At 40.4% G+C, this 72089-nt stretch overlaps 8 protein-coding genes across 8 annotated transcripts; 1 reads left to right on the top strand and 7 right to left on the bottom strand.

Annotated features, from left to right (window-relative positions):
• Nucleotides 1-5897: 5897 nt before the first annotated feature.
• On the top strand, nucleotides 5898-6200 carry N7481_004899 (uncharacterized protein; the record flags this gene model as incomplete). Its single annotated transcript, XM_057264118.1, has 1 exon — nucleotides 5898-6200. The coding sequence occupies one exon, from the start codon at nucleotides 5898-5900 to the stop codon at nucleotides 6198-6200; it is 303 nt and encodes a 100-aa protein (XP_057125779.1).
• Nucleotides 6201-12942: 6742 nt separating this feature from the next.
• N7481_004898 (uncharacterized protein) lies at nucleotides 12943-13684 on the bottom strand (the record flags this gene model as incomplete). The annotated part of the gene is made up of 2 exons (XM_057264117.1): nucleotides 12943-12963; nucleotides 13043-13684. The coding sequence occupies 2 exons, from the start codon at nucleotides 13682-13684 to the stop codon at nucleotides 12943-12945; spliced, it is 663 nt and encodes a 220-aa protein (XP_057125778.1).
• A 2104-nt stretch (nucleotides 13685-15788) lies between these two features.
• N7481_004897 (uncharacterized protein) lies at nucleotides 15789-16295 on the bottom strand (the record flags this gene model as incomplete). The annotated part of the gene is made up of 2 exons (XM_057264116.1): nucleotides 15789-15996; nucleotides 16099-16295. The coding sequence occupies 2 exons, from the start codon at nucleotides 16293-16295 to the stop codon at nucleotides 15789-15791; spliced, it is 405 nt and encodes a 134-aa protein (XP_057125777.1).
• A 168-nt stretch (nucleotides 16296-16463) lies between these two features.
• Nucleotides 16464-16763, bottom strand: N7481_004896 (uncharacterized protein; the record flags this gene model as incomplete). Its single annotated transcript, XM_057264115.1, has 2 exons — nucleotides 16464-16683; nucleotides 16747-16763. 2 exons carry the CDS (start codon nucleotides 16761-16763, stop codon nucleotides 16464-16466), a joined length of 237 nt encoding a protein of 78 aa, XP_057125776.1.
• A 90-nt stretch (nucleotides 16764-16853) lies between these two features.
• Nucleotides 16854-17148, bottom strand: N7481_004895 (uncharacterized protein; the record flags this gene model as incomplete). The annotated part of the gene is made up of 2 exons (XM_057264114.1): nucleotides 16854-17056; nucleotides 17082-17148. 2 exons carry the CDS (start codon nucleotides 17146-17148, stop codon nucleotides 16854-16856), a joined length of 270 nt encoding a protein of 89 aa, XP_057125775.1.
• Nucleotides 17149-42137: 24989 nt separating this feature from the next.
• Nucleotides 42138-42787, bottom strand: N7481_004894 (uncharacterized protein; the record flags this gene model as incomplete). Its single annotated transcript, XM_057264113.1, is given in 4 exon segments — nucleotides 42138-42233; nucleotides 42249-42287; nucleotides 42342-42677; nucleotides 42752-42787. The coding sequence occupies 4 exon segments, from the start codon at nucleotides 42785-42787 to the stop codon at nucleotides 42138-42140; spliced, it is 507 nt and encodes a 168-aa protein (XP_057125774.1).
• A 169-nt stretch (nucleotides 42788-42956) lies between these two features.
• On the bottom strand, nucleotides 42957-43667 carry N7481_004893 (uncharacterized protein; the record flags this gene model as incomplete). The annotated part of the gene is made up of 4 exons (XM_057264112.1): nucleotides 42957-43123; nucleotides 43251-43386; nucleotides 43441-43605; nucleotides 43653-43667. The coding sequence occupies 4 exons, from the start codon at nucleotides 43665-43667 to the stop codon at nucleotides 42957-42959; spliced, it is 483 nt and encodes a 160-aa protein (XP_057125773.1).
• Nucleotides 43668-43680: 13 nt separating this feature from the next.
• On the bottom strand, nucleotides 43681-44843 carry N7481_004892 (uncharacterized protein; the record flags this gene model as incomplete). The annotated part of the gene is made up of 7 exons (XM_057264111.1): nucleotides 43681-44004; nucleotides 44053-44171; nucleotides 44223-44322; nucleotides 44415-44452; nucleotides 44488-44641; nucleotides 44703-44754; nucleotides 44785-44843. Coding segments are annotated over 7 exons (846 nt in total), but the record flags the coding sequence as incomplete, so codon positions are not given.
• Nucleotides 44844-72089: the final 27246 nt, after the last annotated feature.

Raw genomic sequence — 72089 nt, 5'->3', positions numbered from 1 at the left:
AATAACTGTTATTATATATATAAAACCTTACGTATATTCCTAGCAGAACTTTATAGGGGTATAGGTAACTTATACAGCTTAGAAGTTAACTAAAGAACTAAAAGCCTTAGGATTTAAAACACTGTAATTAGGTCTAAACAATATAAAATAAGAGAGAGCTGTTTTCTGGATATCTTAAACTTAGGTATCAACGTATTAAGAGAGCTCTATAACAGTAGTATTAATAGGAACTTAGTTAATAACCTTAGTAAGTTTCTGACTTATAGTATCAGTACTAATATCTTTTCCTACTCCTGCTTAAATATAAGGAGTAGTACTAAGCAGTTTACTAATAGAGATTGTAACGCTAGTTTCCTAAACCTTCTGCAGTATTAGGTTAGTAATTATAGACCTTTTCTTAGCTATAGTAGGATCCTATAGTCCTCTGATATAATACAGAATATTATTTAGAGATAGATTCTCTGCCAGAAAACCTTACAGTATTTATTCCTAAAAAGTTCTCTGGGTATTATTTAGTATAAGTATTAGTTTATCCTTATCCTTATTAGTATTATTAATATATAGTTAAAAGCAGCCTTACTGAGCGTTTCGGGTATATATATAGTCAGACGTTTGCTATTTTCCTTTTCTGATATAACTATCCTAGACTTAACCTCTAATAGTATTAACTAGACCTACCTAATATTCCTCTCTATATTCTTCCTTATCCTCTGATAGCTTTTTCTATATAGGCTAAGATCTGAGAAGAGATACGGCGATATATTATACTAGAGTAGAGTAATACTTATTGTTTCCTAGAATACTATTAAGCAATACACCTAAGAACTGTATAGGTACTAAAGGTATTAATTAGATATAATTACTTTCTGAATAATAAGTATTTTGATTAGCCTATACAGTATATTATTTAGAAATTAAATCTTTCTATAGGACCCCTATTCTTAACCTTAGCTTAGGACCAGGATTTACCTTTATTCTAAGAGTAGTCTAACTAGTTATTTTATTGTAATAAATTATACCCTTTGCCTTAAAGTCCTAGATAGCGTTATATTGTTTAGGAGTACTGTTATATAGATCTCTATATATCTAGCAGTTCCTAGGAGGATTAATCCCTATACTATTCAACGGTGCCCCTCGGTTTTGTTTATAATAAGGGTTATTCTGGCGATCTGTCCTAGTATCTAATTTTAATGTAAGAGCTTCTAGTTTCTGAGCTATGTTGTTAATTACCCTTAATATATAGTTCTCGGCCTGTTAATTATTAGCTATTATAACAGGAATTAGCTAAACGGCAGGAATAGGAGGAGTAGGATATAGGGGTACTGGAGATAACTGTCTCTCGTCTGATAATATATTCTTGACTTCTTTTCTTTTAACCTTTTGATAAACATTGGCTTCAATATGTAGGTTTGTCTGAACTTACTTATATACCTTGTTATAAGAGATCTTATTGCTGTAGGAACGTGCTTTTAAGGTATAATACTTTAAAATCTTTATTTACTATTTCTTAGGAAGACCTTTGATTAGCAGATCTGTCCGCTCTCTATTACTTAGATGATTAAGCAGGAATACCTCTATAGAAACCTTATAAAATTTGCTTAGATAGCGTCTGATTTTATCGTTTGTTGATTAGTTACTATTTATAAGCTTGTTAAGATACTGCTTATTATATTTTAATTATTTATTGTCTTAGTTATAATAGTAGTCTAGGAAGTCCTTACAGAACGTCTGCTAATCTCTTACTTTCTATATATTATAGCTTTTAACCTAGATATATAGCAGTCTTTTATAATATTAGGGAAGGAGGTCTATAATTACCTTATGTCGGACGATACTACTGTGGCGATAGGTATCTTCTAGCTTCCTTAGAAACTTAGATATATTAGTTTTATTAAATACAGAAGCTCTATAAGATTCTAGGGCTGGTATTACGCTGTATATTATCTGATATATTGGTTATAGGGGTAGGACAGTATAATAGAGCGTATACAGTGTAGGTTCTCTAATTAGTATAGTCAGCAGAATATAAGGAAGCAGCCTTGCGGCTTTAGGGTTTACAGGACTTACAGAATAAGAGAGATCCCCAATAGTTGATCTGGATACTCTAGGCAGTAGTTTACAAAACTAAGTGAATTATTCTACAGCGGTAATAGGTATAGCTATATCGCCAGGAAGTTTACTATCGTTGCTACTATTATTAATAGCTATAGTTTCAGGAGATTATTTTCCTATAGGAAAACATAGTACAGAAGAATAAGAAGAACAAAGTAATATAGTATCAGAAAATAACTTAGTCTGATACGATGATTCAGAAGCAGAAACAGAAACAAACGAAGATAAAGATAAAGACAGGGAAATAGAACGTAAAATAGGAGCCTTAGTACTTAATGACAATAATAATTTCTTAGATAGAACTGACTCTTTACTCTCTGACGAGAGGTTATCCCTTTTCTCTAGTATATAATACAATATAAATAATAATAGAATATTAGATAGCGCTGAATACCAGATATAGCTAATACTAGGATATCTGCGAATCACTATCTTATACAGTTAATCTAGTATCATTTATAGAATTCTTTCTAGTATTATAGTATCTCTAGTATGCTAATCAGCAAGTATTAATTATAGAAACTGTATATATTCAGCAGAAGGGGATACTCTGATATCCTTTTTAGCTAATATTTCGAACATTTGATTAGATAATCCTACCTAGGATCAACCGCTCTTTACCCTTTATGATATATTCAAATACCGTCGTATTCTCTCAGGGTTAAATACAGTGCCTACTCTTATAATAGTATTGTTCTTGTTCTCAGCTACCCTTTTTATTAATCAAGCCTTCCCGGGGACACTATATATAAGATAGGAACGCTCAATAGCAGTCTGTTAAGCAGACGGGTCGATTATAAGAAGACAAAACTACTATACTCACAGAGTATAGGAGAGTAGTAGACAGAGCGTAACGCTATAGAGATATGACTAATAAGGCATTCGAGTCTTTATAGACATATAATACACCGATACCGCAACCTTAGCCTCAGTAGACTCCGCAGAGAGAATAATTCATAAGGGGGAACATATATATTGTTATTGATACTATCAAACGAACGCTACTTATTCTTCCGAAACGATATAGCTGCCTTATTACTAAGGCCCCAATCACCTGACTATGGGATACCGGTGTTGAGAGCAGAATTCCCTATTACACTACCTAGAGTATACTGCTATAGTATAAAGTATAAGATCAAAAGGATTTACTAGTAATAAGAGTACGCTAATTTAAAAAGCAAGACCAGAATATCAAAGAAATAATTCTCTGTATATATTGCCTGAAAGAAGTAAATATATACTTCTTTAATAAATATTATCTGCTTTAGTATAAGTAATTTAAAAAAAATAATCTTATTCTTCTATATAATTCTATTTATAGAATAAACTATAGTTTAAAAATAAAACTATAATTCTGTTGGCTAGGACCTTATTATATTTATACAGTTAAGAGTAGTTTATATTTACTAAGTAAACTTAATAGTACAGTGCTATAGGACCTGACTTATTAACCAGAGTTATTTAATAGCGATTAGCTAAAGAAGTTTTATTTTTGATATAACCTAAACGGCTATAAAGGATCCTTATCCTTACTATAGCATAACCTTATTAGACGTCTAAGAGGTTAAAGAAGTTATAGTAGTAGCTAAGGATAACAGCAGTATAAGGAATAGGTTAAAACATTATATATATAACTACTATAATAATAAAGAAGACTATTACTAAGAAGAATAGAAAGATAGACTGTCCTAAAACAGAATATTATTTTCTGGTAGGAAATTAGTGCCTTACAGCCTTACAGCCTTATAGCCTTATTAGCCGTTTACTTTAACCTAATTAGGAAGCTACCCTCAATATAGATATAACTTTCTCCCTTTCCTTTCTTTTACTTTTAACTTCTTTAACCCCCCCTTTCCTTTCTAACCTTCTTTTATTATTGCTTTGTCTATTCTATTATTTTAAAATCTGCTTTAACCCTCGCCCAATACTATCAAACTATTCAGAAACTATAAAGAACCACCTATTCAAAAACGTATAATTTAACTAAGGGACAGTCAAATAAGGAGGAGGGGAAAGAACCTATTTCTTTATTTATACAGTCCTTTAAAACTTATAGATCCTTTATTTCTTTAAAAAAGACCTTGCTTACTATTTCCTTATTTAATCCTATACCTTTAACAGATTTAACCAGTATTATAAACCATTTATAGAAGTCTGATTCCTTTTACTCTTATTTTTAAGAACTAAATATAAAATACCGTAGCTATGTCTATATCTAAAATAAATACCCTTATACCTATTACCCAGATTACTATAAGAGCTGTAAGAATATTGACGCTAATTCTAGAAGGACTGATTATTAATAGAATAAAGGTTTATATAATTAATAATATAATTAAGACTCTGTAAGGCTGTTAACAGAAAGATAAATATAACCTAGTACTCTATTATTATAGGAAGCTAAATAAAGTCTATAAGGTTATTAGAGATAGGATTTATAAACTGTTTAATTATATTAGTTCTAAGGAACTATAGAAAGAGTATTATAAGAGTTATACAAAGTTCTAGCAGTAATAGGAAAATACTGTTAAGCTATAGAAAAGAAAGGAGAAGAATACTATAATAATTAAAGACTATCAGCAACGTACGCTTATAAAGTAGGATAACGGTAATTTAGTAGGCAGAAATATAGTAGAGTTCTTTTAATAGATTATCAACCGTATATTCTCTAAGAAGGTTAGTAAGCTACTAAATACTAATATATCCTATAATAATATTAAACTCTCTATTAACAACTATATCATTAAGCAGTATACCTTCAGAAAAGAAAGCAGAAGCCTAAAATTAAAGTATATAGAACCTAGCAACCTAACTAATACCTATAACTGCTATATCTTATTGCTAATAATACAGGATCAACTAGATTATACAGGTCTCTAACTAGACTAGGATAGTTTTATCTGCCTAAGAGGTAAAGGCTTTAACCTCCCTTAGATTAAACCTTAAGCTACTACCTTATCTCTATCCCCTAAGAAGAGTAGTTTATAGCCAGAAACTATTACTGCTGCTAAAGAATCTGAGGATTAAGATATAGATAATAAGGAAGAGAAGGCTAATAATATATATCTAGTTAACGCCCTAAAGATATCTAATATAATAGATATTAATACTAACACTAAATCAGAGAGTAAAAATAACTATCTAGATACTGAACAATCTCTATAATATAAATAAACTAATCCTACTGCTAAAGAGAGTAATGATAAAATCCTTATTTTAACTCGATAACAATTACCATTTGTGCTGGGACGGCCGAATCTGGCGCCCTTTGACGCCGAAAATGGCGGTCTCGGCACCAGCCCTTCACACACGCACCTGTCTAGCCACCGCCACGCACTTTTCCCCCGTCCCCTGTAACGGTCGGCGTCACGCCGCCCCCCTTGGCGTACCGTTCGCTCTTGCTCCCCTGCCCCCCCTGGTGCCTGGACACACGGGATCTGCTGGATTCCATACGCTTCTGCTCACTTTCGGACTGGCAGTCTTCTGCCCGCAACCCACCGCGGCGCTCCCCTGTCCTCTGCGGCGCCAAAAATGGCCGCAATCGATTCTAGCTTTCGCTGGCCTTTAAAAGCGCCAACTGCTCTCGCCGTGGTCGCTGTCCTCGCTATCTTCCTTTGCTACACAGGTGACCACGCCATCCCTCACGTTTCTTTCTTATGACGTTTATCCGCCTATCCAACGACGCGCCCGCGCAGTCCTAATCGATCGTCCTCGTCGTTCGACGTATACAGCCTCCCTATCGACTCACGGAACCGAGCTTGTCTTCGACGGGGTCTGGCTTGGAAATGTCTGACAAGTCGATTGACGATGAAAGCGATACCTCCGGTACGTCTTTCCGGCCAGACTACGATAGCAAAGAATCAGATGACGACCAAGTCTGCAGCTTGACAGCTTACACATTACCAGAACCCTCTCCGCTTCCTAATCGCCCCGAGGAGTCTTTATATAGCCCTAGACCCTCGGTGCGGGTACGTATCGGTCCTGATATGTTACCTGACTTTAGCGACGACCCTGACGATAATACGGATGAGGATATCGTAAATATTCCTCTGGATTATGGATGTTCTGACCGAACCGTGGTCCGTTGAGTTCGGATCGAGTAACGCTGGCATAAGTAAGCAGACGCTTATAGACTTATACCTTACTAGTTGCTAATATGACCAGGTACTGTAGAGTAAAGGCTGGAAGCTCTGGTACAAATTCAAAATAGAGCGATATAGAGGAGGCTCTTCGTTAAGTTACCTCCAACGATATCTATTAATTTCTTAACTACTGTATAAAACTCAAGTACGGTATAGATAGCAGATACCTAAAAGGTACAACTAAAGCAAGCGCTCTGAAAGCAGAGTAGAAAGGGTTTTAAGGTTACTATTAGAGAATCACCCGTATTAAGCTCAGCGCCAAGAACAGAGAAGAGATTAATACCGTCAGTTGTCTGTCCCTGTTTAACGCAGGGAGTACTAATAGAAATTCTAGGGGATTCGGAAATTAATTGATAAGTTTGACCTAGATAACCAAGAGCGAGGCAAAGAACCAGTCTACGTCCAAGACTTAACTGAGTTGAATAAGACCATTCTCCGAATACAGGAAAGGCAATTTAATTTCAGATACAAGCGTATCTAGATATATCTTTTCAGTATAATTAGCATATTTACGGTAAATCAACTAAGTACTCTGCTGTCCTTATAATTTAAGTATCTCTAGTTCTCTGTACAAAAGAATTCTCAGGGTAGCCCTTCCGTACTTCTGGCAGAGGTTAGGTCAGAGTATACAAAGTAATTCTTTAGGTCTGAAGCTATATAAGTACCTGCTATTCCTTGATGCTAAAGGGCCTACTGATTAATCTTTCTAAGTAATATTTTTCTGTTCCCTGAAATTATTGATAATCCGTCCCTTATCTTTAGCCCTTATATTTTTATCTTTAGTATACTTTTCTGGCTATAGGCTTTTGAATCCCTGGCTCTTTCCTCTATAGAAAAACTCTAAAGTCTATTTATTAAAGACAGTCGCCAGCAGATACTACTCCCCTTAAAACCTAAGGTAGAGGAATATTATATCTTTTATAAAACTAAAGTGGTCAATAGGTACCTGGTTCTTCTGTAGGATCAATCTATGCTTAGTAGCACTATATCTACTCGGCTAAAGAATCTCAGGGAGATCTATAGCTGGCTTCAGTCAATATTTGTATACTGTATATACTATAGGGGTAGAAAGATATTAAACAATAGTAATACGGTCAGCGAAGCTCAGCAAAATTTAATCATAAAATATTCAGATTCTCGTATATTCCTTAACCATTACCTTCTACGATATATTAATACAGATATACAAAATATAATAAACGGCCGATAATCTAACAAATCACTTATATATATAATTACCTATATAAGTAGATAGATTGACACCAGACGGCCTTGATACCTAACTCCTAAGCAACGAGCGTTGATCTGTAAACATTCAGAGTATATCAAAGCAGTCTGGTGATTAGATAAGTAAACTAAAATCTGTACCTATAATCCGAGTAAGCAGATATAACTACGACGCGATAAACTCGTACATAAAAAGCTTAATACCTTTAGCCGGCTAGAGAGGGTACTGAGACAGAAAGTTCGAAAAGAGTTTAACCGTAAACAGGCAAATATAGATATTGAGTGACAGCTCTCTAGAACGGCTATCGACAATGAGGAAGTAAAAAACGTATTGTAAACAGAAAGTATGCTGCCAGAGCAGATAGATCTTCTAGAGAAGTTATTGACCTGGCTGACTTCCTATTTATTAGAGGCAGAATAGTAGAGATAAAATGCTGCTGTTGCTTCTATCTTATAATATTGTTATTACCTTAAAGGCGGGCCACTATACAGACGATGTAAACGGCCAGCTCTAAGTAATAAGCCTGATGAAGAGTATGCAGCAACGGATAATCAAATAATAAAGACAATCGTTATTACTCCTGAAATATTAAAGGAAGAATTACTTCTGGAGAAGGCAGGAAACTATATCTAGAAAGCTAAAAAACCTTGATAATATTTTCAGTGTTATAGAGATATCTGGCTGCCTGTTTATCGTTAAGCACATAAATATAGTAAATACAAATCAACCTTGTAATACTTTTAAGAAAAGTACTTAGAGGATCAGAGATGCCATATATATAGTGAGGATCTCTTATACAAAATACACCTTCGCAGATATACAGAAGATATTTATCGTCTTGCTACCAAATATAATTACCACGTAAAGGAAAAATCAGGGTCAGACATAGATACAGATTAAGGCGTTTAATTATTCAGCTGAGGCGACACATCACGGTTAGTGGTCATTAGTACAGGTTATTATAGCAGAGCCGATTTTTTAGCGCCAGAGAACATCCTCGACTGTATGATTAAGCAAAGAATAATCATTAGTCAGGCCGGTTCCTGTCGAAGGTAGATTAGGTAAGTCTTCTCTACATAGATATAGACACTGTGGATAAGAGTAAACGATAGGAGACAAGGTCCGCCATCAACCAATCTCCGCTCTCAATCTCCCTTCCTTTCTCTGCCCCTACAAACTAACCCGCTATCTTCTCTGGCATCGCATTCTTTGATTAGTCTATAGAATACAAGGATTTCTCAAACCAAACATAATAATATTCTTTTTGGATAGTCGGCACGAATACCAGTAAACCCGGTTGCTAGAGCAGCAAGACTCCCAATAGGACAGATTTGGCGGTTTGAAATCACATTTTCACAGTTCTGAACAGCACTTGTTGCCCCGAAGAAAGCTTCTGTAATTACGGCAATTTCCTATCACACAAGTAAAATATCAATATATATAAAATTATCATATATATAAAATGATTATATATAAGAAAAAAAAACCCAGGAGACTGGATACATCCTACCGGACTTTTTCAGTAATATATAAAAACTTAATTTCTAAATCTTAGTTTTATCTTGTACTATTTTCAACATTAAATCAATATAATACATACGATAGGCGAGGGTTTTCGTTGCTGTTATAGTAATACTACACTGCTTATTCACTAATATTATTGCCCGAGAATAGGTATTTCTACTATATCTTAGTATACTTTAAGCATTCACAGATAGGATTTTATAGTATTGTACTGAAATATAGAGTGCTGTTGATCGCCTATATTCACTCGGCCGGACTACTGTAATGTTGCCAATAAAGAGAGGCTGATTTTGAATTACTTATGGCCATCAGCCTCCTTTTTCTTATGCCTAACAACTATATAAATAATTATAGAAGCCCTTCTGCTACCGATAATATGTCGTAAATTTATTGAATAATGCTAAAGCTTACTTCTCCAAAGTAGAGTAAGGAGTAGATAAGGGCTAATTATATACAATAATTACCAATACCCTATAAGCATAATTCTTATTATAAAGCCTTAGAGTATATTAACCGACAGGCTGCTTTACCTTCTTATCTAATGCTAGTTCCGGATTTTTCTGTCCTCGTCTTCCCATACTGGCCAGCTTTTCACAAGAATTCCAGTGTCAAGGTTTGACTGATTATAGCTTCCTAGTAGGTGTCTAGTTTATATAAATCCTGATACTATTACTGCGTACGAGATGCGACTGTTCTGGATAGAGCTAGCGGGGAATAAAGGTATCTATAAGGAACAACTCCTTATAGGATTTAGCAATACAGTACAGTAAATGTACATATCTTCAGACCTTTTTATAAAGCATATATACTCTAAAATTAAAAGATATTCTAGTATAATCTCCGTATGTTGAAGCTTCGCTTACTCTTTTAGATAGATATACTATATTGTATACAGTAAACAAAGGGAGGACAGGATGACTTTAGGCTCTATAGTCTAGGCCATATAGAAAGATTTATGGTATTGGCCTTAGGGCGGGCGTACTGTTAGCAAATGTATATGATGTTAGAGTTTCTGTGTAGACAGTTGTTGTTTAGATAGTTCTATATCAACGTTAAACGCCACTTTTATATATAGTCTTAGCACCAATACCCGATGCGTTTTTTTTTGGTTATAGTATCGCCATCTTTTGCTGTTCTTCTATATTCAATATATCTTATTACTGAGGACGAGTGTATTGAGTTTGACTCATAGCCATATCTTTTTTCTTTTTTCCTTTTTTTTACGTTATTTAAGATTTGATGAATTAAAGTATTGTTTTTATAAAAAAATAAACAGAAGAAAATACACTGCCGTCAATCAGTTTCAACAGTATCCTTAGACGTAATTTGCTAATTAAGGGCCCTAAGAGATAAGGTTAATCAAATTTAAGGTTTAGCGCTAAAGTATACAAACGTATCGGCTGCGCTAAGGCGGTTATATTATTTCAGTAGTATTGGTATATCGCATTAGAGAAAAGGCGGTATATCTTAGAAAGGAAGGATCTGCTGACCATTTTGGATTATAGTCCCCCCGAAGCGCTGCCGCTTAGTATATAGTTGTTAATTTGACCTTCGACCCAGGTTACAGACTATTCTAGCTCTAATCCCTATAAGAGATAGTAAAGCCCGCTTCGCCCTGAATTAGATTCTAAGAAAGTATAATTATCAGTATAATAGGCTTAGTATAGGTCTATACTGCCTACTAGGTAGGCAGAGAGTACAAAATACCATATAAAGACCGTAGTTGATTAGTAATTTGTTAGTGCCCTTATAAAATACGTATTATAGGCAAAACACTAATTCAGACTTGTTTTTTATCTCCTATTGGTTAGTACTATTACAGCCTACTAAGCTCTCTAACAATAATCATAAGTTGATTTATTATATAATTCTAGCAGACTCCAGTTATTCAAGCAGCAGTATCAAAGACTTCCTCCAATGTTTATCTGTCCCAAGACACATTCTATCTCAAGACTGACAAGGATATCAGACATTTGTCTCATAACAACCCCAGACATAGGACGATTATTACAAATCTATAGTTGATATATGACTTAATAAGTAAGATAACAACTGTCTTTTCTCTGATATTGATTTAAGACAAATATCAAGACAGAGCTTTTATCTATCTATACCGACCTTGCTTCTAGATTTTCTTGGAAACAGTAACAGCATATCCTTTGCTCCAAAACTTGTCAGCTTGAGTTACTACTGACTATTCGCAATATACGATCAAAAATAAGTAATTTCAAGTTTCGTTACTGTACTGTACAAACACCACAGGGCAAGACGAAGACAAAGAGGACGACTGTACTGCGAGGACTGTATCATTGGAACTGCGTTGCGGCCGATAGTACCAGAGGAGATCGATCTTCTCGAACAACTGTTCACTTGGCCGACATCCCATTCATTGGAGGCAGAGTGGCAAAGACGGAATGCCGCTGTCGCTACCATGTCTCAATACTGTGGTCATCTTGAAGGCGGGCCACTACGAGGGCGACGTAGTTGTCGTGGCTGCGGCAGCCTGCCTTCTTCTTCTCACCGGATGCTAGAATAAACAGGCGGTCGACGCGCTGGCCGAAATGGCGAAGAAAGCTGCAAAATAATTTGGTTGCCAAATTCTAAGAACACTATCCACAATCTCTATCAGGAAATTGAGCCTTAACAACCAGTTTGTGAGAGATCTTTGAGTTATTTTTTTGTTTGCTTTCTTATCATCATCCCACGCTCCACTTGGATCGACACTTTATTATAATACTGTATCAACCAATCAATGCCACTCTTTAATTCATTTGTGTCCCCTTGAGCTGGATATCTTGTAGGCCCTGCTGTCGGAGCTATTTGACAAACTCCCCTCTTCGTTTTAAAACGTTCTCCGAGAGATGACAGCGTAAGACGTAGTCAACATCATATGTGCTGTCGTTCATCTACTGATACAATTGAAGCGCTGGAGATTTGCAGTTCTCGATTTTTTATCCAATCATTATACCACGATCCATTTGGCCATATCATGAGGAGGCCCATATGAACATATTTTCTGTACACTCATATGTATTGCAGATTGACTAATATCCCCGCGATTGTACATACTATATTACGCCCTTCATTCAGCTTAGGCGTACTTATAATTGGGTAAGGCCTACTCTAGATAAGGGTCGCACAGCGCTATCGAGCGCCGGTGTCAGGGCCATTCTCTCCATCTCAGTCGACAATACTTCTTCCTGCCTCAAAGCATAAAGCACTTTCTCCTTTTTTAGTAGAAGATCCATGAGAAGTGTCTCAATATCTATAGCGATATTGAGAAATGCGTCGCTAGCTTTGTTCAGGTCCAGCTTATACCCGGGTCGCCTGCCACACTCTCTCGTTACGCTCTTTTGGAGAGATCTTGCCCCTTGCTGAATGATCCCCGCGAGTGGTGTGTCCTTGCCAAGCCTTGCGGCATCGCGCGAAAACTCAATGAATCGTAAGGTATCAATCGCGGCTTCTTTTAGGACGGCCTCGTTTTTCTATGCTACAGAATTAGGCCAGCCTCTGCACTGAAGACGAAACATCTGGCGTAAGACGAGGGTTGCATCGTTACACATTTTGCTCATGCCACTGGTGAGCAGGGCTTCATAGAGCGCTTTGCAGGACTCCTTGGCCAGTACTAAGTTTGAAATGAGAGGATTAACACACTTTGGTAGATCAAGAAGCGTACAAGAGTAAAGCTCTTGGTAGTAGGGTAAATACTTGGCAACAGTGCGCCTGGTTGAGTTTTGGCCTGGACTCTGCGATTGAGGAGATTGGGGCGGTGACAAATCTTGAAAATAAAGCTAGTTAGTGATATTGATATAATAGTAGAGTCGGGTTACCTTAGAATAAAAGAAATTATCTCACCTGAAAATGCTGTGAAACTTTCATCTTGGCAATCGCACCTTATTTCACCCATCCATTCTTCCTCATGCCAGTCTCCCCTCATCATCCCGCAAGCTTCAGCACCTGTCAAGATTTGAAGCTGCCTCAAAATACTGACATGTGGGTAATAGTTCATCGCATAGCTTGGGTGGAAGCCATTCACCCTACGAATGTCGACAAATCCCCTCTTTCCGTGACGGACCCTCACTGTGACGGGGGATTTCGAAGTTTCGCCGAATTTCTTTCCAACACCAATGCTCTCAAACTTCCAGCCATGCCCCTTCAGTCTATTGGATTTGTCCACCCTTGGCAACCATATCTTGCCCGCGCAAAGCAAGATATGAGGCTCCTTATCACAAATAATATGTGTTGACGCACAGAATGACTCCTCCAATGTCGCATCATCAATCTTTTTTATATCTTCACACATGTAGGGCAATAAGTCCACGACGGCGATGTTGGTCCGAATATCAAGGGTTCCACAGGAGACAACAGAAAAAATGTCGTCAATAGCACAAAGAGTTTCGCAATCCTGGATTACGGCATCCAGGCCCTTCTTGAATGGGTGGTTGTGCCGGGGTTGCTGCAGGGCGACTGCTATACCGCCCTTCACCGCTGGTCCTGCTAGCTGCGTAGTAACTTGAACCTCGCTATCCGATCGTTGAAGTAACCGCCCTCGGTCCTCGATACAGGAGACATAATTGGATGGCTCTGTCAAGTCGTTGAGTACAGGCTTAGAAAGCCGTATGATCCGGTGGTCGACTGCCACACCTAGGCACACTTTGGGCTGTGTATCTGGAGCCATCAGGCCTACTCTGCAGAGAGGGTGGGGATTTGCTTGAGCGGCAAACAGGCGGGAGAGAAAGAACCTTTATCGGCTTAGAACTGGAGAATACGAATGGTTAGAACTGGGGTGGAGGGGACCGCAGACTAGTCTATCGGAGTGCCTTCTCCTGGAGACTGCAAAGTACAAATATATGCGATCAATTTCAAGCTACGCTGCCAGGAGCCTATGTTGCTGACTGTTTTATCTATGCTCAACACAATGCGTGCGGCGTGTTCCGAATAAAGTAAAGTTCCATTGCACTGTACCCCGGTGACCCTCCATGACGTGGTCTTACGTGGGGTATGGGTTACTGGCGGTCTCCAGCCATTTCGAGTCGGGGGGTGCGTGGACGCTTCCGAACTACCGCAAGACTTTGCGAACATTTATTGCCGTAAGTTTGCTGCATTCGGCTTCTTCGGCCATTTGAGATGTGGTGAGTGACTGGCTCTCGATCATATCACGGATAAGCTGCAACTTTGAGGGAGGTAGTCTTGGAGCCATATTATGAGTCTCGTATGCGGTACTAAGGAAGACTCAGCGAAGAGTCATTTCATGGGAAATCTGGCAAAGACAGTCATGTAAAGCAATTATATGTATAGTACACCTGGTATAGTATTAATCCGTCATTGTAAGTTACAAAATCTATTCTAGGAACTAGGAATCAACGCCTAAGCCCTATTCTGATTAGCGGGTTTTACATTAGGGCTTGGAAGTTTGAGTCGAAGAGTGTAGGGGTAAATCTGTTTTCGACCATTACTGTAAACAGGACTCGGCTTTATCACCTAGTGCCCTCCAGTCGGATTCAAGCTTACTGCATTCCCCTGCGCAAGGACGAAGGTAAACCTGAAAACATGTGTGGTACAGATGCACGTGGGGGGCCGTGGCGCTGTGGGCGCTTGCACAAAGCCTATACGGTAACGTCATTCGTACTAACCTTTGGTAGACTGGGACAATATTCCGATGCCTATGCCCAGTGCTTTAGATCTAAACTCAACATATTTTTTGTCAGCAAAACGGATCTTGTTGCCCAACAGCGTTTAAACATTTGAGTCCCACGATTCTTCTCAACCTTAAGACACAGCTGTGAAGTACTGTTATAAGCTTGCAGTCCATTTTCTGAATCTTATTTGAAAGCATAATGGCGAAGAATCAAGTAACAAGGCTCTATTCCGTTAAATAAGGGTCAGGTAGCACGAGACAGTCGCAGTTCGCCATATGGCTGTTCGAAATAGCTTTCTTCGGTCGCCGTTCGAAACCGCTGAAAGTATATTCATCGTATATCGACGTATCCTTCTTTTGGTTGGAGAGGGTTCTATTTTACATGCCTATTCCTCCTTTACTCTAGCCTTTCAATACACATATACGGAAGGAGCTAGAAGGATCAAGGGGTCGCAGTTCCAAAACCGCCAAATACCTATGCCCAATCAGCCTTCCGGAGAACCGCTAGTTCCCCGCTATCCTGTTTGAAGTTCGAGGTCCAGAACAACTAAATCCTACAGCTGGCCACTTAGGGGCCAAGAAGACTTTCAAGTTCGCGGTTTAGAACCACCAAATAGTTGTCCAATCAGCCTTCTAAAAAGCCACAGAGTCAAGGGTAGTTCACGGTTCAGAACAACCATATCCAAAATTTTGGTCCTGGCCCTTCCAATAGTCCACCACTATATTCCTGGCAGTACGTACACAGCGAAGGCAATTCCCAGAAAACTTACAGTACATTACCCGGTTCTTCACTGTACTTTTCTTCATTTGTCTTTCTTTAAATTACCAAGTTGCTTAGACCTCCTCATTCTTCATCCGCAGTAAGTAACATAATCTATTGCTCTAAACCATTTTACTTTAGACCGGGCTCGTAGCGTAAGCACTGCATCATATTAATAACGAGACAAGTCTGACTTTTAGCAGTAGAATATCAACTCAAATATTACACCAAAATCGAGACACAGGTAAAGGGCCGGCTAATTCATATTCTATTGCTAATAACTGAGAAATTTAAGCAAGCAAAATCAAACATGCCAAAATCATTCCATAGGATTTGAATATACATTCAAAGACAAGAGCACAATCTTCAACCTGTCCATCCCCGTCAGTCTACGATCACTGTCATTGGATTGTGAATCCCGATCATTTCTCGAACCTCAACCAAAGTAGGACGCGCTGACAACTGATCATATCTCAGGAAATATTTGATAGCATATTCTAATTTGCTACAGAGGCTAATAATATCAGGTCGAGTTGCTGCAACATAGAACATCAACGCCTTCATCTGCATCTCTGTGAAATGGCCGTTTTCACTGCATAATGTTAGCCAGGGAAATATTAAACTTTATAGTAGCGCGTACATTATCCTTCCACAGTCTTAGTCAACAAACAACGTCATACTTAGACTTTATGACAAAGACCATTTTTTACCAACCTGCTTATACCAAAAGATAGCGTCACAAACAAGTGACTTTCTGGGGGCAGGAAGGTATCGGTCGCCAGCATTTCTAATGGCTGCCTCAATATAATTGAGAATATAGGTAGTGAATTTCCTTGGTCCGAGATTAAGACGCCTATCCTGTTCTTCTTTACAGATAGTTTCATAGAGCATATTGACCTAGACTTTTGCGAGTCGAATCCTCATATAATTTTGCGCGTTTGGGTTGCCCGTTGCCTTAATATGTCTACACATACCCGCAATCCTTTATCTCGCAGACGAACCTGGTAAGACACCAAAGTCCACAACACTCCATAATTGTTCAGCTTACCAATGGTTGACTTATGTTTCCAAACGGGCCAAGTCTGGGGGGAAAATACAGTCACCTAGTTCCATAGCTTGTCGAAGTTTGTTTGTACTCAAGTCCGGAAACGAGAGGATCATATTTTGAGCATAGTCAACAGGCACGACTCCGGGGGCAGGGGCATATTCCAAGGCTTTAAGGGAATAGGAAGGACTAGCGCATTGACTTTCCTCGGCCAAATCATCAACCACAGGTAGACTTAAATATTATTACTCAGCATCTTGGCAAATAAAGACCCCTGGCTCGGACAGTGGTGGTCACATACCAATACCATCCATATTTTCGGCCAAGCCAGTTGCCGGTCACAGCGTATACTTAAAATTAGACTGGTCCGGGTATGAATAAGCGGGTCTTAGAACACCTAACAATTAGAAAGGATCGAAGTTTGTCAGGGGAGAGAAATCAGAGCCAAATATATCAGCTCCTACATCTGGACTAGGAGCAGACTGAGGGGTTAGATACAAGGTTTCCAAAGGCTGTGGTTTTGGCAAATTAATCTCCAGGTTCGAAGGTAGGGCCGAGGGACCAAGATCGCGCGCAAACTCACTCCAGAAAATAGCGTCTATAGGACCTATAGACATACAGTCAGTATATACCTTGTTGAAGAAAATTAAGGAGCAGATCAAGGTTGATGTTGGAATGGAACAAGCTATACACCGTCATTTCCTCCTAACTATGGATTCGTTGCGGGCATATCAACACTAGGCATATTTGGCATCGAAGATAGAATACCCGCTTTGGCGGCCACATCGTGCCTCTCGGCTTCTGGGAGAGATTAAAGGGCCAAGAGGCTATACCGAACCCAAGTAGGGAACTAACGATCATCAGCAGTATTAATCATATCCAAGCTCAGATACTTTACCTCTTCAGACCTTGCAAATTATTGATAACTCAATAAATTCTGACTCAAAGATAGGTCTTTTGGATCTTTCAATAGCTCAGACGGTCCATACCCCCATTGCTGCTTAAAGGCCTCCTCTTAGGACATATTGTATTTCCCTTGAATTTATAAGGACCAGACAAAAGGGAGGGGGAAAAAAGGCGTAGAATGTGGAGGCGAAAGTACAGAAATGACCGGACGCCCAGGTACACAGCACCTGAGCAGGGAAAGCCAAAGATAGGCAGCACGCTAGGGACAAAAGAGACAAAAGAGGGGGATAGGGGAAGCGACCAATTTAAGACCCAGGTGGGGCATGGCTCGCGCCTAGAGAAGGGGGGGGGGGCAGAATTTCTGGATCGAAGGTTCTAGTTCCTAAGCAACGAGCCCCAGGCCTGGTGATTGCAGAGTCGGCGGTTTTGAAACGCAAAGTTGAACAACCAATAGGCTTTTCCTACTCACCTCCGCTTTCGCAAGAGGCTCTTTAATATATAGGTCTCGAGGAAGAAAAATCATTTCTTTGAACACTTCAGCACTCTCACACTAGTGGTCTCTGATCGCGAAGAAAGGCGTCCAGAGAAAGAGGGAAAGGGATCTACGTCATTATAGAGGCGATCTGTCCTGGGCGATCACAGATCCACACGACCCACATGCCATTTTTAGCTCGGCCACAGTTCCTATAGAGCTGGCCCAAAAGCCTTCAGCTTGAAAGGATTCCTAATCCATTTAACTCAGCTCACTATAGACAATCAAGCACAAGTGGCACGCTGTTCTTTAGATCGGGTAGGTACCCTTGAAAACAATACAATCCAGGAGGGACAGTCAGAAAATCATAAGGAGAAATACAGTCTTTCATCATTAGCAGACCGTGGAGTATGCACAGACCAGAGAGTATACGCAGACCAGAGAGTATGCGCAGACCAGAGAGTATGCGTAGACCAGAGAGTATGAGCAGACCCGGAAGTATAAGCAGACCGTGGAGTATGAGCAGACCAGAGAGTGTGAGCAGACCGTGGAGTACAGTGCCGGCCGTTATTGCCTTCCATATTGGGAGACATAGAGATACTATTTCAAACCCTAATCACATGATATGCTAACCCAATATGGATCTGGAGTAAATTACCAATTTTGTATATACAGCGTAAAAATACCTAGCATTGTACCCATCTGTATGAGTACAACAATCAAGGGTCTACGACTAGAAGGATCCATGCAAACCGAGCAAACTAGGCGACCGTTAGAAATCTGTCAACTTCCCTCCTCCATCCCTCAGTTGCTTCACTGCAGAGGGTCTGGCGCTGTCCTGGGTGTCTATCTTGAGTCAAAGTGATAGGCAAGGCTTGACAGTAAGATTTGTTTCGCGATCACGATCGCTTATCGCCATGTGGCGGCTTCGGGTCTTTATTAGGCATCAGGCATTCCAGGCTAACCACTTACAGCTTTAAGCTTACCCCTCCCCCCAGAGATATTCGCGATGACCCAGAGCTCTTTCGCTGAAGATGCCGCTCAATCCCGGATGATCGACCCATGGGAATATGCCCCCACCCCTGGTCACTTCGGTACCACACCCGCAACCTTGTACTCCCCGAGCCCTGCCCCGTATCGTGCCACGGATCAGCCACAATCGGATCAACTTAATTTCCTACCGTTTGCCAAATGGGAAGTAGGTGGCGAATACGATGAGGAGCCTCCGAAATACGTCTGCTACACAATCGAATGGAAGGTTATACTGAACCGCAAAGCGGTAGGTAGAGTGACGGAAGAAAATTTGGTTGTAGCCCCTGCCGAATATTGGGAGGAGACTCTGAAAGCAGATGTTGAAGGCATGCTACAAATGAAAAAGAAACGTCACCAGAGAGTTCGATCTGAGGGCACGGATATTACGATGAAATCGAACGACCGGTCCCAGAGAAAGATCGAAAAATTCTACAATTCTACTAACATCGACTGGAAACCAGTGGAGAAACAGCTACGTAAATGGAGCAATTTGCTTCGTATTGGCAAGAAGCTCACTATAGTCATTGCTTTCAATTATAGGAGTGAAGATGACGATCATTCTGCGTCCGGATCAGGGAGAGTCGACAAGAGAGGCCGTGTGTCTGCAACAAGCAGAATGTTGACTGAGCGAGAGGCTCACATGGCTGCTGAGGAAGAGAGAACTGGGCAAACTGCAACGTGGAGTGTTGTATATGACCGTATGCGGTGTAATGTTCGTTCATGCCCGCTTAGGTCTGATTGGTGCTGGGAAAACCCTACGGACAAGAAACATTACAAGCTGAGAGCTCCACACCTAGAAAGACTTATTGAACATGTTGATAGTGGTGGGAGCCTTGATTGTCACGACGATGTCCCTAGCGATATCCGTCAAGACCTGGTCCTAGAAAGCCAGATAGGAAGAAAGTCGAAAAAGACTGACACGACATCGACTGGACCAACATATCCCCCAACCATCATCAATGTTCTGCCAGCACAAACCGCAAGTGCGCCCACGGTGACCTCGTTCCTACCCAAACATATACCCAACGAGCCTCTCGTAATTCCTGGGTCTCGTGAAGCGGCAGTTAGGAACTACTGCGAGTGGCTTGAAGCACGCGCCACCGACGAGGAGTACAAAGCAGATTTCCGGAAAATCTGCCAGGTGACGTTGGAAAACCACCTCGATCTTGAACTGATCCTTGAGGACCCAGACGCTGGCTTCTTCGTTCGACGAGGAATTCAGATTGGAACCGCCCGTCGCTTTCTACGTGATATAAATGAATGGGCTACTGTGATAAAATCAAACATGCTACTTGATTAGGGCACCGGAGAAATTCTCGATGATTCCGAACAAGTTTAACAGCTATCTTTTTTACCCCAAGGTCTGTTTGGCTCCACATTATTTTAGGAGCCGGAGTTTCTGTGCGTCAAGACGTTTGATTCATTTTGGCTTGGGGCCTTAGTATTTTACAACTGCAAGACGTGTCGCACGCATTGGCCCTCAAACGAAAGCCAGGGGAGGAGAGAATGAAATGCAAATGAGCCAATCGAAAACGAACCCAGATGACTAATACTCGGAATACGAGAGATGAGTCGATCTGAATGAACTTGAATATAGTACATTAGAGAGACACAGCGTAGACCCAGAGGCCTAATTCACTCCGTTCCTTCTTAATTGGATCGCCAATCGACTTTGAATTGATTGAAAAACACCTGGTTATCATTAATACGCGCGCTTGACCAGGCTATATCGGAGAAGGTCATGTCTCACAGATCGTGGAATTCTTGATTGGCTCACTGTTAGGTGCAGCCATAGGGATCCTCACAGAGTATCCCCGTCTTGACACAGGAGTAATACGGCTCTCCTTGACCCGCAGTGCAGCCGTAGGGATCATTGCAAAGATTGCGCCGCTGGCATTCGTATAGTTTAGGACAGCCCCCTTCACAGCCGGAATTAGAGGGCTGGGCCATGAAAAGGCCAGCTTGGAGTGTAATCAGAAGAAGTATGAACCGCATGGTGGATTTTGGTGTAAAAATGAATGAGATGATTCCTGCTTACGGATGAAAAGGGCAACCTATAAATATTATGATAGAAGCAAGGGGCTGCTGAGTTCGGGAGCAAGTCTGACCGAATCCTGCACATAGTGTGTAACGTAGCGGTCGATCATTACTGGCATGCTTATCTGTTGTACAAGCTGTGCAACCATAGAATGCAGGGAGAAACCAAGATTCCTCAAAGCTTAAGATGCCTTGATAGGTGTAAGAGATCCACTTGCGTGGATCGATAACCCTGGCGATCAACGAATTATTGAAAGTCATTACTCCACACGAGCGATTTCTATTGCACACGAGATTATACAATGTTTCGTTACCTGAATCATTCTGGGTGGGTCAAAGGTGGCTATCGAGTGATAGATTCTGTGGATCAATGAAGTTGAGAGCGCCAAGGAAGATGTGGAGAGACTTCATTTCTAAGCTCAGAAAATAGGGATAAGTTCATCCCCTGCAGTTAGGTTGCGACGGGAACCATTGGTTGAGGCTTGACACGGCGAGGTCAGCTGGATCCCCAGAGCACATGACTTACGTCAGAATTACATACTGAAAGATGGGATACATATGCTCGCTGGCTATTTGCGTGAGCAGATGGGTCGATCACAGAAGCACAAAATAACAACACCCACAGGGTGAACGTGTCGTGTGTAGTGTGGTAGGCCAGGGCGATCTAACTGAGATACAAAAAATCGCATATCGCAGCCATGCGCGAGCGAGACCCGCTGAAAAGAGACGAAATGGCGAGACGAAAGGAGTGTGTAAATTCTAAATGCTGATGCTATCCGCGAATGCTAGTTGTGTCCTCGAAAATGAACGCCTTGTTGCTAAGGCCTTGATTACCTGGTCGTCGCTGTATCCCCACTACAATACTTAGCTTACATAAATCTAGAAAGCAAGCCTTTCCGCCTCGCTCCTCAGTCGCGTTACGCTCAATGTAGCTCAAGAACCGGCCATGCCTTTGCAAAGTGCTTGCTCTTTAGAGCTAAATCTCTCTGATATTAACATCAAACGTGAGCTCAGTCGCTCAAAAGCTTCAACAATCTATGAAATCCAGCTATTCAGGAAGCCACGTGTCATGAGCTTGTAAATTTAATTATTCCGTCCAAGGATGACACTAACCTGCCAGTTCCACGACAACGGCGACCCTGGATACACGAGAAAAGGCTAAGATGTAAATTGTTTCCGCTGTAAATTGAATGCTCATCACAATCTCCGTGATTTTGGCGTGTGCGACCGAGGCTTTGTTCCTGCTTTTTACAGCCACATCAATCGAGTTGATCCGTCAGCCTTCCACCCGTCGCTTAAGCATTTCGCCAACGATAAATACTGACCCAGCGCGATCCTGTTTGAATAATCACCTTGTGCTGAAAGACTCAATTGCGAAAATTGTTCTGAAGATCTTTTTCGCTATGCTGATGAGGGAATAAAACAGACCCATAACGCCTTTGTCCACCATCATGATATTTACTAGGAGAATATGCTTGTTCTATCTGGCACAGGGATTGTTTGGGTTAATTTTGAGTTGCGACAACATTCAGCAGCATGGGCCCTGGCGAGAATGCATATTGTAATTATGAAAACGAGCTCGTTGAAAGTTTTGGAAACCTTCTGGTTTGTATAGTCAGTCCATTTACTTAATCGTCATGCAATAGCTAACAAAAACAACCATCAGAACGACAACAGGAGACAGGGTCTTCCACCCAATACAAAGTATTACTAAATGAAAAGCCACAAACAAATACGACAGCCAATCATATCTTCTCTATGGAAATACCTGAATGCCGGAAGTGGCCTTCGGCACTATCCTGTTTTGCACCAACTTCATATACGCACCGCCGAAGGAAGGCATGAAACCCTTGGCCAGGATTCTCTTCGTATGCTGACCAAGATTTTTTTATATAGGCCTTCAGCTCGGCAAAGAATTCCTCGATTGGGTTGAAATCCGGCGAATACGGCGGGAGGTACAGTAACTTGACTCCTGCCTCAGCACATAAGGTCTTGATTCGATCTGAATGATGGAATGATGCGTTATCCATAACAAGCACGGATTTTGGCTCCGGCCACCTTCCACAATGCTGGAGAAGCTGCTCGATAAACGATTCGAAGAACGTGGCATCCGTTGAACCTTTGAAAATACGAGACATTATGATACCGTCTTGAGCATATGCAGGCAGTATCTGGAAGCGTTGGCCGCGATGAAATTTTGACACTTGGACTGGTGTCACGCCGAGTGGTGACCAGCCAGTTCGCCTATATCCAATCCTTTTATCGCATCCGGATTCATCAACAAACACAAGATGATATGACCGAAATTCAGATAACTTATGCTGGTAGAAATCTCGTAGTTGAGGGTTTTGTTCTTTGGCTTTTTGCTGTGCTTTCTTTTTCGTCCAGCCAGCCCGCGAAAGAGCGCGTTTGACGCTAGATGATGATGGTAACATGTTGAACTCATCCCACAGGAAGATAGCCATCTCTTCCACGTATAGACCAGGCTTTTCGGCGAGATGGTCGCAGAGGGCGTCAAGCATGATAGGGGCGATACTTCGTTGTCGGCCGACCGAGACTAGGGGGGATCTGACACTACCGAATAACCGCAAGTTCTTGCGGATGTTAGTGATAGAGCGCTCGCTGCACTGCGCTACCTTTGCCATTTGCGACGTAGTAAGTCTGTTCTTGCTGCATATCATATGAATAATCATCTTACGTTGCCAGGACTCGATGTTTCTTGCCATTTTGTTAGTTGTTTGGTGGACTGCAGTTGCTGGGTTGGGAGGAGTGTGAACAAAAGTCGCCATGGTGGTTGGGGGGTGGGCGTTCGGGAAGGGATGTTTATTTTTAGATATGGAAAAGTGGTTATTTATGGACATGTAGCAGTACATGAGTGTACGGTTTATACTTTCACCCTTGTTACCACAAAACCCGGTAACAAGCTTTTAATACAGAGCTAACCGTTCTTGGTTTAGCTTATCATCTGATTAGGGTTTGAAATAGTATACCTTTGTCTCCCGGTATGGAAGGCAATAACGGTCGGCACTGTATGCACAGACCAGAGAGTATGCGCAGACCTGGAAGTATGAGCAGACCGTAGAGTATGAGCAGACCGTGGAGTGTAAGCAGACCGTGGAGTATGCACAGACCAGAGAGTATAAGCAGACCCGGAAGTATGAGCAGACCAGAGAGTGTAAGCAGACCGTCGAGTCTGGGTAGACCAACACAATAATACTTGGACTAAAACGGAACAGTAGGGCTCGCCCATACCGTGCAAACGCTCGCAAGATACATAGCTGAGAGCAACCGCTATATAGACACAAACTACGAATTCTAGTTGTTGTGGGCTTGCTTAAGCTCTTTGTGCTATTAATGCTTCATATCACAAGAAGTACATAAACGTATCTATAGTCCCCACTAAGACTCTTTTCCGTTCATAAATTCTTCTCAGTTCTCTGTATTAGTATTAGGTAATAAGCACCCTATCAAAGTAAGTAAATATACTGATATAATCAAAGCTTCTCAACGCATACCAGATAAGGACCAATAAAGGACCAAAATCCTGATATATCCGCAGAGAAAATAAATACTTTCCCTGACTCTTGAATTCGAATGCCTAGGCATACATCTGCCCTGCATTTATTGCTGTACTCGTGCGACTTTTTTTTCTAGGGACATTTTGCATCAATCTCTTTTCTGTCGCAATGACTTCTTAGTCACACTAAAAGTTTTCGACTGGCCGCTGGAGCTTCTGGTCATTATAACCGAGTGGTATAGAGAATTATAGGCTAACAGTAGGCCGGTGTCAAGGCAGAGTATTTATATTATAAACGATAGGTATGTCTCCCCAGGAGAAAATCATAAAAAGGCAAAAAGCACTTTTAAAATGCTGCTTTAGCCCAAGGCCACAATTCTCGGGACCACTATAGTGTTTAATCTCTGTATATAGGCTGTGCTTCCTGTTTATACTCTGCTGTCAGGTTAGAAGCATTGAATTTCATGTTGTTTCTCTGGAGAGAATAGTAGTTAAAGATAAGCCGAGGTAAGAACAAGATTAACCGAATTAACCTGCTTCGAGGATCTCACTCTTCCTCCTCCTTACCCTGGCGGTAAACCATATCAGCCAATCAATTCCCAACATTAAATCGATCTCAGCTTTTTCATCTCACAGACTCCTCTTTAGGCTAAGCGAACTGTTTCAAGTATAGTTGCTTCTTTTAATGTAGATAACTGACCCAGTCAACAGAGGAAACATAGCGACATCTTAGCAAAGGTGCACCCGCCAAGTCGGCCTCGCTTAAGCTATTTCATTTTCAGCGGCTACTCGTGCCTTACCGGCAGCAAAAGGTATCGCAGATTATAAGGTATATTTTCCGCAAAAAATAACAACACCACTTTCTCGTACAACACTGTTTCAATTCACCTTAGGGCTGGTTTGGCCTAGTATAGATCAATACAGCAAACCTCCCAGACACTCTATTGCTGAGGGTAAGGAGCAGAACAACCACTTCCCTACCCGTATAGGTCTGGTGGCGTTTTAGACGCATAGCTTTCTCTTAAAGTATACGTCATCACACAGTCTTTTGGCCGCACCAAAAACCGTGTTGCAGACCGAAAACTGTGTTGCAGACCGAAAACCGTATCGCAGAATATAGTAATACATAATTTACCTCTTGCGACCTTGTCAGGAGGCCCACATAATAGGCCGGATTTAGGCTTGGGTTTGATCTGGCACAGTTATAGGTAGAATTATAAGAATCACCCCCAGGGTGAGAACTTCGTCCACCTCCAGCAACCGCAAAGGACAGGTAAAAATAATTCCGCAAGTCAGATAGTAAATCGTGGAACTTCATGCTATATCAGAGCCACGAGCTATTAACTGTCTTACATATATTATAAGCATACCTAGCAGATGCAGAAGGAAATTCGCAAGTATCTAGAAGAGTCGACAGCTTATAAACAGGTTCTAAAGAGATTATACGATAGACTCTCGCAAATTCTTCTCGGTGCCCCTGTAAGGAGACTGTAATAATATTTTAAAAGAATCTCAAGCACTTTTTAAAAATATAAACAGCTTATCAGGACTAGAATAAGCCTATAACAGTAGTCCTGAGATATAATATATTCCATAAACGAGCCCAGCCGAGGAAATATTTCCGATAAAGGTATTTGGCCAAGAAATAAATTCTTAAGAACAAAAGATTCTTAAGAATTCACTCTTATAACTCAGATTATTCTTAAGAATAGATTCTTGACGCTATATCACTCCTAAGATATCTCTCGCAAGCAACCTACATTCCTAGGTCAAATAATATTATAAGAGCCATTTCCCGTGCTATATTTATTCCCAAGAAATAAATCATTAGTCTCCAGCCTTCCTAGGAGTATTAAATCTTTCGCTTCGAAGGCGAAGCCGTTTAAAGGCTTTAGCTTAGACTCCCGCAGGATTACTATACGAGCTCCCACAGGATTATGAGCTCCCGCAGGATTATTGACTCCCACAGGACTATGGACTCCCGCAGGATTATGAGCTCCCGCAGGATTATGGACTCCCACAGGACTATAGACCCCCACAGGATTATTGACTCCCACAGGACTATGGACTCCCGCAGGATTATGAGCTCCCGCAGGATTATGGACTCCCACAGGACTATGGACCCCCGCAGGATTATGGACTCCCGCAGGATTATGAGCTCCCGCAGGATTATGAGCTCCCGCAGGACTATAGACTCCCGCAGAATTATGAGCTCCCGCAGAATTATGAGCTCCCGCAGAATTTGAGCTCCCGCAGGATTATGGACTCCCGCAAGGCTGGGGGTGTACGCCCTCCACAATCCTGGTCGTGACCATATCTGCATTATTTCTTAGATTTATCTCATATATTGAATGCGCCACCAAGCAATTGTACGCCTCAAGATTGAAGAATAAACAAGACGGGTTTCTTAGAATGGAGTTTGTCACATAAAAAGCCCAGACCGCCCGCATGGAACAACACCAGGAAGTGGCAGGAACCATGACATTCCCACCATCACCACACGATAATAGCTGGGGTCATCGGTGGAAGGACCCATAAGAAAATCCAGTAGAGACCCAGTGCCACGAGAGAGACACTGTCCTACGACAAGATACGCCCTGTGGACCATACCGCCCCACAACAGGACGGTCCCCATAGCAAACCATATCCTACGATACAGAGAATCTGGGGAACAGGACCTTCACAGGACCGACCACAATTTCCAGGCGATCAAGAAAACTCTTGGCAGTTCCTAGGGCAGGCACAGAACCATAGTTCATCCCAGGAAGAAGGTAACCGGACAATAAACTACATCTTAGATATGTTCACAAATACGAGAAACATGGCATCCCGGAAAATATACTTTTGTTTTGCGCCTTTCGCCCCCAGTGAAACGCTAACAATCAATCGAGACGCCCACCGAGCGCCTGGAAGCAGCCACACAGGGGAAAGTTCCTACAGACATAGTCTGCCGTCGGGGAGATAGGCACTCAGGGGAAAGCCTCTATAGGGGTCAATTTGCCCTGGGGGAATTCACCCTCAGGTCTTAAACCACCTAGGGCAAGTTGGCCCCTATAGAATCTCTCCCCCCAGTGCCTATCTCCCCAATCCCCACTTATAGGAACTCTAACCATAGGAGAATCATATACAGGAGAAAGATATTACTGTAAGGAAAATCATCGTCGACAAGCACCTCGATATAATAATCAAGGTTAAACCGAATATAGCTTTCCGACTGGAATTTTTCCACCAGAGCCTGAATATGCTCTTCTCTTGCGGTCCGAGCACTAGTAATAGTAACATTCAGGTTACTTAACCTGACCTTTGGTGAAAATCGAGTTTTTAGAGACTGGGAATGTTTGGAGTCTGGGAATATTCTTGGCTTATAATATTAAGAATCCTTAATATTAAAAGTTAATAATATTAATAACATTAGAATATTTGTGGATATTAATTATATAACATCTAAAAGTTATACCAGGCTTAATATTTTGAGACAAGAAAATTTCCACGGGAGAAAATTTTTGGCCGAGAATTTTAGGGACATATATTTTTAACCAAGACTTAACTTTACCAGACTAAAATGTTTATAGGTTATATTATTCAGTAGCACATAACAATATAACTCTATAATATTCAGGAGCGAAAAAATTATACCTATCAGATTCTTCAATATTCTGTTAGTAGAATATTCACTAGGTAGGGCACTCGTCGGCGTCTAGCTTAATCGTCAGCATTTCCGGAATTTAAATCGCCCGCACATTTTAGGGCACAAATTACTTTCCTAGCGACGCACTAGAGAGCCAACTTCGGATCACCCAGTTTCAGATCGCTCTTAAAGCCAATCACAATTTCAGATAGCCCCCTCAAGCTTTAATTTTAGAACCACTGAGGTTTTAAAACCTAGGGTCTTAGTTTTTAAAACTTCCCACATAGTATTCAAACCCTAAGGGGCAATTTTAAAACCATCAAGGTCTTAAGACCTCCAATTTTAGATTTAATACATCACCTTATTTATAGTTCTAAAACCTCTGAGATTTTTATTATCTAATAATGCTAGTTTAGAATTACAGTCGACCTTGTCAGTGCGCAGAATCGCTTAGTAAATATACATATCTCAGTATAGCGACCCTTAGGGTTCAACAAGACTTTCAAGTTCGCAGTTCAGAACCGCCAAATTATTGTCCAATCAGCCTTCTAGAAATCCACAGAGTCAAGGGTACTTTCGAAATCGCAAGCTCGGGGTTCTGAACAGCAAAACTGTTTTAGACAAGATCGACAGGGCGTTCTGACACCACTTACGTAGGGTTCGGAATGAGGAGGAGCTGATCCGCGCCAACATCCTGCGCTGCAGGCCGGGGGCACAAAGTAGGGAGCTCCGGCAGCTCCTAGACACTCCCAGGAATAGAGAGCGTGATCCCAGAGACAGTACTTACGATCCTGTATCTATCAGGAATGTGGCTGCTAACGCTTTCTGGGATCTTCTAGCCTCTATGGCACCTCGAGCCTTAGGACCGGAAGGTTTGAGATATGTTTCTTAGACCTATCTTAGACTTGTATAGCTTGTATCAAGACCAAATCCCAGATAAGATATACCGCAGCCCGAGAGAAATCTTACAGGAGATATAGGGAAGTAAGAGACTGCTCCTATGTCGATGAAGGAGCTATATGGGGCATCTTGTAGGTGATAATATGGAAGAACGCTGATAACAGACGATCCCCAGCTAGATTATTTCAAGAGCGGGGTTACTTTAGAAGACCAGAAACAAAAGACCTCTTTCGAGAGGGGTCGCCTCATAGGAGAATCCTCTTGAGAAGAAATTAGTCACAGTACGGCCTACTGGAGAGCACAAGCAACACAGGAGGATAAACGTCATATAAGCTGGCTTCTGGTACTATCTCCCTCTCAGTCCAATCATTCTGGGTCTAGAACACTCTTAAGATAGTCTCGGGGCGCCTATGGGTTCGGTGATCGACGTCCGTGGTGGCCCCAGCTCAACTGGCAGGTGTCCATGGCCAGAAACCCGTGATAGAAGGACTGTGGATTTGGGAACTAGGATCCCAGTCGACAGACTGAAAACCCAGCTGGATCTAGGGCCTTGGACGTACGTCCATTCGAGACTTAGGTCTGCAGCATACCTGAAACTAGAGCTTTGGGGCCACGTAAGTCTAATGTCCCAGTCCCTATGTCTAGAGCGGTCGCAGGACCGTGGTGGTCCCAGGACCCGCTAACTGCCACTTAATAAACCTTGGCTATACGTGACCAGACCTCAAGTAAGCATTCTCGCGCATTGAAGCTTCCAAGTTCCGACGATGGCATCAAAGAATAGGTTTTGAGTATCCAACTCCGTGACTTCGATGGATTATAGTCCATTGGAACCCGTTGCCAGCTGCCCACTGGCCTACAGGTTTGGTAAGCCAGGAAAGCCGATAGTTGACGGTCGATCCGCCCAGCTGGCCGACAATCCCGGGATTGTCGGCCAGCTAGGCAGATCGACCGTCAACTATCGGCTTAGGCTTACAGTCTTTTGATTTTGACTATTATCTCCCACGGTAGGAATTCCTATCCATATCCGCTAAGAAAAGGTTCTACAGTAAGTGCTAGTCATTTATATCTCGATACCTTATACGGCTGCTTGAACCTATACTATGATTCCACACAGCGTATTGTATACTTGCAGTTATTCTTTTAGGCTCAAAATCTCCCCAGGAAAGTAGTCCTAGACTGAAAACCTGACCAGACTTACAGTCTTTGGTTAAGATAGAATATTAGCGACGGGAAAATATACCGCCTTTGATGTAGAGCCTAGGAAAGGCTTGCTCAGGTAGTATACATTACAAACTACCGTGAAATAAATGACGCTTCCCCTAAAAAATCTTCCATCCAGCAGATGAATGTCCAGATATATTTTTTTGGTCGGTAAAGGGTCTGTCAACTGGCGACTAGATCAGACCCCTGACCAGATAATCTAGCTGTACGCCGGTGATTCTGGATAGACGTAGGCGACGAGGTAACGCTTTATCAATAATTACGCCTGGGCTATATTGCAAGTATTTCAGTCCAACAAGGACAAAGGTCCGACTATGCTTACCTAGAAGCCAAGGCACCATTCTAGGTAGAAAAAAAAATCAAGGCTACAGCCTGGGGGCCTCCGGACTAATAGGAAACACACGTAAGGATGGCTCGTAGAGACAATTTCCACCCCTCGAGGACGTTGAACTCGTCTTTCACCAGGCACACTTTTCTGAGGACTCACTTTTAAACAGTACTTCACCACCTTTGCCATACTGTAATAATTATGTTCAGGAGAATAAACATTACTTCAACTTAGTGATAGTGCAAAGCTTAGCCGGAGGAACGATAGGTCCTTTTCACAGGTGATAGTATACAGATCCACCAGGTCGATCAGCGCATCAGTACATACTGCAGTAATTAGTAAGTAGCAAAAGGAAAATCACTCAGAAAAGTGCAGCAGCGAAACATAAGCATTAGTAAGGTGTTTACTTTCACCGATGTTGACAAGCTGTTGACACCGGGTAGACTTTATTCCGAAGAAGCACCACATTCTACCGTTTCCACATTAAACGAGACACCATCAACTCAAAAAGGGGTAGGCGAGTACTATAGCTAAAAATAAGTACGCAAATAGTATATCGTTCAACAGCAGTTCGCCAAGGCCCGCAATTATTTTTTTGTATATTTTACACCTACGTTTGAACATTCAGGCCAGGTCTTAAACGAGCGCAAAAAAGGATCACTTCACAGCGGTCGCAGATTCATCGCGGTCTCATCATTAAGGTGGTTTTGCACATACCTCAACAGTTCACACAATAGTCCGTTTCTGAACACAGCAGATAAAAACGTATTCATACAGTATTGCATTAATAACATAAACGTGCTTGCTTTCGGGGGGTAATTACTGATCCTAGAGCGAGGCAGGTACACAATACACAGCCTCTTATATTGAGATTCAACGCTCAAATTTCACATCCCGCAAATATATAATCTTTACGTTGATTCCTGACCAAATCTTATGGCATATATAAGCAGGATTTGCAAATATGCTGTAACTTTCATCGTTGCCGCACCTAGTTGGTGACTGTAAATAATCACTACCGTCTTTTTTTTAATAATGAAAAGACCATGTACAAAGACCAATTTCCTACCTTATGTTTTCAGCAATATTATTTTTTCATGCATTCCATAATTAATTTATCAATTTTTATAAGAACGGTATCCATCTCAATTCTATCAAGACGGATTACGACCCCTAGTCACTAAAAACACAAGGCTACAGTTCGCAATATCCACTGTTAAGTCCCTCTCCTCTATAAGCCCCAGGAGATCAAAGAAACAAAAAAAATGCCGTCGCAAAACAACTCTAATGAAAAAGGCGTTCAAGTACAGCAAGATATACGAGGCAGATGTATGCGTAGGCATTCGTTTGCAAGAGACGGGTCAAGTACACATTTTGACAGCAGATGATTCGGGGTTTTGGGCTTTCATTGCCTCACAATTAGTATATTACAAGCTAAGTCCTCCACAGAAGAAGTAGCTGATTGTTTCAAGTGCGCCTACTACCCCAAACCAAGCTTTATAACAATTCAAGATTTAGATAGGGCCAACAAAAAAAATAGCCGTCACCTCCAAGTAATATAATAAAACACTTCACAGATAATCGCCACGTTCAGAGTATACCACCGCCCTGGCCTCTGGCGGTTCATAATGCGATAGAGGGGAGTAGAGCCGAGCAGCTACTCACAGAAGTACATTCTATTTGCTACAGTACACTATCCTTACTCATAAATTTCGCATTTAGGTTGTGTATTAAGGTTAGATTAGCAAACAGACACACTAGAACATACTTAGTGACAATTAAGCCATATACTATAGCGCTGAATCCTATATGTATAATAGAATCTATTAAAAAGATTCAATCTAAAAAATTTCGAGAATATTTCCAGATCTAGCATATTGCGTGGGGTAGGGTGTTTGTTATATATTACACACAAATAAGCTTTCCCAGGAGCAAAAGTTAAAGTTCCTGGGGCCGTTAACTGTCGTTCCCAGGGCCAGTCACATTAGTTCCTAGGGACAAACGGGTCCTAGGAGTGCTGTACATTGTTCCTAGGATTGCAGCGTAGGCTCCTCGGATTACTATCACTAGGCCCTAGGAGCTACATCGTGGCTCCTAGGGCACATTTGTATCTAGGAGACTTGAATGCTGCGTAGACTTCTCCGTCCTTCATCGCTCCTAGGAGACAGCTCCTTCGCCCCGGGAGTATGATGTCGCTACGCAAAGGGGTTTCACTCTTACAACCTATCTATAGAGAGTTCACCTTCTTGGAGTCACTCAATGCTCGAATTACTCAATACACGAATTACTCAACGCACAAATTACTCAATGCACGAATTGCTCCATATACGAAGCGCTGGTGCAGCACTGCTAAATGGCAACAAAAACAGACATGTTTTGGGGGTTCAACTACATAATAATCACCGTAAGAAAATTGGTTTAACAGGTGGTGACTGTCACCGATTCTTCAACGAAAATTGCGCAAAATTAAAGGAATAAAAGGGATTGGCCATCTGACAAAAGTTTTCTCCACCATAGTTGTAGGTCCGTGCATTCCTCTATACCCTCGTATGCCCCCAAGTCTCTGCAAAAAAAGTTTCAACCTAAGACTACCTCCGCTATGCCCCGTGCTATCGGACTATCCCGGAGAACTCGAATCAACAGTGACCGTGCTCTTCTGTTTTTCATTGTACCGTAGTACAGTATCTTTTCAAGGAACGTGTCTAGAATCGGCATCTTTTCCATCAAATCGCTTTCGATGAATTACCGTAACCTGCTGGAAACCTTTGTGTGGTCTCGTCAAGAGCTTAGCGACATCATACATCTGGGGGCGAAGGAAGATGCGATGAAGTATGAAGAAGTGTACAGTGCGTCCCGAAACTGGTGCAACGATCTACACTCTTTGTTTGACTTTCTTGTCACTTGTGCCAAGGTACACTAGACTACATTTGGAGTTTTTCCGACGCTGCATGTAATTCCCGTGTATTGGGTCCTTCGTAAAATACAGACACATGTTATTTTGCTGTAAACTCAGTCCATGAGGCACCTCCTTACCAATTAGACATGACCCCGTATTACGTACAGTATTACTCCACCTTGCTCGAGGCTTTGTGCGCTTACCTATTCAGTGAACGTCCCTGGTACTCCGACGAGATGGCGGTTGTTATGCGCTTCTCTCGCCACGAAAACAAGCGCCAGCCATGCCTTTTGGTCTGAAAGCTGGTCTACAAAGATTGTCCGCGCCAAGGCCCGATAGCGCAGCCCAGCGGTTCGTGACGCATACACTGACTACCAGTCTAGCGACCTTGGGAGCCCCGTTCCCGGACCATGCTACTGGAAGACGCGCTTTGCGCGCATCGGCGTGCTTCGGGCCTGAAACGAAGGCAAACCCTGTACAGTAGAATTCGAAAACAAATTACCCCTTGGAAACTAACGTTTCTTTCTCAGCGCCCCACTCCGACCGCGCTAAACCTAATTAGGTCAGATAAAGTCCATACCTCTTTTCTTGATGTATCTCTGGTAGATTCCTAAAGTTACCGTAATTACAGTTTCCGGCATTAGGCAGGCCAGAGTTGCCGAAACGTCCCGATACAGTGAGACAGCAAAAGATTTAAAACCCCAATGAAGGCTCTGCCGATAGTACGATTTTTGACTAGTTGGAGCTAATCCATAACGAGCAGTGTACCTAGCATAGAAGGCGGTACAGACAGTGGCGGGACTTCAGTTTGAAACCCTCTGTTGCCCGTCTATATTAACCGTCTGCTATCAGCAGGCGGAGACCAGGGCGGTCAACTGGGGGTTTCAAACTAAAGTCCCGCCACTGTATATGCTGCGGAGTTTATCCTTTTGCTGCGTCACTGTACCGTAATTCGAAAACAGATTACCACTCAGACACTCACAGATGCTACGGCTGTAGAGAAGTAATATGATAACATTGATAGGGTAATACAGCCGGAAAACTTGGCCGATGCAGACTCGGGCTTATCGTATGCACATGAGATTGAGAGCTTGGGGTGGAGGCGGTTACAGCGGTTCATTAACATGCTCATTGACGTCATATCTACGTAGTCCGGTCTCCATATAGAAGATTTACGTCATCTCAATATCTATGTACATAAGCAACTTTTTGACCTTTCCTTCGTTTCGCCACTTTCAATGCTTGCTTATGAAAACTTGTTCAAGCTTTGAACACTAGTTTTTCCCACAGCCCATTGGTCGGTAGTCCATATCCAGCGCCGCCACTATCTATGGCACTCTATAGCCGAGATTTTTGTCGATTAAAATGGAGTCGATGAAAACACTCGCTGTTACTCACATTCTGTTTGACGATGAGCAGCTCAAAAAAGAATTTGCAAAAGTGGTGTGTAAACTCTCTTGTTACTAGTTTGGCTTCTCGCTGATTTATTAGACCTCGGATGAGAACTGTGAAATCGAAGGATGGATTACGAGTAAACCCGTGGAAACATTGGGAAAGCTACACCACGCTCCCCGGATCATCGGGCCTAGTAAAAATATAAGCGCAATCGTCGTCAATCCTAACTGGGGAACCGGTCTTGCGAGAATTGTTTATAAGGGGCGGGAATATAAGACTCTCCATACCCACTCAAACGGCGAGGATGAAGCAGTTATGATCTTTTTACAGCCTGGGTTCTATTGTGTCCTTACAGGTAATACTCACATAAAATATATCGAAGGAAGAAGGATTCAATCGCAAGATTTGAAGAGTTCAGCTACAACTATAGGCAAAGGTCTTCCTGATATACCTGTTTTTTCTTGGGACTAGAACACAAGTCATATTCCCCACAAAAAAGGTTTCGTGGAATCTTTTATGTTCAGTTCGTGGCATTTATCGAAGCCAGCTTCTTGATCAGCTAGTGACCAATTGGCCCTCAATAAACTCTATGGCCACCGGGGGGGGGTGGGCAAGTATGGTCTGTAACGGGCCAGGCCCGATTACATTTCGCGGCTTTGCCGCTCCTGTTTACTTCATCACATGCTACCCCGCACCCCTTATTCTATGTCTGTTAGCTAGTCTTTCCTTTCTTCTTTAAGCTTAATATAGACAGTTTGTGACATCGCCCAGTTGAATCTAAGCTCGGCCATAGCCCTTCACATGGTCTGCCTAATGCCGGGACTTTTAATTACGGTAACTTTGAGAATTTACCAGAGATACATTAAGAAAAGAGGGTGGGGACTTTATCTGACGTAATGAGGTTTAGCGCAGTCAGAGTGGGGCGCTGAAAAAGAAAGTGTCAGTTTCCAAGGGGTAATCTGTTTTCGAATTCTACTGTATATGTTGTGATAATCTGGAAAAAGAAGTTGAAAAAAGCGGAATTATGAATGCTTTATCTCTGGAAGACTAAATAGCTGCTACCACTACCATTTAATTCAGCCTCAGATTTGCCGAGTTCTCATGACTCCAGTAAACCACTGCGCGAGCTTGGAAATGACAACGGACCTATCCTAGGGAGCTCATTCTCCAATTCGAAAATAACGCATTCTTTTCGCTAGTTCTTCGCTAGGAGAAATTCCACTAGCCCTGGCAATCTTGGTTTCAGGTTGAAATTCTCGGGCACGGGCATGACTAGTGGCTTGAATCTTTGAGGAGCCAACCTGATGCGAATTTCTACCGAGACCATTTGTGGCACAGGAGGGTAGGCAATATAGGTCTCCGTCAAACCCCCAAATTTTATCCTCTTTTGTTGCGTCTTCCATCCGGAAGACAAACTTTTGGTCGTCTGATTGTCTTGCGGAAAGATTTTGCTTTGGATGGCGAGCAACAGGTCCTATTATATATCAGAATGGACATTCAGGTACACACAACAGCAGTATTTTGACCAGTTGACGAAACAGCCGGAGTACCAACCTTTCGAGTAAGAAGCCGACGCTCGTTTGTTATCGTTAGCTGATGAGCAAGATGGACCATCAAATCCCCAGAAATCATCTGCCATGGCGCATGTAATTTAAATATCAGGTCTCGAAGTTGCTAAAGGAATTTTGTGCTTGGGGATGAATGGGGACTACAGCCTGGATAGGACAGGTTTAGGTCTTATAAACTGCTTTGATTGAGATTATTTATGATCAGCATAGAGCACAAATGAATAAAATATATGCATCAAAAGTACTTGCTTTCGACCGTAAATTCCGTCTGGGAATAACTCTGGGCGGTGTAAGAACCCTCCAATAGGATCCAAAGGAGCCAAATAACCGAAACTCCTTTGTTGTCGCGCAATCCTGGAATCCTGGAATCCGCCCTGTTCTGTATGGACGGCAAAGAGGCCCGAAACTTGGTTCAAATTTCTTAGTCATGTGACGAAGCAAGGCAGCAATGCCTGGTTTCTCGGAATCTGTCTACCGAAGATGCTGGTCGAACAGAATGACTAAAGCGAAGTTGTTTAATCAGCCAATCAAAAGACATGTTCAGCCCTGCGCCATCCTAAGACCTCATTTGCAGACTGTCAGCCCGATCGTGGAATCTAGCCCTATACAAGCGATGGAGACACACTGTATGTACGTTCAAGGCCTAGAGATTTATTTACCTATCTACATGCTTACTTTCAAATCCTGAGACGTGTGTAAGTATTAGGTACGAAAAAGAAGCCCTGAAATTAGAAGAAAATAATGCCGAAAGATGGCAATCACAAGCCAAATCTGCAGCTGTTTACTGACCCTGAAGATGAAACAGGACAATCATCCAGCAAAGTCTATATCGATTAATCAAATATAGATGAGTCGACATCCAAGGCTGAGGTTAAAGATATAATCATGGAAGAACATCAAATGCTATCAGAGCTGTCCGATCCAGATTTAACTCCAAAGGCCGAGAAGGGGCAGTTTGTTCTACCATCTGAATCGCCACGAGGATCGCGTATGCGCTTGAATTTCCCTTGTCTGCAGAAATTATCTAACGAAACGAAACGGAATGCTTAGCACTCTGTTTGTACATCCGGTTTTACAAGCAAGGGGAATATTTCGAGGACGATGACATATGTTTTGCGATATACCTCCGAGAATTAACGGCAAGCAAGCTCAAAAGAAAAATTTGTGACAAATTAGCCGTGGAATTCAGGATCGTGAAAGATGTGTTCATTCTGGACTCATTTGGGAACACTACTCTACTAAGTGATGAGTTTGTGAGAAACCTTTATCCCGAGCAGACATTAGAGATTGATTTTGGATTGGCCAACCAGCACTTAGAAGCACCGGAGAATTCGGAGAGCCTCCAAATGAGCATAAGACTTTGAAAATAGGCGGATATGGACCGCAGACCACCATCTTATGAATTTCCATCTGCGCGTAAAACCGCAGGATCAAAACTCTGCTGATCGGGCGGGTTTTGATTCAACGAAGATGAATATTCACCAACTATGCCCTCGTGTGTTTGACTTGCTTGCATTTCCATGGAAGAGTCTAGTTCCCTTGGTCCGACAATACAATTACGAAACGAGGTACCGTATTTTGATGAAAGAAAATCACCGTAACAAAATAGTGCAGGAATATTGATATTCCGGTCTGACTCCTAATCTGGTATAGTGTTTCTTGGCAGTGGGGCTAAATAATCACTCAAAGAGTGTAGGCGGTTGCACCAGTTTCGGGACGCACTGTATGCAGTTTTTATGTCTCCCGGGAATACAAGTGCCCGAGGAGATATATCGTGGCTCCTAGACCGTGGTTCCTAGGGGCTAATGATAGCATTCCGAGGAACAATGTACAGCACTCCTAGGGCCCATTTAGTCCCTAGGAACTAATGCAAGGGGCCCTAGGAACGACGGCTAACGGCCCTAGGAGCTTGAACTATCAGCGAACCCGGGGTCGGGTTAAGTGTTTTCCCGTGTGATCACATGATGCGACGCGGCCAAGATTAAAAATCCGACAAGAACAAACCAGGTGGCAAGTTTGTTATGAAGTTGTGTCAAATACTGGGCTCCGCCGGTGTACCGAATGTTGGTGTCGCAGGTTATGAGGAGATACGAAAGGGCATGTCTTGGTTTATTTGCGGTCTTCACAACATATCTCCATATCCTCATAACGGCCAGACCTGGAGTTGTTCTTCTGGCTAAGTTGTGTACGGGAATATGGTGAAAATCACGGCCCGGGTGAGAACTTCGTCCTCAGCAATTACGTAACCTATTTCTGCAAGGAGCGCTGTGGACCCACTGAGCACCGTACGGCAGCATATGCTCTCCTAGGAGCAATGAAGTTCCTGGGACCGTTAACCTTCGTTCCCAGGGCCACTCACAATAGTTCCTAGGGACTAAATGGGCCCTAGGAGTGCTGTACATTGCTCCTCGGAATGCTATCACTAGCCCCTAGGAGCCATGATCTAGGAGCCACGATGTATCTCCAGGGGCAATCTGCCCGGGCTATCAAACATCGAGTATATATAGTAGTTAGCTTGGGTGTTTGGTCGCTGAACTATACTACTCTTTATTGACCTCGCTAGTTCATGCCACCTCGTGAGCAAACACACTCTCAAAGGTATCTAACTAGCAGAGGCACTTACTTCTGTATACTACCGAAAAAGCACTGGTGGCGGTTGAAGCCTGGCCTGACCGAGTTTACGTTGTGAGCGGTTCTAGGTTGGCGGTTCTGGGTTGGCGGTTCTGGTTTCGCGATTTCGGGCTTGCAGTTCTGAAACGCAACGTGAAGACTCTCCTTTAGGCGACTCGTTTATTATTTAAAGTAATTAGATCTCTTTCTCGGTTTCTAGAGATGCATGGCTGGCTTGTTGCTTCGTACGGTCAGTGTCCCCCCCCTCCCCCTCCCCCCACAACATAATAAGTTAGGGCCAAGCGCTCAGTAATCTAGCCTAATCTACAAAGATTAGTTGTTATTTCTAAGCATACGGACGGTCGCTCGCTGGTAGTGCTGGGCCTTATGTCGGAGGTAATCCTGTGAAATCATCACTGGGGTATTGGTATCTGTATGTTTTGATCTTTAGGTTAACCAGACCTGCAGTGACATATCGGATAAATACTTCTGCCAAAAGCCAGGACCAGCTAACACAACACCTCTTAGGCCACCGCACCGGTCGGGGCCTGATTATCACAATAAGCCTCCTTTACTAAGAATCAATCATTAGTGATTGTCTCGAGCTATTTTCCCTCTCCGTTCCTTATTCTAGGCTGATAGCGGATAAAAGCTCACCGGATTACAAGTCGCTCTATCTACAGGCAGAACAACGGCGCGAAAAGGCCGAAAGACAACAAAGGCAGGCCGAAGAGCAACAAAGGCAGGCCGAAGAGCAACAAAGACAGGCCGAAGACTGACAGAGACAGGCCGAACAACAAACTCAGCTCACCACTTTTACGGAATATATTCGGCGTTATCATTATCTATCCCGATCGTTAAGAGTCGAGACACCATCTCGCTTAACAACTGGACAAATACCTTCGCCCACGGGAAAGTACTGTCCCACTCGGCTAGATTATTGGACCGACTGCCCAAAGCAACTCTCAGAAATATGGAGATCCGTCTACAGCTACTTCCAACCGGAAAGAAGGCAAGCACCATATCTGTTCTCATCTTTACTAGCGCTAGACGAATTAGTCCGACGTCTCGTTCGTAAACCACTGAGTAGTAAGCAGGAGCTCGAGGCCTACAAGCGGTTTGCCGTTGAAGAGCATGTCCATAACATAATTACCGAGTTATGCAAGATACCGGAGGCTCAAAACGAGTTCGGCCTCAGTGATAGAATACAGTTCAGCAATCATACAAATACCTTAAACAAGAATCAAGCGACCGAAGCAAGTAAAAGTCAAACCTCAAGCATACAGCACCCACAACCTGATTAGTTCTGTATCCACCGCGTCGACGGCAATACTAATACGCTCCTCACATCTGTTGAGTATAAGCCGCCGCATAAGCTTTCAGTTACAACGCTTCGCATGGGCCTTCGACCGATGGACTTATGGAAAGATTTAGTCAGGTCCAATAAAATTCCCACAGACCAGGAAACAAAGTTGAGATACAATACAGAGCGGCTTGTCAGCTCCGCTCTTGTCCAGGAATATCATGTGATGATCTAAGAAGGCCTCGAATATTCCTGGGTTACAAATAGGATCACCCAGGTTCTACTTCGTGTTCCGCGTGATAATCCGAGCACGCTTTACTACTTTTTCTGTGATCCAAACAGCGAAGTGAACCTAGAAGACGATTTTATTTCAAATCTATCAAAAACTTCTATTACAAGAGTACTATGTCTCTGTTTAATAGCATTCTATTCGCCTGTCTGTAGACAAGAATAGAGAAATCTTACGCACCCAAATATACCTATTTAGAAGACCAGCTTTGACCACACACATTCGCAGATCCCGAAGAAAGAGTTACAGCAGATTCCTCACTCTGACAGCATAAATCCCAAGTTTCCGAGTCCAGATACTAGTTTATCCTATAAACTGCCTTCGTTATCCCCGCTACTGTCACCCTCAGAGGGCTGTCAAGTGCCTATATAATCTCAAACCAGATATATACCTTCGGAGATCCAAGCACAGTCACGTTCACCTAACTCGTCTGGTTCCGACACAAACCAAACGGCTGGCCATAAGCAGAGGATCAGTCAAGTCACGCCTTCACCGTCTGCTCGGCGATCAGGTTGCCAGCAAAAGCCAGGGAATAACCGCAATGATCATTCCCGACGCCGCACTGCGCTATTCTGTACACAGCGATATTTACTCGGCCTACAGACCGGGAAATTCCTGGATAAGTTGTGTCCAAATCTAGACCATCATCATCGGGGCCAAAACGCCCCGTCTCAGCATCCTGTCTCGGCTAAAGACCTAATCCTTTTGCTCAAAAGACAATTAGACGAAAACATCGATCAATACATTCCTCTTGGTGGCTGCGGATCCTACGGTACCCCGTTCAAGTTGACTTACATAAAATATAGTTATACAGTTATCGGCAAAGGCACCACTTCAGGACTATAGGAAGAAGTTTCCTGTAAAGCACAGGTATATCAGATCCTGCACAAGGCTTAAGGATCTGCCGTGCTAGTCTTTTTGGGAATAATTAACTTGGTAAAAATTTACTTTCTTCATGGCGCTGGATAAATCCGCCATATACTCGTCATAGGCTAGGGCGGTGAGAGCACAGCAACGATAGAGCTGACTCTATACCTCCGTCAAGAGATTTACAGGTCAAACAAAGAAGTTAAAGCCCTAGGTATAATCCATAAAGACCTCAGACAGGACAATATCCTTTAGTATAAAGAGCTCAGGCGTGCTTTGATCATCGACTTTTACCGTTCTACTTTAAAATACCAACCGGCTAAGCAGCGACTAGGACAGATAAAACAACAACTATGTCAAGTAGAAGCAGGAAATACAAAACGTCTCAGGATTTCGTGATAAGGAATTCTATTTCTATCCGTTACATTAGCGATCTTTTTTTTAATACCCAAGTTTCTATTGTCGCCTATACATTCCTACACAAATTATACTCCTTACTTATATGCTTCAACACCACCCGAGTTATTATACAAGCTGGACTCTCGAACTTAAGAAGTTTCGGAATGGTATACCTTTTTTAAGATCGTTTTCAGAGTATCATAGACTATAATTCAATTCAAATACCTAAGACTTATATACTAACCGAAATTATCACTATATAGGTTCAAGGCCGCTGATAAACAGCAGAATAGTTCGCCCAAGGTTGCCAGTCTATGCCGTTAGACATACATTCCGTCAATAGGGCCCTTCCTACCAAATTCATTAGCAAACTTCTTATTCAATTCCGCTGCTAACTCCAGATACTTATAGCTGACCTACACAGTATCTACCTCAGCAAGAGCATATGCAATTGCTGCGATATTCTTGATCTAATTAACCGGCAGTCAGCAAGTTACCTATCTGCGTAAAAAGTTGAAACTTACCTCTCGTCCATTGAGAGCCAATATCTCCAAATACTGGATGTCGTCCTCCTTAACTACCGCAGGCCCTTGCATTATCCGGGCTTTGGCTAAGAAGGTAGACCAGAGATCCCTGCAGAAGTCTCTTATTAAACCCTCATACTCAATTACCAGATAAGTTCGGCTCAGTATTGCTTCATCAAAGTATATACCCCTGTTTAAGGTTAAGAAAAGCACTCCCTGATAATACTCAAGCTTTCGGAGGAATACAGTGACCAGGCGATTATAACTATCGTAGAGTTCGGTCCGACTCGCCATAAACGTATCTGCTTCGTCCAGAAGAAGAATAGCATTAAAATACTTTACAATTTTAAAGATAATTTCAAGTTATGATTTAAGTGTGTAGGAGTCCCCATAGTCGACAACAAGCTTACCTGCAGATATCTGAGAAGGTCAGCTAGGTCATTCATTACACAGAACAGATCTTTAATACCGAGTAGAGAGGGCACTTAAAATACTCCAACATTACCTTGACAGTAAAAGTCTTTCCGACGCCTGGCGGACCACTAGCATAAGTCAGTTGAGGGTTTTACAGAGCTTCTGTAATTCGCCGACATACTTCAGCAGCACATTAAGCCCTTAGCCTTTACCATCGATCACATCGTCAAAAGGTACGGTTGGTATAAGACCTAGACGCATTTTCGCCAGCAACAAGAGCATTGTCTTAGTATCCGATAGAATCTGAAGATAATCAAATAATTCAGATAACCAGTCAATATCCCTAAGAGCACTGACTACACATTCCACTATAATCTTATTAGCCCGAAGCTGAAAGTTCTCAGTTATATCATATACAGAACATTTTCTCCTTAAAACTAAAACAGCAAACTGTTGGGCTGGCAACTAATAAATCAGCGTTATTCAGCTTTTAACCATCCAGACCATCTCCTCGCATTCTCTCCTTCTCTCGCTCACAGTCCTCCATAAATATAGCGCCTATATCAATAACTGTAATCCCATCCTTTTCTTTTACCCCTATATCGCAGAGAGATGGTCGGGAGTAGTTCGGCTATATATCATAGAAAAACACAGCGTCCACCGCTACTTAACTGTTAATCTTGACTTTAAAAATCTTCCCCTTGCTTATAAAGAATACGTTGCCTTTACAGTACCGAATATACAAGCCGGCTAAATCCCGAAACTTTTGGCCTCTTCCGACCAGGTCTTTCCGGACTTGCTTATAACTTGGATGGTAACAGAGAGGGAAGGCTTCAAGGCTCTCAATCGGCTTCAACCCTCAGAACTTTGCCACATATAGAAAGATACCAGCCTCACCGAATTTAACTCCATTATAATCAATAAATCAGCATTTAAGGTTGAACCAGGTCTCATCGTTCTGTATGATCTCTTCCCCGGCGTTAAATATAACACACCATGGTTCTTTTGTACCAAAGCAAGTTATAAAAACATAGGAACCCGGTTTGAAAAGCGCCCAGAGAAGATCGTAAGTAATATAACCGTACTGCAATATTAACTCAAGACGTTGCAAGATGGCTGAATATACTTGCTTAAGATAGTCTATAAGCAAGCGGAGGTACTGACATAGAAATTCATAGTCAGAGTTGTTCGAATTTTCAGCATATTTGTCCAACTCTGATAGGAAATAGAATAGGAACTTTTGCTCAATCTAAACTTATTTCAGCGACCTCTTCTATAAAAAATCTATCACACTTACCGATAGCTTATCCTCTACCAGGCTGATAGCCTTAACGCCGTACAGGACCATATACAAGATATCATACAGGCCTTTCAATTTGATATCTATATATAGCGTCACCTCCTCAGAATTTCGGTCTAATAATATCGTTAGTATAGATTCAATTATTCAGTAACGACACTATATACCTACACACTCACAGACAACAAATGCATATTCAGCATAGTCATCCAGACAGCCGCTGCTCTCGGTCGGTTCAGCAATCTTGTATTTGTATGCTTCTTTATCCTAGCTATTTCCACGTCAGAAAACTTTTTGGAAGTGAGAGGAGACTAAAGCTAGGGAGTTAAATAGGCCACAGAGCTTAGCTAGTAATATACGTTTCCTTGACTGTCTTGAATTAGGGTACAGACGCCCACTTCTCAAATAATTAGAAGTCCTCAGGCGTTATACAGATAGGCTGCTCAATATCAAACCTATCTAGCCCAGGAACATTCGTTTGTTCATCGCTTATGGAAGACCGAGCAGGCTTATTTACCAGTAAAAGTTCAGCTAAAACATAGTCTAGTGCCTGTCGAACCTTGTTAAGCCCTGGATGGCATTGGTCCTAGGAGACAGGAATATTTAGGGGCTCTTAGTTGGTAAAATCAAGCATCGTTTCAAGAAACATACTGAAGAGATGCTTCAGATCCTCCACACACGCTTAACGCATAGCTAAGCCTGTCATTGGACTATCAGGCGGTGTCAAACCTTAGGAACAGGGAGAGAAAGACGCCTTTGAAGCCTTGAGTGCCATATTGAGAAGCTAGTCTGAGGTATAAAATAGCTTAATAAGATTATTCAAGACAGGACAGATTTGGAGAGTAAACAAAACTATTTCATTATAGGAAGAAGCACCTTTTATACCGATAATTCAGACCTCATATAAGAAAGACGAAGTCTCATATCAATAGGGAGCTATTAGTCTCTTTCCTCTTATATAAGGAGCTTATAGCCATAGATAAGTATAAAAGGAAGGAAATAGGAATAAATAGGAGATAATAGGAAATAATACAATAATTAAGCAAGAAATATACTTCAGTATAGGATAATTTAGGGGAAAAAGGAGAAAGTCAGTATATAAATTAGGGGAAATAGGAGAAAATAGGAGAAAATAGGAGGGCAAAAGTACTACTGGTTTGTGATTATATACCTCTCTCTCTCTAAGATATATAACCGACTAAAAAGTGCTATCAGGATACAGCAGATCATTAGAAGTCAGATAATTATATAAAGTATACGGTTATTAGGAGAGATAAACTAGAATTAAGAATTAGCCGATTACCTAATAATGGTTTTCAGAAAGTAGAAGGGGACCGAGGGGTTATATTATATGATAAGCTCTTATATCATAAGGCCGTAAAGCCCCTCCCTCTCTCTAAATACCCAACGTAACATTTATCCTAAGCACTTTCTTACAAAAATCACCGCTGATCTTATGGCCTTATATAACTATAACTCTGGGACTCAGAAGGCTTGACTATAGTCACTACTGGTTTTTTTTTTCTCTTGCTCCTATTAGATACACGCTCTAAACTTAAGGCAAACGAATGGCCACAAGCAAATAAACACCTTTTCAGAAAGCAACATCGCTCGATAACGAGGGGTTTAAGAAGGAAGTAAAAGACTTACTTATAAGTTTGTTTGATATTATGCCTACATACTGCAGCTAATTAATTAGGGCAGAAAAGAAGTCACCCTAGATAAAGAAAGATTTAACGTGTCTAAGCAATATCTCAATTCGAAAACAGCCTATACAGTCCTCATCCATAAAAATAGCCCAGCCAGAGTAGTCCATACCCGCAACAAAGTAAATAAAGTCAAAATACTTCCTACAGGCCTGAGTACAGGAAACAGTTTCAGAATTATTATTTTAGGTAAAACACAGACTTACCTATTCTATAGACAACCCTCCGTTCACTGTTTCCACGTTTACAAGGACTGAAAACCTACTTATCGATAGAAATTCCACGAATAAATAACTAAGTTCTAACGATAGCTCAACTTTAACATTTATACCTAGTAGAAGGTTAAGATTAGTATAGATATAAGAAGGGGACAAGTTCAGCCACAAATAGGTCAGTTATAGGCCAGAGGAGTTGTAGGTTTTTAAAAGCTTACAGAGTGCTCGAAAATATAGATGGCTATTTTAAAACTGGTGAAAAAATTCGAGGAACTATATTACAGGCAGCAAAATTATCTCTTGATCTATTAGAGTTGGCAAATTATATCCCGACAAGCCTTATAAAGTTAGAATTTTCTCTCGTAAGTCGGCTATAATATACAAACCAGTATTTTCTAGAATTTTATTTAACTAGTTCTCTGTTGGTTCAGGTAACTATAACTGCGGCCTTAAAGCTTATAGTATCTTCTGTCTCTTCTGTCGCCGGCTAGCTTTCCTATATATATCTTTCCCAGCTTTCTTTATCTCTATTTCGTATATTAATAGAGTCGATATATACCAAAACGAATAGGCTATTTACTTTTGCTATTTTAATTCTTATACTAAGGTTCATTCTTAAATTCAGAGACCAACCTAACTGCTAGGTCCTCAACGTCTTAGGACAAGGTTTAGTTATTTAACCAAGTCTGGAAGCAGGGAAATAAGTCACCATACTTTATAGTGGCAAGCTATATGATTAATACGGATAATACAAACAAAAGAAGTACACATACTCCCAAGGAGTAAGCATTTCTCAGATGCTGGCGTACGTTCTCGCATCTGCTAGATATCTGCAGTAATGTTATACTTCCACTATTTTCCTAGAGTAGAGTATAGCAAGATTTGAATATACGGCGCTGTCTTACGTCCAACAAAGGTTATAGAGTTTCCAAAGCAGTTTTTTGTTTAGATAGTAACTAGAAAAACTCATCTGCTGATAATATAATACGGCCGCAAGAAAATAGAAAATTATAATAGAAAATAGGATTTTTTGGGTTTAAGTATAGAAAAATCTCTCACATATACAATCCTTTAAAGGATCGCATTGCTCCTGCAGTTACCCCTCATCTCGGGCCAATCAAAAAAATACACATTTCAGCCTATTATGCGAGTTAAAGTCACACAATATAATACAACTAGCTTACAAGCGCTTAGAGCTTCATCAAAATACAGGTCTTCTTTCGGTAGATAAGTATTATTTAAAGTACTGCCAATACAACCAGTATTATCAAAAAGATAGGGGTATTCTAGTAGGGAAGCCGCACAAGTTATCGCTCGTTTCACTTCGACTAGACTCACAGACGTGCTTCATATATAATATGCTGGTATTCTTCAGACTATTTTAAGGTTTGTTGAAAACTATAGGCTTAAGAGATTCATAAATGGCTAGCTGGTCCGTTCTTCTATAGCCAATAGCAGTCAGTACATAGCCGCCAGCCCCTTTCCGCCAGCCAGTTCGTGCTCACATACATATCTGTCATTACAAAACCGCATACTACAGCCACATCAGCAGGATCCAAATTCAGAGGCTCTCAGGCTAAAAATATGGTTTAAGTTAAATTAAGAGAAACGGGGAGCATAACATAGTAGCCATCATAGAATTTTTACGTAAGATTCACTAAAGGGGCCCGCCGTTTCTTAAGCGTTGTGCCAATACACCTATAAATCCTTTCTACCTCCTAGGGGGGTTTTCTGCAAACCACCTCGTCACCTGTAAATAGCTTAGATTTTGCTCAGCCTTAGACTTTACCAATAATTATGCTTATTCTATAGGGTAGCTCGAAAAGGGCATTAGCCGTCCCCCGCTAGGGCACTAATACATAGTGGTCACTTCCAATGCCCCAGAGCCTTTTCTATTCCTAGAGCGACTTAGAGGCTCAGCAGCACAGTCATATATCAAAGCGTTTTCTCAGCCGCACAAACTAAATCAATAAAAGCTATCAGAGGCTCAAGAGGGGTTTTTATCACCGCCCCAATACTCTCTTTTACCCCGCTCCACACAGACTCACACAGATTCTCTAAAATAGAGAGAAGTTAGATAAAGAGAAGAGTACGTTAAAAACTATATAAAGATATAAGGTTACAGGAGTTTACCAGAAGCTCCTAATTCTGTGCTATCTCCAACAAACTTCTGTAGATATATTTTTACAATATCCTAACTCTATTAGGAACCAACACAAGCTAAAACTCGTTTAAAATAAAGTACCCTCAGTACGGTAAAAATAATATAACTAGGAGAGAAAATTATAAATTTTGTCGTGCTGAGCTTTCTGCATCTATATCCCGCCCTTATATCCTCATTAAGGTACGTCTCGATTAGTTTCAAGTTTGATTCCAACAACATTAGCGACTAAAGATGACGGCTTTCAAAGAAGCAAATCAGCACTACTACAACAGAAGAAGAATAGACAAATAACATAAGTCATCGGAAATAGTGTCACTCGTTGCTTTTACTGTAGAAGATCATTAGAACAATAGCTTTATTTCTATTCTCAGACCTGATTTAGCAAGCTAAATCCATAACTATTCAAAAACCTCAATCCTCTCTCGTCTAATTTCAGATATTTGCACAATATCCAGAAATCTAGCCAGAAATTGTGAGCCTCGGTATAATCCGGAAGGTACTTGTGTAGAAGGTCTTTCTATTCTTTGTCCTTTTGACCAAGACTAATACCTACGGCAGTAAACTCCCACCAAACAGGAAAATAGCCCGAAGATTCCTAATCCAGAATACCTGCTAAATTACTATTATCCACGATAATATTGACATTGGTAAGGTCACAGTAAGAAAAGGTATAGAGAGTAGTAGTTGGCATACGCTGTCATAGCTTTAAGCAAACTTGCTCTAGTACATTGGTCAATACCAACGACATCTCAGCCCACAGCTCATCATCAGATAACAACGGCCTATGCCCAATACCATAACCATTGGGGAATAGAAAAGCAGAGTATAGTGGCTGTCCGTCTAGGCTTTCCATTTGACTTAAATAAAGATTACAAAGCTAAATAACATATTCAGCAGTCTGTTTTACAATGTGTTCTTTGTCTGTCCCGCATATTATCAGCCAAGCTTTATTCAAAGAATGACCACAAATCCATTTGGTAAGCAGGAAATATATCCCGTTATCCTCTTTCCACTCCTCAACAGTCTTAGGTATAGGTATTAAAGTTCTTTCGGTCAAAAATCACAAGTTAGCAGATTCAAAATTAGGTAGCTTAATAGACCGCTCTTTAAGAATAAGGTTTGAACCCAGAGACTACACTCCTTGATTACTGACACCGTAGAAGATTTTTATATAACTATTATAGCGGCACTCCTCTTAATAAGTTGATAACCAGCTATATACTGAGCAGATACTTCCGATATCCATCTAGGGGATAAATAGCAGATATAATCTTGTCCTAAGAAATTTAATACAAATCTTTAGAAATAGAGCAGTCTGACGCCTTTATATACAGTCATTTCCTAAACAACCACACCGCTATATTCACCACCATCTTTCACCGCCAATACCGCCTTAGTACCTCCAGCACCAGCCAAATAGTTGTACCCATCTCTGGCAATACTAATGCTAAGCTTCACATTGGTTTAGGCACCCCCGACCGTTCGTCCGGGCGTAACAAGGTTATAGCCAACATAGCTGCTCTTCATTAACAATCTTATAGAGTATATATACAGTAAACCGCTGTTCACAAGGTAAAATAGCTAATAGGCCTAAGAGAAGAGAGGGTATATGGTTAACTATACTCAATAGCAGTCAGCCCCTTAAAATCTGCACAAGGGGCTTTCCGCTTAGAAAAGAGGTTTCCACTTTTACTTTCAATCCTCAGTCAAAGCTTATCTATTACAACAAATTAACCTCCTACAAACTATCCACAATAGGTAAGTCACTTAAGAAAAGTTATATCGCATACAGGTAGGCACTTAACAAAGAAAGACAGTGCCCTTATACATAAAGCTTAGCAATAGATTATAACACTTCAAGAGACCAGTCAATAATACCTATGATTTTGTATAGGCCTGAATTAACTAGAACATTAATTTTAGAGAAGCCACTATACATCAGGACCTAAGTATATCCACTGGCAAAGAGCAGCAGTAGGATAGTCTCCAGTTCAGAAATCATCAAAATCAGCACTACAGCCACTGCAGCAATTACAATCAACGTAGGTAGCTACACACTAATTTCCGTAAGCAAGCCGAGAAATCAACTCTCAAATAGTGGATTTACGCTCATACTGAAAAACAGATTGGTCTAAAATTAAGCATTAACATCAAGCACAATCTTCTCTATAGCACAGGCATATTCTCTGCATACTGGCAAGATCCCCAATTTGGTAGAAAGAACATTAAAAGAGTATATTTAGAACCCTCATATTCAGTGCTTAGTGGCGATCTTGACCATACTCCAAGTAGTAGCCGAAAATACAGACTGGTTCGTCGTCGTCCGATTCATTAAAGAGTTTACCTAGGGTCCCCTAGGGCTATACCACCAGTCTCATAGACCTATCATAATTCCTGTTCTTCTTAGTAACCCCCCTCCTCCCAGTAGCCCTCCCAATCTCTGGGATTTCTTCATTATAAGATTCTGGAGGCATCTCCAGGATCTCTAGCGTACCTAAGATCATGACTGGCGTTCCTAGGGCACTTAAACCCCGCAATTTAGGGAAGGGTAAAGACATAAAACTTCACAGTCAGCTTCGCAGTTCAAGATTACATACTTCCTTTCACCCCACACCACCCTTCAGGATAGGGATACACCAGAAGGCACTAATATAAGTTTACGATTCTGAACAGCAATACCAAATTTCTAGCCGTAAAGCCATTCTGAAAAGGTAAAAATTTTATAACTGTCCAGATTTCCCCTACATTTTTCTACCCTATTCACGTCTAGTACTATACATAGTCAAGTTATCCTAGGCGAAAGACAGATTTAGATATCTTCCTAAGATCTAGTTGCTCTACATTCAAATCTTAAAAGGGGCACCGCCGTTAATTATGTTTTAATCCTTAGACATCAAATTATAGAGGTTAGGGCTAAGTAGTAAGGTAATTCTAGGTAATAAGTAATATATAACCATTCAAGAGTTTTGCTATCTCAAACTAAGGAGTAACGGTCAACGGTTTGCCTGCGCCAAGGTAGACCGTATCACTGTCTCAACGACCCTTCGGTAGCCTTGCCGTTGACACTCATCGCTGAAAATCCACTGCTTTGACAGGGCTCTTCCTAATATAATCTGCTGTATGTGGTCTGGCTCTTAGGATCTTCACTACACTCAAGTCTTCTACCGCGCCGTCTCTTAAGTCATATAGAATACCGCACCTGTAGTGAGCCGACTGATCTTTCAGGGAAATATTCTCCAATATATTTCTAACTTAATCCTTTCTCTTCCTTTAATTTAATCAAAAGCTCGTCGTCTTGAGACAGAACTCGAGCTGCCCTAGTTAATTTTCTAAGCTAGGACTTTTTCTGCCAAGGCAGCTTTCTGCGTTGCGCTTTACGCTCACAATCTAGTAGAGTTCCACCAGCCCCCTGCAAGCTAGTATGCTCTGTTCGCTCCTCAAAAGTAATTGAATACACGACCTTCGACAGAAGTATCTCCCTTATCAGAAAACCTCAAATGGGAATTGTCTCTATATCGGATAGACTAGATATAGGACGTCGATCCCTCGGCACTTGGTAGTGGGACTCCTTATTTTTCAAGGCCCGAGAAACGCTGCGCCGCAAAGGGACGTTGCGGCGAGGGTTCTTGTTATGCCGTAGATAAGTAGGAGAGCTTTGTTCTGCCGTCTGCCCTGTTCCTTTGGATCGGCGGGATAGAATAGAGCTCTCGCTTACGTCGTCCACGTCATCCGCATTATTAGAGCCGTCGCTGCAGCCGCCGTCATGTGATGACACAGATAGGCCTCGCTTTCTTTTTGGACGGGCAGTTGGGGCCGATAGGGCCGATAGTGTGATTTTCCTTATGTCTCGCTCTCTGGAACGTGAATTAGTGATGACGACAGATTGAAGCTCCGACACTAAAGGCAAAGTTATATCTGTTTCAGTTCGGTTGCACGTTGACTGCCCCCCCCACGACGCTATGATGTAGGTAAGATATAGATAGGACGCCTTAATAGCCTGATTCGATTAGGTTCATATGAGGCCGACAGGATTTCGATTTCCTTATATACAAGCTCGTTCTCAGCATCAGTTACTATAGCTTCGTTTGCCTTAGCTTAAATACTCTTACAGCGTTTGGCAATCAAGTGGCCACCGTATCCCTAGAAGGGTATTTCTTCACTGTTCGTACAAATTAGTGACTTGAGTCTAAGCTTATCTGGTCCAACTTCAATACCGCCAGTTGATAAGGCAACATCACCAGATAATAGAACAGATAGAGGATCACGGCTCTTTTCATCAACAGAGCTTAAATAATATTCGTTAGTTGTTATATTAAGATGCTCCTTAGTGGCAGTGGACACAGTGGTACTGGAATCTTACAGAATCCTGTCCTCCACTTTAGCTAAGTCTGTATACCAAAATTAGGCAACAGGCTAAAAGTAAGAAGAGAATGTGGACTGACCTGCAAATTTAGATGGCAATACTTGGTTTTCACTTTTATCTCCTTTAGCCGCAGGAAAAAGTTCATCTCCGAGCGATGCCAAGTTTAAAACAGTAGGCTCTCTAACACTGTCCGATTCACGAGGATTTTGTAAAGGGGACATATAGGTACCCTAGGGCCACCTATCATCTTGACTCCCTGCTTACAATATATTAAGTCAGCCTTTTAATTATCCAGCACACTCTCTGGGCAGGATAGAATATAAAGAAAACAGATCTTGAGACATACTGTTATCAAAATAGTCATCTGGACCTGAAAGCGACGCCCCATCGAAGACATTCAATAAGCCACTATTAGACCAGTTGGCATTCAATACTAAGGTGTCGATATCTTCTTCTAGAGTCACATTCGGAAACTCTATGCCTATTTTATCCGACAAATCTAAAGTCACCTCCCCAGCAGACTCACTGAGGGGTAATAATAGCCCAGATTCAGCAGGTGAACAAGAAGTCATTCGAGGACACTGCACATATGTCGATAAAGGAAAGCCCGACGGCCAGACTTAATTCGGCTGGAAAGAACGGCTTAGGATAGGGCCCTCAGATATTGGATTTGAATAATTCTGAGGGTATAAACTGATAGACTGTAGCCCTTGGAATTATGTCTTTTTCGGAAGGCGGACGATAGTGGATGATTTCGTCGAGACTTATAGGAGGCATATTGTGATAAATTAAAGAGAAATAAGCCAGTGTCAAAGATCATGCTCCTTCTGTTCAGAGGCGCTGGCAAGATCCTTTATATACACATTCTACGGCCCCTATTCCTCACATCTCGCCATTCCGGTTATTTTTTTGGAATTACATAGACCATGCCACGGAGAAGGGTACTGTCTGTCGGCAGTGCAGTCGGCACAACCCCCTTAAGAATAACCGGGAGCCACATACACAGGGACCACCCCATAAGGGATTTTTCTCATTAGACAATAACGTCGCATCGTCGGATTTGACGAGGTTTGACAATAAAGCGTCAATCTGCCTCGCTGCGCCTTGCTGAAAAGAGGGACAGAGCCAAAGGATCGTCCCCCGAGGTTTAATTAGCGCGAGCACTAACGTCCATTCGGGTGAATTTTCATGCTCATCACAGTTGGACTGGTCCAATCGGGGATCCAACAAGCCAAAGGATTCTGTAGGCGACCAAGACATTTGCTCAATTTGCATCACCGTCGCAGAATAATAGATCAGGCGGAGACAAAGAGCAGCCAATGGCACAAGCATACATAGAGTCACCAGCGTACAGAGAAAATAGTCTCGGAGAACGCCGCATTGTAGATACCCTGGGAAAAATGGCGAATCTCCAGTCTCCTGACAGTCAGGCTTCGTCGATGGCGCCCATAACGGCAAGACAGAGGCACGCAAGCGAAGGTAAAGGTATAACAAAGTACAGCAATACGAAGAAAGAAACCAATATGCTGTCAAGCATAATCTTGCAGCCCGGCCGCCATAGCTGGAATCGAGGACGATCTCAAGACAAATAGATCGGTTTGTAGGCAAGCTGGTGGAGAAGGCGCAGTCCTCAGGGCGCGTGGCGCTCAGCTGAAACAGGGGGCGGACGCCGTGCGAGCCGAAAATACGGTATCATTTCAGGGCGGCGAGGTTGTCGGGATACGTTGGGCGAGAGGGAAGTGCAGCACGACGAAGGTGAGGACGTCGAGCGACGCACCGAGTTATATACTCTCGCCAAGGGGCCGACGGGCGGTGGAGAGCAGCAAATGCCAAATTAGGGCAAGCGGGAGCCACTAAACCGGATATGGGTGCACTTAACCCAAGATGGGTGTAGGGGGTCGGATTACCAATTCGGGAATAGCGCGGCGCCAAACCGTAACGGGCCACGCTAAACCGGAATGGGGCACCGGAGGGCGGGCGCCAAACCCGATCGAGGGGGGCGCCGGATCCGGCGCCCTCGGCACAAATGGTAGTTGTCCTAATAAACATATAAAATATAGATATTTACTATACCTAACTATATTGGTTAGAGCCCTTAAGGATAAAGACTTTATAAAATAAAAGAATAGACTGATTACTCTGTATATAATTAGCAGAAGACTAGCAAGGTTAGGAGATATTATAATCAGTATTCTCTATAACTAATATACTAAGGTATTAGTTGATACAGTATAAATAATAAGTACTTTAAAAAACTATTAGTAATTAGTCAACTGTATTAACCTATTATATCAGTATATTAGTAAATAGGATTAATTTATAAAAGATTATCTCTGATAGTTTAGTTTCTGGCAGGAAAACAGTCTCGGCTTCTATTACTTCTGTCCTTAGTATTATACTCTGCTTATCTCTGACTTTATATCTTATACTAAATAGCTATCTATAGAGACTTTAATCGATAGGATCTATACAGAAGAGGCTCTAGATATTAGCCTAGTATATAATATATATAATAATAGCAGTACAGTATTACTGAACCTTCTCTTATAGCTTAGAGAGGATCTTAACAGACGATACCTAGAAGGATTATAGCCGCTTATTTACCAGGAATTTTAAATATACCATTATTATCTAAGCAATATAATAAAAGAGCTTAGGTAGTTTTACAGTATATAGCACTTAAATATTCAGTAGTTAATTCGATAAGATCTATCCTACTATATAATATATATGTCACAGGCATCCTTGGGGGAGGATAACGATGACTAGTTACCGCGCGCTACCTTAGTATATATATTGGTGCCTAGGAATATCAAAGCGAGAGCTTTGATATAGTGGACTTTTTGGTCTATTAGAATTGGCACATGATCCTAGGCATTACCGTTACAATATATCTTTTTCCGGCTAGACTATATATAGCGCCTAATCTTATATCCTTACTATATAAAAAGTATACAGGCTAGTAAATATACTAAGTTCTGGTACCTTAATATTAATATCTAGGATTATCTTAACAGCTAGAGAGATAGTAGTCTACTATAAGAATCAGTGTCTTTTATATAAGAAGACAAACAGAACTATACTATACTGCTAAAAGGTATATATAAGACAGAACGTCTGGTAAAATAGTAGAAGAATATCTAGTCCTATAGATCTGTTAGAGATAGCTTTATCTTAGGTATTAAATCTTTTATATAGAGGAAGGAGAATAAGGAAATATATAGTACCTAATAGACAACAGAGGTTTATAGTATTGGTAATATATAACTTTTTCTTCCTATGCTGCCTTATAGATTAACAGGCCCTGCTATATAAATATACTGAACCAGACTCCTATGGTATATAGTAATCTAGGATAACTATAAAACTCTGGACTGTATAGAATTAAATACCTAGGAGGAGCTAGCAGAGGCTTATCGTATACTAATACCTATATCTAAGATACCCTCTGGTTATTCCTCTTCTTAATATAGTACTATCCTGTTTTCCTTTGCTGCCAGAGTATATTTCTGGACAGCCTGACATAGGATTCTGAATTATTTAGTAGGCTGATAGAGATAGGATAGTCCCTCTATATATATAGAATTAGATAATCTCTTTAGAAAAGATCCTAAGGTTGTAAGAGCAATGGTTTATAACTAGTAAGAGTGTAATGGTTACTAAGTTATCAGGCTAGAGACCTGTGACTAGGCAAGGATATCGGACGGTAGAGATCAGATTGGGTAGTCGATACAGAGACTAATTCTTGAGAGGATCAAGAATCCTGAATGCTTGTAGGATCTTAAATACATTAGGGCTCGGGTGGATATCGATATACAGGTAACTCAAAGGGGATTCGTCCATGAATCGGCCTCGAGAGTCCGGGGTATTATATACTTCGAATCCTGTGATAATTTATCCTCCTCTCTCAGAAATAGTCAACTTGACTACTAACAAAGGTCAGAATTAGGTCAGGTGATCTGAGCCGAATAGCGTTATCTCGTATAAAGGCCTAGGGCAGGTGCTGCTTTAGGTACATTTGTATGTAGATATAAACAAAGCAATATAATCTCTTTGATATCTCTAAGATAAAGGCTTCTACCTTCCTGTCCTCAACTCTTACTTTCCTCTTATCTTTACCTTATCTCGTCCCTTTCTTTTATCGTTAAATTATAATCCTTCGCTATATCTGCTGCTGCTAGTCCTACTGCTGCTGAATTTGGTGGTCCTCCTCCTGCAGGTACTGTTCGTTCTCCTGGTAGTTATCAGGGTGGTTATCGTACAGCTAAAGGTAAAGGTTATACTAGAGCTGTAGATAGAGGTAGTAATAATAATAATAGCCCTAGAAGTATAGCCAGTACTACCCTTAGTCCTCGTCCCCTCTGTAATTAAATTATCTATCCTTCGTTCGCCTTCTGTATTAAGTATATAGCCGAAGCAGCCCTTTGTCCTTCTGCCGGCACTGTTCCTACGATCCAATACAACTAGGATTATTCTAACTTAATTATCTGTACTCTGTATAAGAGGGATAGGAAGACTTACTTCTAGGTATAAGATTCTTCTGATTTATATTTAATTTAATACTGATTTATCTTAGATACCCTATAGGATCTATAGTAATTTATACCAGCTTTAGTTAATCCTTAACTAGGTATATAAAGTTCAGGACAGTAGTACTGCTATTACCGTTACTAGTAGTGCTATACCTGTCTAAGATATAGAAAGCAAGACTATAGCTATTAAAGGATCTACTTACCTTCTAGTATTGTTTTAGAAGATAATCTCTGTCTATCTCTCTTAGTATAAGCTCTATTTCGATATACAGAATACAGATTAAGCTATAGAGAGATATACCGTATTTATTATTAAATAATAAAAGAAGTTGAATACTAAGGCTAGCTTACCTCCTGCTTAGCCCCCCTAGTTATCCTAGCAACCTTCTATAGCTGTAGATCAGTAATACTGGTTTTGATCTCTAGTAGAGTACTATTCAATCCTTCTTCTTAGAGGTTATAGTAGGGTTTAAGTATAATATAACTCTGAATAGTATTATTTTAACTCTGGCTATAGTATAAATTATTAACCAGATTAAGGTACTTTCAGATTTATATAGGCTTCTATAGTAGTCTTTATTCTTTGTCTTACTTATTCTTCTCTTTTATAGTTAAACAGCCTTATTTAGCAGAAGTCTAATAGCTTTTCTTTTCAGTATTAATTCAGGTATAGTTCAAAGAAGTTTCAGAGATACTTCATTATCGTTAGGATACAGTTTTTTAAGTTTGTTTCTTTCTAAATAAAGATATTATATCTTTTATATTTTCTAAGTACTCTATAGGTTTCTATTAGTTATATTCTGAGGGCTATCCAGCCTATTTTATATAGTAGTATAGTACTCTATTAAAGGTTCTTTTACCTTAAATCTCCTTAACTTCCTATTTCTCTTTATCTTTAAGTTTTAGTATTAGTATTAGCAAATTATCTTTATTTTAGCTATTCTATAGCTTAAGAAGAGAGACAGAGAAGACGTTATATAGTCTTAAATACTTTTCTGGTAATATAATACAGTATACCTAAGTACTGACCTTTATAAGGATATAGAAGGATCTGATTTACTAGGGAGATAACTTCTTTTCTTTGGCTTTAAAGCAGAGGTTTCTTATTAAGAGGGATATAAGGCTTCTGACTTTAAAGTTCTTTAGCTTATAGGTCTTATTATATAACTTCTGCTGTAATTCCTATATAATTCAAAGCTTTCTTATAGCCTCTTTGCAAATATTTTAAAGGTAAATTATCTACTCTTCAGTACTTAGGGCTTCTTTTTTAAGTACTTTATCTAGGGCTCAGACTTAGAAGTTAGAATTATATCCTAGCAGTATACAGAAAGGGATCTTATTAGTAGATACGTTAACAGTATTATTATATATAAACTATACTATCTTAAAGAGTTAAGCCTAATTTAATTACTCTCTATCAACAAAATACCTAAGATAATCTTCTAAGACCTAGTTAAGTCTTTCTGTCTGTCTGTTAGTTTAGGGATAGAATATAGTAGAAAATTATAGCTTAATCTTAGAATAGTAACAGAGTTATAATCAGAATCTGCTTATAAAGATAGGTCCTTAATCAGATATAATTTCTTCTGGATTTCTATATTTAAGTTTAATTTAATCAAAGAAAAGCTTAGTAAAGTCTCCTGCTAATATTGTTATTGATACAGAGAGAAATCAGAAGAATTTCGTAAGTTAACAGACGATTACTAGAATTATATTATATTCTTTGCCTTTGAAGATTATAATAGGAAGTCCTATAATAAAGTCTATACTTAGCTCTGTAAATAGTTAATAGGGAATTAGAAGAGGTTAGAGTTCTCTATAAGATTAATACCTTAGTACTTTAACTCCTTAATATATTAGGTATATTATAATATATTCTCGTACGTCCTTTAGTAGCTTTTTCTAATAGAATTTTCTTTTTAGAAGCTCTTCTGTATATATTCTTCTAAAATATTCTATAAGTTACTTATTATAATAAAGCTTAATTAGTTTTTGTCTTAGATTCTCTATAACAGGGATATAGAGATATCCTTTATAATATAGGAGCTTCTTAGAGTTAATACTCTAATACTTTCCCTATAGAATATCTTCTAGGGTTATATTAATTCTCTTCTAGACTATCTTGTCCTTATCTTAGAGTTCTTTAATTAATAGTTTTAGTTTCCTTAGGGATTTATCCGTAAGTAGATCTTTATTTATAGTTATAGTAAATACTATTCAAGGGAGTACAAATTAAGAGTAACTTAAAACCTTATAATATATTATATTATAGCCCTGACTTAGGAAAAACTTAGTTATATGGTAGCCCTAACTTAGGAAATCTTCTTTATTATCCTCTAGATCTAAATAATTAGCTTTACTAGACTTATCTATAGCCTCCCCTAGATCCTTCTGATCTATAGGGGCGGTAGTATCGTTTTAAACCTAGTTCGGCTCTGACTCTAGGTCACTGGCTAAGCTACTTACAGTTAGAGAGAGGGATAGCGATAGACTTCTATAGACTAATATAGTTATAATTATTAATCCCTGCTTCCCTCTACTTTTCTTTCTAGACAGTCTTATACCTACAGAAAACCACTGTATTTTTATAAACAATATAGCTATAATTTACTTATAAATTAGGCCTAAAATCTCCTTAGCTAGTAGAGGCTTCTCTTTACCAGAAGTTTAGGATAATCTATCTACTGGATTTATCTTACCTGAATAGTAATAGATTATAAAATCAAAAGGTATTAAGGATAGACACTATTAGGCTTATCTCCTATTAATCTTCAGTTAGTCTATAAATAACTTTAAATTATAATGGTCAGTTAAGACTTTAACTTAATACTAGCTTCCCTTAAGATATTAATACCAATACTTAAATAAGTAAATAATTATAAATAGCTCTTAATCCAGTGTTATATAGTTCTGTTCTATAGGTAAGAATTTCTTTAACCAGAAGATAATAGGATACTATATCCCTTAATTATCTGGTTATAAAAGGATTCTAGTTATTCTAAAACCTAAGGTATTAGTCTTAAGTTAGATAGGTCTCTCTAGATCAAAGTATTATAAGAGAGATATAGTTAAAAAGGTATTAATAAGGTCTTAAAATACTTTTGATTTATAGTTGTCTAGCTTAATATTCCCTGGTTTCTTCCTGTCTTTACTTTCTTTAAGAAGTTCTGAAAGCAGTAATATAATTAAGAAGTATTTCTTAATAAACCTTTGATAGAAGTTATAGAATCCTAGAAAGACTTAGATATCTCTATAGGATATAGGCTATTCTTATTCTTAGATAGCTTAAATCTGTTCTGGGTCTATAGAGATACTGTTTTGACTAATAATAAAGCTAAGGAATTTAACTTCTTTCTTATAGAATTAATATTTAGAGGCTTTGATAAATAGCTAGGCTTTTCTTAGCCTTTTAAGTATAAGACTAAGGTATTCTATATACTCTTTATAGGTTTTAGAGAAGATAAGAATATTATCTAGATATACGATATAAATAATATTAAGGAGACTATAAAGTATAGTATAAATATAGCTTTAGAATATCGCTGGTATATTGGTAAGGCTGAATAGTATAACTATATATTTAAAATAGCTATATCTTATACAGAAAGCTGTTTTCTATTCCTCTCCTTCTTAAATATAGATCCTATAGTATATATCTTATATATTAATTTTACTGAGGTATCTGGCCCTAGAAAGACAGTTAAGAATCTCTAAGATAAGGGGCAGAGGATACTGGTTTTTGATAGAAACTTTATTTAACCCTTAATAATTAATATAGAGATATAGTCCTCTGTTCTTTTTAGATACAAATAGGATAGGTACGCTAGCTAGGCTCTTTAATAGTCTGATTTAACTATTTACTAAGTTTTTGTTAAGATACTTCTATAACTCTATAAATTCTGCTTATAAGAGAGGGTAAATTAGACCGTACAGGGGCAATATATCTTCTTTAAGCTTAATTAAGTAGTCAGTCTCCTTTTATAGCAGTATAATCTTAGAGTTCTATATCTTAAATATATCCTAAAATACTAGTAATTCAGGGAGAATCTAGTCTTAACTTACTATTAATTTCTCTTCTTTTTCTAAGAGAAGCCAGACTTCTTTAGGTATCTTAATAACCGTAAAGATATAAGCTTAGTTTCTATATACTTTTATAAATTAGTAAGGCTTTAATTATTCTATTGTCTTCTTTTTATATTTAAACTACTATTATTTCTGCTATAGAGCTAATATAATTTATATTTTTTAAATAGTTATATTTAATAATAATACTAGGGATCCTAATAGACGGGGATCTCTATTAATAGTGATATAGAGATATAAAAATCTTTACTTAGTTCCCTAAGAATTATATATAGTAATTAGAATAGTCTATATACTATAGGTAGGGGTGCCTTATTAGCCTACTACTTCTAAAAGGGAAGTATTATACTTAGCTTAATTAAAGTAATATTTCTAAATAAATTTATAACTGATAAGGTCTATCTCTATACAGATATCGATATCTATATACGTTTTAATATTATTTTAGATACAAATTAGGATATAGAGGTAGGTAACTGTTCCTACTTAAGGCTAGGAGTCAGAACTTATAGGAGCTAGTTTAACTCTAGTGCTTTTCCTAAGTTTCTTAATTAAGTATCATTATAGTAATACCAGGGTTTTAAATAAGCTTACTAGATCTTTACCCCTAGGGCTCTTAGCGGTAGACAATATTTACTTACCTAATAGCCTAGCTTACTATAGTTAAAATAATTATTTAAAGGGGTTCTGATAGATTAGTTAATCCCTCTGACAGGTATATTATTTAGATTATTATTATTTTAAGGGAGAAACAGATAAGGGTTACTACTAAAACAAGGGGGATTTAGATATAAGTTAGAGTTATTTTAATTTAGGTATAAGTTAGAGTTATTTTAATTTAGGTATAAATTATAGTTGTTTTAATTTAGGTTAGTTCTAGGACTATAAGGACTCTTTGAGTATAGATTTCTAGGGCCCTTTTAATCTTATTCTTTACTATTAGACTGGTTCAGGAATAAGTTATTAAGTTATAGGTATTTTAAGCTTAAATTAGGATTATTATTAAATAGATTATACTTATATGCTTTTACTTTAGTAAATTCCTAGGTACTCTATACTTCTTCTACCTATTATACTTAAGTTTCTAAAGAAACCTTTGTATACTGTCGAATATATAGTGTTAACTATAGCTATAGCTTTAATATATAGCAGTAAGCTTATTTGTCCTAGGAGACCTAAGGAAGGTAACGTTCTAGGTCTATAAGACAGTAGTAAAAGACCTTTAGTTCTTTATTAGGTTACTGGCGGCAATACTCTATCTTATCGCTAACTTCTTTAGTAAAGGTATTTTTATTATATATTAAGGTAAAAGTCTATTCCTTAAAATACTCTTAGCTATTGAAGCAGTTGTTATAATTATCTTTAAGGTATCTCTCTTCTGTAGTCTAGTTATTCTTATAGTCAGAGTTGAGATATTTAACTCCTATAAGGATCCTTATTTCCTTATCTTTATAGACTTTAGGATTACCTCAGAAGATATATCTAAGCTAAGAGAGCCAGTTTCTTTGTTTCTAAAGACTAAAGGATCTCTTAAATTTATCGACCTTGAAACCCTCTACTTTCTTGTGCTTTTTGGTCTTGGTTCCCTTATAATTCTTAGATAGCTCGTCTAGGAAGGTTCTGGTATTTAGATTTCCAGAAACCTAAGCGGAAAGCTCTTTAATATGGGCCTGGATCGCCAGGAACTCTTCAAGATACTCTAGTTTGTGTCTCTTCTTTTCTAGACTGTCTGTATTGATGTTTCTAGGCTTAGGGATACTCTCGGTTATAGGTTTACCTGTAATTCCCCTGATCTGTATCCTACAAGAGAGGGGAGGAGATACGTCAGTATTATATACGGTAGCTCTACAGATTAATATCTGATCTAGCTCAGGTTCTATAGGGTTTTTATACCGATCTGGGGCTGATTCGATCTTAGGTTGAATTGTAGGAGGAGGGGGTATAGCGACTTCGGATCGTGCACTACTGCAGGAGGATATAGGGTTTCGTCGTATAGAGGGTACCATCTTCAATCCTTAGATAGTTAAGAGAGAAGAACTAGAATTATAATGGTTACTAAGTTGTTAGGCTAGAGACCTGTGACTAGGCAAGGATATCGGATGGTAGAGATCAGATTGGGTAGTCGATACAGAGACTGATTCTTGAGAGGATCAAGAATCCTGAATGCTTGTAGGATCTTAAATATATTAGGGCTCGGGTGGATATCAATATACAGGTGACTCAAAGGGGATTCGTCCATAAATCGGCCTCGAGAGTCCGGGGTATCGTATACTTCGAATCCCGTGACACGTAGCTTATCGAGAAGGTTAATAGGAATAGAGTATAAAAAGAAATCAGAATGAACTAAAATCAGAAAAGTAGGGCCATACAAAATAAATGGGGTAGACCTAATCCCACTAACCCCTATAGGATAGGGCTGACCCTGGTCTGGATAGCCTGTATGATAGGACCCTGATTCCTACAGAATATAATATTGTCCTTACCTATTATCTTCTGTATTATATCTACCATATCGGCTTACAATAGCCAGAACCACCACCGATGGTTCTGCTGCTTTGCCTTACGGTCGAACAGATATAGGTGTTTGCCTATTATCCGCGCCAGCCTATCCTCGATATTAGCAAACCCTAAAAACCGATGCTAATCGGTGCTAGATAACCAGAATATCTTGCGGCGGTAGGCGGTGGTCCCCGCTGGCTCGCCAACCTTACGGCTATAAATTATCCCGGCAACGTAGGATAAATATACGGCCTGTAAATCGGCGATATACCCGATAAATCGCTCGGGGTCTATGCCCTCCTTATCGTTAACGTTGTCTGTTGGGGCTGTAGCACTACTATCGTAATGCTGGTTCTGTAGAAATATACTAGACTCCTGTAAATACTGGCGGCTGATACTAATAGTAATGTTGCGGTACGCAGGAATATTTAATAATACCCTATACAATCTAATACTAGACTCCTGCTTTAATACCTTCCCGAACTGCTCCGATATCCATTCCCGGCCGGTAGGGGGATTAGGGGACTAAATATACGCCTACTGTTAAACGGTCTGGGTCTACTCGGGGCTATTAGGGTAGTCAGTATACTAGACCTGGTGCTAATACCGTTTGAGTTGCTTGATAAACGGCACCACTAACTATAAATACCATACAACCAACTCTCTGACCTTATATAGTAAGTACCGGTAGATGATCTTGGCGTTATTGCTAGTATAAAATACTTTATAGTACTTACTGGCTACGGCGACTATGCTATCCTTAATAAAAATATTCCGGAATATACCTACGGTATTCTGATACCGCAAACTTAATAACTTAGGTACCTATACGGGCTGTCTACTGTAAATATAGATGGCAACGCTTAATTTCTCCCGGAATTTGACTATACGGTTTATATATTGATTAATAGTAGTTATACTTAATGTACCTGTAGTAGATAGTATAAACCGCTAGAACTGTAGGTCAGCCTGCCCTAACTAATCAGTTATCTATGTAGCACTGTAAACTAGCTACTATATATAACTATTATCTAAAAAGCACTATCCTGCCTTGCCTTATATAGGATTATTATATATACGGTCCTATAGGATAACAGGGGCGGTAGCAGGGTCACCAAGCAACAATAACTGCTTAGACAGTATACGGTGTATAGTCTGTAACGGTAATGCCTAGGATCATGTGCCAATTCCAATAGACCAAAAAGTCCACTATATCAAAGCTCTCGCTTTGATATTCCTAGGCACCAATATATATACTAAGGTAGCGCGCGGTAACTAGTCATCGTCATCCTCCCCCAAGGATGCCTATGACATAGTCCCTACTAATCTGTGGATAAACCCCCGGAAATTACCTATAGTAAATATAATATCTTTATATAATAGCTTATCCTTACCTATCTACGTAATATAGCCGGGGATAGTGCTATTATAGTAGATCTTTAACCTGTATATATATAAATTAAGTATCTACTGTATTAGGCTCTGTATGCTACGTACTATAAATAAATCAACCTGGCGGGTAACCTACTCGGTAAATATATACCGGCGGCTATACTGTTCGGGCTGTAAAGATAGGATAGTACTAGGATTATAGCTAGGTAATAGTAGAGAGGAACTATAGTAGAAACTAGAACTGAAGCTACTCTAGAGGGATAATAGGGCTGCCGGTAGCTCTACAAATATATACTCCTCTTTGTCTGACGGACTGTCCAGCTAGAAATTAAACTAACTGGCACAACTGTATAAATATATAATAATAGCGTCGGACTAGGGGTCTAGCAGCATAGCGTTGTATAACACTATAAATCAGGTAATTTTAATTATCTGGGATAAAATAGGGGGGGTAGCTGTCAGCGTCGCACCACCTATACGGGGACTGGCTAAGTATAGTTAGTATATATACCAGTATATACTTATACTTATAGACGGTAATCTGCTAGTATAATAGCTCAATACAAAATTCTATATATAAAGCATAGACTAGGGTCTACTCAGTATCAGTATTGCCTTAGGGCCCGGGGCCTGGGTTTCTGGCTAGGGTGCTGGCCTCGGTGGCAGTCTTAGTAGCGGTCTTAGCAGCAGCCTATAATCAGTCCTACGTATGACTCTGGCGACTAGTAAACCAGTATACAGGGCTGGCCTACTTATAGGGTATCTGTATATAGGCAAAAAACATAATTACCTGCTGCCATAGCTTAATATGCTTCTTAATACTGGCCGGGTCTATATATACCTATAATAGCTTAGTGGTGCTATATACAGCCTCGGTATATGCGGTATCGCTCTGGATAGTATTGCTAGTACCTTTACTGACCTCTTGGCTAATAGCACCAACCTTGCCTATAGTATCCTATAGCTAACGTATAATAGCTTTAGGCCTCTGGGCATCCTTGGCCGGGGTCTGGATATACTCCCGGAGCTGACCAGTGTCAGTACCCTCTAGATACTCTGCCTACTGTATACAACAGAGCTATAGATTGGCTTTATCAACGGCACTGGCTTTAACGATGGTGTTGGCCTCGCCCTGCCCTATTATATATAGCTCCTAGAGCTACTATGCAATATAAGTCGTTACGTTAACAGATACAGGGGGCTCCTTAGGCTGTTGATCGTCCAGTGGCTGGTAAACGTAGATATAATAGAAGCCCTTAGCAGTTATAAAGAACCGCTAGTATATTATATATTGTATATACTCGGCCTAGAGCTCCTAGAGCGTCAGAAGTTTATACTGGGGTACCCGGCCATATAGGTTTAAACCTAAGTTATGCTCTGACTTAATATATTTCCGTATACTGTCAACACTACGGTAAATATAATTATAGGTCTTAACAACTGTATACAATAAACCATCGGTATATATAGCTAAGCCAGGAATAGGGTATATAATAGAGTAGGGAAAAACAAACGTCTGTAGGTCTTGTACAAAGCCCTGCCATATAGATACGGTATACTGAATATCCTATGCTTTAACGGTAGGAATACAGTGGTTAGGATACCGTAGATAATTTATAATCCTGGTTGGCTGGATTATATATTAGTACTTACGATAAGCAATAACTTAATATTTAGGGAGTTGAATAAATAACTGATCAGCAGTAGGTAGTGCTATAGTCGGAGGCTAGAATAATATATAAATATATAAACTTCAGCACTATATATATTATAAGTAGCACTAATTGTAATGGTTACTAAGTTGTCAGGCTAGAGACCTGTGACTAGGCAAGGATATCGGACGGTAGAGATCAGATTGGGCAGTCGATACAGAGACTGATTCTTGAGAGGATCAAGAATCCTGAATGCTTGTGGGATCTTAAATACATTAGGGCTCGGGTGGATGTCGATATGCAGGTGACTCAAAGGGGATTCGTCCATGAATCGGCCTCGAGAGTCCGGGGTATCGTATACTTCGAATCCCGTGACAATTCATCCTCCTCTCTCAGAGATGGTCGACTCGACCACCAACAAAGGTCAGAATTAGGTCAGGCGATCTGAGCCGAATGGCGTCATCTCGTACAAAGGCCTGGGGCAGGTGCCGCTTTGGGTGCGTTTGCACGTGGATGTAAACAAAGCAATACGATCTCTTTGATATCTCTGAGATAAAGGCTTCTACCTTCCTGTCCTTAACTCTTACTTTCCTCTCATCTTTACCTTGTCTCGTCCCTTTCTTTTATCGTTAAATCGTGATCCTTCGCTATGTCTGCTGCTGCCAGTCCTGCTGCTGCTGAATTCGGTGGTCCTCCTCCTGCAGGTGCTGTTCGTCCTTCTGGTAGTCGTCGGGGTGGTCATCGTGCGGCTAAAGGTAAAGGTCGTGCTGGAGCTGCGGGTGGAGGTGGTGATGATGATGATGGCCCTGGAAGTGTGGCCAGTACTGTCCTTGGTCCTCGTCCCCTCCGCGATCGAATTGCCCGTCCTTCGTTTGCCTTCTGTGTTAAGTGTGTGGCCGAAGTGGTCCTTCGTCCTCCTGCCGGTGCTGTTCCCACGATCCAATGTAACTGGGATTGTTCCAACTTGATTACCTGTGCTCTGTGTAAGAGGGATGGGAAGACTTGCTTCTAGGTATGAGATTCTTCAGCTCTAGTTGATCCTTGACTGGGCATGTGAAGTTCGGGGCGGTGGTACTGCTGTCGCCGTTGTTGGTGGTGCTGTACCTGTCTGGGGTATAGGAAGCGAGACTGCGGCTGTCGAGGGATCTGCTTGCCTTCTGGTGTCGTTTCGGAAGATGATCTCCGTCTATCTCTCTCGGCACGAGCTCTATTTTGATATACGGAATACGGATCAAGCTGTGGAGGGATATGCCGCATTTATTGTTGAACGACGAAAGGAGTTGAATGCTGAGGCTGGCTTACCTTCTGCTTGGCCCCCTGGTTATCCTGGCAACCTTCTACGGCTGTAGATCAGTGATGCTGGTTTTGATCTCTGGCAGAGTACTATTTCGATCCTTCTTCTTGGAGGTTGTGGTAGGGTTTGAGCATGATATGACTCTGAATAGTGTTGTTTTGACTCTGGCTGCAGTGCAGATTATTGACCAGATTAAGGTGCTTTCAGATTTGTATGGGCTTCTGTGGTAGTCTTTGTTCTTTGTCTTGCTTATCCTCCCCTTTTATGGTCGAATGGCCTCGTTCGGCGGGAGTCTGATGGCTTTTCTTTTCGGTATTGATTCGGGTGTGGTTCGAAGGAGTTTCGGGGGTACTTCGTTGTCGTTAGGATACAGTTTTTTGAGTTTGTTTCTTTCTGAATGAAGATATTGCATCTTTTGTGTTTTCTAAGTGCTCTGTGGGTTCCTATTGGTTGTATTCTGAGGGCCATCCAGCCTATTTTATGTAGTAGTGTAGTACTCTATCAAAGGTTCTTTTACCTTGAATCTCCTTAACTTCCTATTCCTCTTTGTCTTTGAGTTCTGGTATTGGTATCAGCGAATTGTCTTTGTTTTGGCTGTTCTATAGCTTGAGGAGAGAGACAGAGAAGATATTATATAGTCTTAAATACTTTTCTGGTAATACGATATAGTATGCCTGAGTACTGACCTTTGTAAGGATATAGAAGGGTCTGATTTGCCGGGGAGATAACTTCTTTTCTTTGGCTTTGAAGCGGAGGTTTTTTATCGAGAGGGATATAAGGCTTCTGACTTTAAAGTCCTTTAGCTTATAGGTCTTGTTGTATAACTTCTGCTATAATTCCTGTATGATTTAAAGCTTTCTTGTAGCCTCTTTATAAATGTTTTGAAGGTAAATTACCCACTCTTTGGTACTTAGGGCTTCTTTCTTGAGTACTTTATCTAGGGCTCGGACTTAGAAGTCAGGATTATATTCTAGCAGTATACAGAAAGGGGTCTTATTGGTAGATACGTTAATAGTATTATTATATACAAACTGTGCTATCTTAAGGAGTTAAGCCTAATTTAATTACTCTCTGTCGACAAAACACCTAAGATAATCTTCTAAGACCTGGTTAAGTCTTTCTGTCTGTCCGTCGGTTTAGGGATAGAACATAGTAGAAAATCGTAGCTTAATCTTAGAATAGTAACAGAGTCATAACCAGAACCTGCTTATAAAGATAGGTCCTTAATCAGATATAATTCCTTCTAGATTTCTGTATTCAAGTTTAATTTGATTAAAGAAGAGCTCGGTAAGGTCTCCTGCTGATATCGTTATCAATACGGGGAAGAATCAGGAGAATTTTGTAAGTTGACAGACGATCACTAGAATTATATTATATTCTTTGCCTTCGAAGATTACGATAGGGAGTCCTGTAATAAAGTCTATACTTAGCTCTGTAAATAGTCAATAGGGAATTAGAAGAGGTTAGAGTTCTCTATAAGGTCGATGCCTTAGTGCTTTAACTCCTTAATATATCGGGCACATTATAACATATTTTCGTACGTCCTTTGGCAGCTTTTCCTAATAGAATTTCCTTTTTAGAAGCTCTTCTGTACGTATTCTTCTAAAATGTCCTATAAGTTGCTTATTATAATAAAGCTTAATTAGTTTTTGCCTTAGATTCCCTGTGACAGGAATATAGAGATATCCTTTATGATACAGGAGCTTCTCAGAGTCAATACTCTAATGCTTTCCCTGTGGAATATCTTCTAGGATTGTATTAATTCTCTTCTGGACTATCTTGTCCTTATCTTAGAGTTCTTTGATTAATAGTTTTAGTTCCCTTGGGGATTCATCCGTAAGTAGATCTTTATTTGCAGTTGCAGTAAATACTATTCGAGGGGGTACAAATTAAGAGCGACTCAAAACCTTATAATATGTTATATTGTGGCCCTGACTTGGGAAAAACTTGGTTATATTGTAGCCCTGACTTGGGTAATCTTCTTTATTATCCCCAGATCTAAATAATCAGCTTTGCTGGACTTATCTATAGCCTCCCCTAGATTCTCCCGATCTATAGGGGCGGTAGTATTATTTTAAACCTGGTTCGGCTCTGACTCTAGGTCGCTGGCTAAGCTACTTACGGTTAGAGAGGGGGATAGCGATAGACTTCTACGGACTAATACAGTTATGATTATTGATTCCTGCTCTCCTCTGCTTTCCTTTCTAGATGGTCTTATATCTGCAGAAAACTACTGTACTTTTATAAACAATACGGCCGTGATTCGCTTACGAATCAGGCCCAAAATCTCCTCGGCTGGCAGAGGCTTCTCTTCGCCAGAAGTTCAGGATAATCTATCTGCTGGATTTGTCTTACCTAAACGGTGATAGATCACGAAATCAAAAGGTATTAAGGATAGACACTATCAGGCTTATCTCCTATTGATCTTCGGTTGGTCTATAAATAACTTTAAATTATAATAGTCAGTTAAGACTTTAACTTAATACCGGCTTCCCTTAAGGTATTAACGCCAGTGCTTAAACAAGTAAATAATTACGAATAGCTCTTGATCTAGTATTGTATAGTTCTGTTCTGTAGATAAGAATTTCTTCGACCAGAAGGCGATAGGATGCTATATCCCTTGATCGTCTGGTTATAAAAGGATTCTAGCTATTCTGAAATCCGAGGTATCAGTCTTAAGTCAGACAGGTCTCTCTGGATCAAAGTATCGTAAGAGAGGTATAGTCGAAAAGGCATCAATAAGGTCTTAAAACGCTTTTGATTTGCGGTCGTCTAGCTTAATATTCCCCGGTTTCTTTCTGTCCTTATTTCCTTTAAGGAGTTCTAAGAGCGGTAATATAATTAAGGAGTATTTCTCGATAAACCTTCGATAGAAGTTGTAGAATCCTAGGAAGACTTAGATATCTCTGTAGGATGTAGGCTGCTCCCCTTTCTTAGATGGCTCGAACCCGTTCCGGGTCTATAGAGATGCTGTTTTGACCAATAATAAAGCCGAGGAATTTAACTTCTTTCTTGTAGAATTAATATTTAGAGGCTTTGACGAATAGCTAGGCTTTCCTTAGCCTTTCGAGCATAAGACTAAGGTGTTCTGTATGCTCTTTATAGGTCTTAGAGAAGATAAGAATATCGTCTAGATATATAATGTAAATAATATCAAGGAGACCATAAAGTACGGTATAAATATAGCTTTAGAATGTCGCCGGTACGTTGGTAAGGCTGAATAGTATAACTATATATTCAAAATAGCTATATCTTATGCGGAAAGCTGTTTTCTATTCTTCTCCTTCTCGAATACAGATCCTATAGTATATATCTTGTATATTGATTTTGCTGAGGTACCTGGCCCTAGAAAGGCGGTTAAGGATCTCTGAGATAAGGGGCAGAGGATACTGGTTTTTGACAGAAACTTTGTTCAACCCTCGATAATTAATATAGAGACGTAGTCCTCTGTTCTTTTTAGGTACGAATAGGATAGGTACGCTAGCTGGGCTCTTTGATGGTCTGATTCGACCATTTGCTAAGTTTTCGTCGAGATACTTCTGTAACTCTGTGAGTTCTGCTTGTGAGAGGGGGTAAATCGGGCCGTACGGGGGCGATATATCTTCTTTGAGCTTGATTGAGTGGTCGGTCTCCTTTTGCAGCGGTATAATCTTAGAGTTCTGTGCCTTGAATATGTTCTGAAACGCCAGTAATTCGGGGGGGGGATCTGGTCTTAACTCGCTGTTGATTTTTCTTCTTTTTCTGGGGGAAGCCAGACTTCTTTAGGTATCTTGATAACCGTAAAGATATAAGCTTGGTTTCTATACGCTTTTATAAACTGGTAAGGCTTCAACTATTCTATCGTCTCCTTTTTGTGTTTGAACCACTATTGTTTCCGCTACGGAGCTAATACGATTTGTATTTCTTGAATAGTTATATTTGACAACAGTACTGGGGATCCTGATAGACGGGGATCTCTATTGACAGCAATACAGGGGCATAAAAACCTTTGTTTGGTTCCCCGAGAATTATATATAGTAATTGGAATAGTCTATACGCTGTAGGTAGGGGTACCTTATTGGCCTACTACTTCTAAAAGGAGAGTATTGTACTTAGCTTGATTGAAGTAATATTTCTGAACGAATTTATAACTGA

Source organism: Penicillium waksmanii (assembly GCF_028829765.1).
Source record: "Penicillium waksmanii strain IBT 27052 chromosome Unknown utg000004l:1.0-5674109.0:1.0-5678898.0, whole genome shotgun sequence".
NCBI classification, from domain to species: domain Eukaryota; kingdom Fungi; phylum Ascomycota; class Eurotiomycetes; order Eurotiales; family Aspergillaceae; genus Penicillium; species Penicillium waksmanii.
The sequence above is the reverse complement of the archived record's forward strand: the minus strand, read 5'-3'. Positions and strand labels throughout refer to the sequence as shown.